Source organism: Setaria viridis, chromosome 4 (genome assembly GCF_005286985.2).
Source record: "Setaria viridis chromosome 4, Setaria_viridis_v4.0, whole genome shotgun sequence".
NCBI lineage: Eukaryota > Viridiplantae > Streptophyta > Magnoliopsida > Poales > Poaceae > Setaria > Setaria viridis.
Genome location: NC_048266.2, coordinates 38,250,862 through 38,307,718, shown reverse-complemented (window position 1 = coordinate 38,307,718; position 56,857 = coordinate 38,250,862). Strand labels below are relative to the sequence as shown.

General features: G+C 45.2%; 5 protein-coding genes and 1 long non-coding RNA gene across 7 annotated transcripts; 4 read left to right on the top strand and 2 right to left on the bottom strand.

The window, feature by feature from the left end:
* Positions 1-5,551: 5,551 nt before the first annotated feature.
* On the top strand, positions 5,552-6,488 carry LOC117851902 (uncharacterized). Its single transcript, XM_034733816.2, has one exon. It carries the CDS (start codon positions 5,843-5,845, stop codon positions 6,173-6,175), a length of 333 nt encoding a protein of 110 aa, XP_034589707.1. The 5' UTR covers positions 5,552-5,842; the 3' UTR covers positions 6,176-6,488.
* Positions 6,489-8,588: 2,100 nt separating this feature from the next.
* LOC117851930 (uncharacterized) lies at positions 8,589-12,396 on the bottom strand. Its single transcript, XM_034733840.2, has 2 exons — positions 9,423-12,396; positions 8,589-9,315 (listed from the first exon to the last, which is right to left on the bottom strand). The coding sequence occupies exons 1-2, from the start codon at positions 12,184-12,186 to the stop codon at positions 8,924-8,926; spliced, it is 3,156 nt and encodes a 1,051-aa protein (XP_034589731.1). The 5' UTR covers positions 12,187-12,396; the 3' UTR covers positions 8,589-8,923.
* Positions 12,397-19,747: 7,351 nt separating this feature from the next.
* Positions 19,748-24,624, top strand: LOC117853814 (nuclear transcription factor Y subunit C-4). The gene is made up of 2 exons (XM_034736100.2): positions 19,748-20,001; positions 23,556-24,624. The coding sequence occupies exon 2, from the start codon at positions 23,597-23,599 to the stop codon at positions 24,365-24,367; it is 771 nt and encodes a 256-aa protein (XP_034591991.1). The 5' UTR covers positions 19,748-20,001; positions 23,556-23,596; the 3' UTR covers positions 24,368-24,624.
* Positions 24,625-26,031: 1,407 nt separating this feature from the next.
* Positions 26,032-27,704, top strand: LOC117853337 (MADS-box transcription factor 30). The gene is made up of 5 exons (XM_072292963.1): positions 26,032-26,242; positions 26,766-26,844; positions 26,888-27,085; positions 27,195-27,236; positions 27,328-27,704. Exons 1-5 carry the CDS (start codon positions 26,055-26,057, stop codon positions 27,571-27,573), a joined length of 753 nt encoding a protein of 250 aa, XP_072149064.1. The 5' UTR covers positions 26,032-26,054; the 3' UTR covers positions 27,574-27,704.
* Positions 27,705-44,967: 17,263 nt separating this feature from the next.
* Positions 44,968-47,018, top strand: LOC117853747 (14 kDa zinc-binding protein). The gene is made up of 6 exons (XM_034736036.2): positions 44,968-45,123; positions 45,218-45,277; positions 46,134-46,220; positions 46,301-46,448; positions 46,533-46,650; positions 46,754-47,018. The coding sequence occupies exons 1-6, from the start codon at positions 45,068-45,070 to the stop codon at positions 46,819-46,821; spliced, it is 537 nt and encodes a 178-aa protein (XP_034591927.1). The 5' UTR covers positions 44,968-45,067; the 3' UTR covers positions 46,822-47,018.
* Positions 47,019-49,544: 2,526 nt separating this feature from the next.
* LOC117853748 (uncharacterized) lies at positions 49,545-52,978 on the bottom strand. Of its 2 annotated transcripts, XR_004640102.2 has the most exons (4): positions 51,643-52,978; positions 51,506-51,579; positions 50,315-50,509; positions 49,545-50,230 (listed from the first exon to the last, which is right to left on the bottom strand). It is a non-coding gene; the product is annotated as an uncharacterized lncRNA (long non-coding RNA). The 2 variants fall into 2 exon arrangements; XR_011898094.1 differs by having other exon boundaries at positions 49,545-50,509.
* Positions 52,979-56,857: the final 3,879 nt, after the last annotated feature.

Below are 56,857 nucleotides of genomic sequence, written 5' to 3'. Positions count from 1 at the left end.
AGGATTTTGGCAGCCTGTCGGTATCCCGCGGGCTTTTCCAAAAATTTGGCTAACTTCCCGCGGGCGTTACCATGTATAGGGTGCCATTAGGAGGGGCAGGTGACACCCCTGAAAATCGTTTCTCCATTTTTATTTTTCTTCTAAAATATATTTTTAAACTATTAAATGATCTCAAATGCAAAAGTTATCAATTTAATGTCTCGTTGAGCTCTACAATTTTGATATAAAGTTTATATTCATCCGAGATAAATTGTAAAAGTTTGTATTAAAAAATACATCCACTAAACACATTCACATGTACTCATACATTCAACTTCAAATAGTTATTGTGCTTGTCAAATGGAAAACATATATGTCAAGTTCAAAAGCGTTAGTGTTAGGTAATTGATTCAGTTACATGACATAATTGATTCAAAGTACACGAGATAATTGATTCAAACCACATATGACATGAGTTAAATAGACTCAAACTAGCTAAATATTATGTGGTAACAATTCTTGATTCTCCGTCCTTGCGTGCCATGGCATTTCATCTTTCTTTATTCTTGCTTCTAAAATCATCATCTTCTGTGGTAGGTCTGTGAAGAGGTTCATTTCATTGTACTGATTATATTCTTCAAAGTTTTGTACACCATCAACTCCTAAGATTTCTTGTTTTCCAAGGACTACAACGTGCTTTGTCTTTTTTGCAGGATCAACAACATACATAACATGTGCGACATGTGAAGCAAGTACCCAAGGGTCATCTTTGTAACCAACATTGTTGAGGTCAACAATTGTGAACCCATAGCTGTCCACTTCAACACATTTTGGGTGTTTGACCCAACAACACCGAAAGACAGGGACTGTATATTGGAACCATAGTGGACTTTCCATATATCATCTATGACACCATAATATGTGGTACTTTGGCCAGTTCTCTCGTCTAAGGCCTCAAGACGAACACCATTATTCTGAGACACAGTCTTTTTGTCCTTCGCAGTAGTATAAAATAGATATCCATTAATATCATAATCTTGCCATGACGTGACCTCGCTAGACGGGCCAGCTGCCAATCTTTTGATCGTTTGATGTTCCATGGTTTCCCCATCTAGTAGATTTAAGTCATTCAACCATGCGGTCAAACAACACTTGTGCTTGGTACATCCATGTCATATCCATCTCTCTAAATAGCAAAAAAAATACTCCGTATAAAAACACCATATATATATAATTACACACATGTAGTATTTCCTAATAAACAAATGAAAATATAGAAATTTTGAAAAAAATAAAAATTATATCATGCATGGGTGAATATAGAAAAAAAACCCTTCTCTCTACTCCATGGATATCTAGAAAATTCATCATTCATGAATGAGGTTAAAACATCAAAGTTGAGTACAAATGATTAGATAATCTTGTTCTCCTACCTAAATAACCTAACTTCATCCAAAAGTTTGAGGTAAATGGAGCTCCAAATGGCTAATCCACACCTTGAAGATCTAGATCTATCTAGAGGTATATGGAACTCCATTTGAGCCTAAAACCTATACAATAAGCTTCAAAAAGATAAGGAGTTAGCATCAACTTACCTCCTAGAAGTTCCAACCCCAAGGAAACAAAGTTGAAAACATTCCCCCACCTTTTTCGCTTTTTTCGATTTTCGGGCAGCACCTCCCCCGAGCAGTGACTGTGCTGTCGGGAGGAGGAAGAAGTCCAGCTGGCTATTTTGTCACCCATTTCCAGAGGCGGGGGCGGGCGATGGTGTCACCCGCCCCTGCAAATGGTTCTCCAGGGACGGGCCACATGCTACAGTATCAGCTCCTATTTTGTAGGTGCGGATGGCAATTTCGCATGCCCTTAGAAAAAAAAACGTGACACCCCTACATATCAGTTTTTTTTAAGTAGTGAGGACCTCTGACCCTCAGATTACAAGGGAACTAAAGGCAGCAAAGCACACTGGCTACCACATGTGTAGCCTGCAATAGACAAGATAACAAATTGGCAGACAAATTTAGTAGTAACTTTTCTTTTTATATAATTCCTCATGTGTGAATCCGTTGGTTCCACAGATCCATCAGCTAGCGTACTAATGATGGTTTTTTCTTAAATAATTTACAGTGCTAATGATACAGGCTTCTTTACCTTTGAGCAATATTTTTCTCCCTGTGGGCTGTGGTATTTGATCTTTAATCTCATGGGCGTTACGAGTTTTTTTTTTTTTGGCTGGTTTAGGCTTTTGGCCACTTGGTACGTCTCACATGCGCCGTGTCCGCATCCATGTGGCGCAGCAGTGACTCCAGTGAGCAAATTGCCGCTGGCCTTTCTGCGTTGCCGTCACCTATCGCTTTTCTGAGAGACTTTGCTAAAAGCCTTCAACTTCTTCACTTCTGGTCGATAAGTGCTTGCTTTATAAGCTCTGACCAGTTACTGAGCAAACAAAATATGATCTGATCTCAACCATTTGACTGCATTCATCCAAAATTCCATCAACATTCAGCAATGCCAGTAACTACAGCAGCAAGGAAGAATGCGAGTATGTGACACTCGCAGTTTGGTCCAACATCTAGGTATGGAGAGATCAGAGATGGATGGATGAGCAGGAGTACATCGAGATGAACGAGCACTGGTCCAAGTGGAACGATCAAGTCGCTATCTGTGGTGTAGGATCTGAGGGAGCAACGGGGCGCCACCCTGCGGCAACCAGATCAATGGAGGGTCGATGGAATCGATCAAAAGCATAATGTGGCGTGGGGTATCTCTGCTAGGACATTAGTCGTTTCCCTTGTCCCAGGATAGATCTGATCTGACCTTGCATTGTCAAGAAAAAAAATGATTACCCGGAGAAGTGATTTACCCTCAACTTTCCTTTGTTTTAAGCTCCTCTAGTATTTTTAAGGTTTTTTTATTTCACTTAGACTTGGAGAATGATCAGCACCGATCCGTATGTACTGGGAGTGATTGACATGCATGGGAATTAGTTCATTTTTCATTCAATCTTTGTGTATCAGGAGATAATAGGCTTTTGTTGGTTTCAGAAAAAAAAAAGTTTTATCGACACAAAATCCTATCAGCCTGTTTCTAGCTATCATGTTCCAAACAGGCCCTAGTGGTCGCGGCATAGGAGATCTGCGTGTCATCGCGGGACCCAGTGCCTAGCAAACCTCCACTAGCATCATGTTGTACCGCCATGTAGACCAGGACCAAATGAGAAAAACAAGTATTTGCAGAGGAAAAGGCAGAAAAAGAAAATGGGATTTGTGTGCAGATAGAAGCGGATGAGAGAATGTTGACTAGGGTCAGCAGTCATCAGCTGTAGTCTGTACTCTGTAGGCGCATGTGGCAAAACTTTTGGAATCTCCAAAACCATGTGTGGATCCACTGTTCCCACATGGCGAGCACCAAGTTGAAAGCCTCTGGATCATGAGAATGTGTTGGTATTGAGATACACCCATGGGCTCATGGTCATGGCTGCGGATTCCAGCATGTCGTCGTCCTGAACGGTCAAATTTGTGCGACGACGGAGTTAGGATTCCCGGTAGCTGCGTGGGTGCCTCGTGCTTGCACGCTGCAAAACGCTGTTTGTTTAAATCGTGCAACTCACTGGCTGACTGCCAGTGTCGGCTGGAATCTTGGTCTTTGCGGCTCAACTGATGGATCAGTGACGTTGCAATTTGGGATGAGCTTTTTCAGTCTTCCTCTCATGGTAACATGGGTCATGGGCTCATGGCTCATGTTGGCATGCATTCTCACTACCAGATGCACAAACATTTCAGCGGACCTTGCCCAAAATCTGAGAGAGGGCATCTCCTAGGAGATAGCAAAATTTTTAGAGCACAGAAGGGTGAAAAATTGTTGCTTAGCTTAGCTCAAAACTTTGAGTGAGGGCATGTGCCCTCACTGGCTTGAACATGGGCCCACCCCTGATTTCATAAGTGTATTTTACAAATGGTCGTCAGTTATGTGTCTTTTTTTATAGCCTTCTCAAATAACCTTTTTTTAGTTTAATTGGGGTAATTCCATGGGTTATTTACCAAGTGGGCGACAATTTTTTTTTGGGGAAAATAGTGTTGGAAAAAATAATATGTTCTCCCTCTAAAAAAATGTCTAATTAGGCTTGAAAACTCTTGGCCACTTCATAAGAAATTCTGAAAGAGAACAATAACCCACAACCATTTGAAAATACACTGGGGAAATTCTTTTATATCATGAAGGACTTGTCTAGTATTTCAAAACGTCTGTAATACTAAATACACTTGAATTATGAGAGACTGGATTTATCAGCTAAGAGCGTGCTCCTATCTTGCTCTTAAACTATGGGACGCTTGATTCTCCATGTTTTTGGGGTTGCCTGAAAGGAACACAACCAGCAGACAAGTGATGCGAGCATCTCTCCCTAGGCTCAGCTGTGTTGTTTTAATTTCCGACCGTTGTGGACTCGTTTCATTCTCCGTGGGGTACCAAATGGAATAAACTTTTAAATAGAAAATTATTCTTCTTGAGCAGAACAAATGTACTAAATCATACTCTCTCCGTTCCAAATTGTAGGTCGTTTTAAGATTTATAGATATTATTATACATCTAGATATAACCTATAAAAAATCAAAATAATCTACAATTTGAAATCAAGGAGTAACGTACAACTTCAGTATTTTAGTATAAAATAGAAACTACCCTTCAGAAAGGCACATGGACCGGTGTCCTGTTACGACAATATCGACGAGGAATGCCATCAGCTACCAGTTGAGTAGCTCATGCAGTCATGCGTTCGTAAGGGAACTGTTTGACTTGACGCTTGAGAACGGAGAGGGCCTGATAATTTGACATCACCTCGGCGCCGCAGTGAAAGCGGCGCCGCTGCTGCAAAGGACAGAGCACATGATGTGCTCCTCCTCCACTCCGCTGCCTGGGTTGCGCCGCGCCCGGCCGGCACGCCGTGACTTGATCGCTGTAGCCAGTAGCGCCTGCTGCTCTGCTCGGACGCAGCGGCCCGCCGAACACGGGGGCGCCGGCGCGTCCATCTTGCTCCGAGGAGGGGCGGCGGGCGTGCACCGCCCACTGGTGGCTGCCGAGGTTCCCTCCCCCTCTCCGGCCTCGGTACTCCAAAAACCTAGCTCGGTGCCGGCGCCTGTCCTCGTCTCGTCGGGAGGCTCGCCGCGTCTCACGGTGCACGAAGCACGATCCCACCAGCTCACAGGGTGACAGTGACACATGGAGTATACTAGCAGCCAACGAAAGAAAAATACTGTAGAACAGTGTCCATTGTCAAAAGCACGGTTTATTCCTGCTCTCCCCACACGATAATCTTCTTCTTTTTTTGTTCAATCAGTAGAAGCAGGAGTAGCTCACAAGCTTCCTTGATTCCTGGAGCTCAAGCATCCTCCTCTGCCGGCGAGCTAGTGAGCCGCTCGCTTGCTCCCGGCCCTAATCATGAGCTCATCCCCCCTTTGGAGGCAAAAGGTCGAGTAGAGTGGTTCGTAGCTTATCCTCAGTGCAAGGCTTCAAGGTTCAAGGCATTTTTCCGTAACTTTATCCTGAAATAGAATACTAAAAAGGCCAAGGCACCGCACCTACTCTACGCTCGCCGTACTCGTATTTTTATCCACGGATCACATGGCGCAAACGGGAAACCGCGCTGCATGCCCACCGTCACCGCGCGAACCACCCCGCGCTCCCCGTTTCGCACCACCCCAACTCCGCAGCTCGGCTCCCTATAAAATCACACGCCCGGTCACGCCACCACCCACCCCATTCCATTTTCCGTTCCGTTCCACCAAGACCACCGCGCTGCTTCCTTCGCCAGCCAACGCGCCGCCCGGATCGGAGCCACCCAAGGTTCAGCGGGAACAAGGAGATCGTGATGGCAGAGGCCGGCAGCGCTGCCGCTTCGAGCGCGAGGGGCCCGTCGGCGTCGTCGTCGGGGTGCCGCGGGGGGCGCGGGTGCGGGCTGGCCCTGGGGAGGCTTGTGCGGAAGCTGCGGCGGCAGAGCCGGATGCTTGTGTGCACGGCGACGGCGGCCGGGGCGCGCCACGGCCACGCCGCGTCGTCTTCGTCGTCCGCGCGGTGCCTCCAGTACGACGCGCTCAGCTACGCGCGCAACTTCGACTTCGGCACCGCGCTGGACGGCAGCGACGGCGGCTACTCCTTCGCCTCACGGTTCGTGCTCGCCGCCCCGGCGCGGCGGCCGCAGTAGAGGAAGACGAGGCCAGAGCGGATCGGAGGCGCCAACACGGCCGGTTTAGTAGCTAGTGCTGCAAGTACTGCTAGCTCATTAGCCTGCCATTGGCGCGTTAGCAGCTGGTAGCTAGAGTCGATCAGTTCGTTAGGTGCAGTGGTTTTTGTACTGTCTCTTGTAGCAGGTGGTTGTGTTTATACGAGATGTGGTGGTGGCTGTAAGAGTTCCCCCGGCAGGCATCCTTGACACCTTTTTTCACTTTGGTTGGGGGAGGGAGTCAGAGGAGGAGATGTTCTAAAGATTACAGTGAACAAGATGGCTTTAAGGTTCATCTACAATTTCTAATCCTGATTTTCTTAAGATTTATTTGTTCACTGCCTTCCTAAATTACCTAGACTATATCCTGCGAAGGAAAATTTAATTCATGGAGAACAAGAACATGGACACATGGTCAGTTTACCAGGCAGGGTGCTCCACGGGGCAGATCAGCTGCTTGACTACTTGTCAGTGACCCGTTAGTCTAGTACGGAGTACAGTAGTAGAGACAGCTGTCGAGTCCAGTGATGGGCTGCGGCATAGATGAGGGAGGGAAGCTGCGAGATGGGGGCGAGGCTGGCAAGGTTTGATTGCATCCAGTGAAGTGGTTGGTGCCAGTAGTACAATTATTGCTGGCCGCTGCAGAGGGCGGGCTGACTGCAAGTCACGGACACCACCGTGATTATTCGGATCCAAGCAGACTGCCGTAGTGCAGCGCCTGCCCCACGAGATGACGGGGGGTGCATCTGCGGATCTGCGATCGGGATCAGCGGCGACGGCGAGGCGCAGGCAAAAAGAGTAACTGGCCGCATTGATTCGCGGAGCAGCAGCTATTTTTCCTCCAATGGGCTGGGCCTGCCAACGTGGAAAGCAGGCTTTCTGTTGATGTCAACGGGACATCCAATTTGGGCCTAAAAGGCCGCCATTTAGTTGGGCTTCACTGCAGACCACCACCACCAACATAGTTGAAAGCAGCCAGGCCCATGTACCTCTAGACTTTTCTCTACTAATGCTGGCTGTGCGGTTGTTTTGGCAACCGAAAGCAGAAGAGCTGACAACTCGATGAAAGAAACAAAATCCATCTAAATTTTTGTCAACTGTGAGCTAAGTCAACAGTTGAGGGAAGAAAAAACTTGTAGCTCTCAACGTTTGAAATGCCTAATATTTCTTTTCGCGAAATTCGAACATCTTTTTTATAGTGTGACTTAACACCTACTTTTTTTTGTTGTGGTATATACTCCTCTACTTGTCAATAATTACTAGAACAGTGCGCGATCTATTTGGTTTGGAATTTATATTTTTATGGTTGAATGGAGCACACAATATGTATGCAATATCAAAGACTGAACTTTGAAAAGTATCTTGTAATAAATTCAAGTATCAAGATGTTATTTTTTTCTAGATTTAATTTTTTTATCGGATACCTTTGGTTGTAACGAAGCCAACGAAAGCTAACTTATAATTTTTATCATTTTTCTATGTTTCAAAGTGTCTGGGTGCATCAAGTAAGCCAAAGTGATATTCGATTTATTAGTTAACAAATTATCAATTTGTATCTCTATCATTTTTCTATGTTTTCATTTCTATTTTGCAAAGTGACAGTCAATTTATTAGTTAATAAATTATCATTTTGCATCTCTATCATTTTTTTACATCTTTATTTATATTACTTGTGGGTTGGATGGCGAGGTGATTTCATTAAAGGTAGAGGGTTTTCTTATAAAATTACATGAGAGAGGTCTGTGGACTGTGGGTTGTATTCCGACAAAGTATGGGTTTTTTAAAAAAAAATTGTGTGAGAGGCCTTGGATGGTGGGTTCGATTCCGACGATGTTCGGGATTTTTTTAAATATTTTGATAGTTTGGGTTTTTTTGGAAAAAATTCTATGAGGCCTTTAGACTGATGGTTTGATTTCGACAAAGTTTGGGGTGTGTTTTGAAAAATTGTCAGGAACATGGGCCTGCAGGCCGGACTTTGACAAAGTTCGGGGCTTTTTAAAAAATTTGAGGTCTTTGGACTGCTGGTTTGATTTTAATAAAGTTTGAGGTGTTTTTTGAAAAATCGCCATCCACACTTCGCCGGACGTCTGGAACCTTTTATGGCGACGTGGAGAGCCTCTGGCCTTGAGTAAAAGATATGGCAGGTCCTTTGGAAAGAAAAAAAACAAAGTAATTGTGGGCTGAATATGCAGCATAGTATTATTAGTGGCCCACCAAGCAGTATTTGGCCTTTGGATCTGGCCAGCTCCTTAAAAAGCGGCCCTCCATCGTCTTGTTTCACTTCTCCTGCGTTGCGCGTTGCCAGTTGCCCACGAGTCGTAACCATCTTCAATTAAAAGAAAATAAATTAAACAAATGAATCCAGTCAGCCTGCGCAATAGTCGCAAGTCAAAACTTTCCAAAGAAAAATAAGCCTTCCAAGCTAGTGCCATTATTTCGTCTGCAGTACTTTTAACTATCTACATACAAGGCAGAACAGTAACTGTGCCACTGTTGTAAAAAAGGAAAAATCATAGCAAAATACCAAATTAGGTTAGTGGTATCCTAATCCTATCGTGCCAGTGTTACAAAAAAAGGGTAAAGGTGATGGACTTTGTGAGAAAAAATTGAGTTCTGAACACATAAACCCCACCTCACAAGTATGCAGTAAAGGTTAATTCAGAGAAGTACAGAACACATTTCTTGTCCATCTGACCATTTCCATAGCTCTGAATTTGGATTCCCTGAGTCTCACTGACCATATGCACGAGCGCAAGCGTCTCTGATCAAGCAAAGCTCTGCAGCTGCATCACTCATCGCCATTCTTTGGCATGGCGTTTTCCTACAGCAGCTGAGCCCGATTCTTATGGCAGAAACCAAGCAATCATACACTGTTGCACACAATTCGCTTTCCTCCGATGAAGATGACACAACCCCACTGAATAATTCCTCGTCCAGCAGCAGGGCCGGATCAAGAATCCGCTCTATCTTATCCGGGAACGCCTCACCTACAAACTCCGGTAGCGTCAGGCCATCTCTGAATGCATCGCTGGTTGGCGCTTTCCCGACAAAAATCTCAAGAAGCATAATCCCAAAGCTGTATACATCACCATAGGTCGAGACCTTCCCTGACGTGCCGTATTCTGAACAGTGCAAAAGAAGAGTGCTAGTTTAGAGTTTAGACAAGTGACATTGGCATGCAAATGCAATGGTGAATGCAGAAGAACTAGAAATAGTACTGTGGCATTACCTGGCGCGACATAGCCAATTGTGCCTCTGATGCCGATAGTGCTTTCAGTATTTTCAAATCCATGGCTTTCTGGATCAAGAAGCAGCTTGGCGAGGCCAAAGTCGCCGATGCAGGCCGTCATGTCTTCACCAAGGAGAACGTTCCCTGGCTTCAGATCGCAGTGGATGATCGGTGGTTCACAGCAGCTGTGGAGGTACTTGAGAGCGTCGGCGATGTCCACGGCGATGTTGAACCTCTGGATTATGCTCAGGACACGCCCTTCCGTGACGTCAAGCAAGCTCGGGTGCAGCCACCTGTCCAGGCTGTAATTGGGCATGAAATCGAACACCAGAGCTCTGAAATCGTTACCCTCGGCGTCGATGCTGGAGCAGCAGGTGACGATGCTGATCAGGTTGCGGTGCTTGACCCTTCGCAGAGCCTCGCATTCCGACAGGAAGGTCTTGGAAGCACCGATTTGCTGGAGATGGAACACCTTCACCGCCACCACGACATCCTGGAGCTCGAAGCTCCCCTTCGTCTTCAGTGGCAGGATCCCTTGGTACACGGATCCGTACTTCCCGGCGCCGATGAGGTTGCCATTGGAAAAGTCTTCGGTTGCTTTCGCCAGTTCGGCGTAAGAAACCCTCGGATAATTGTTGCCATTGAGCATGCTTCGAGTCGTGGTGTCTGAAGCAATCCTTGACCTCCTCCTCATCCTGCGGCACCGGAGCAGAGCGAATAGCATGGCGAAGCAGAGAGCAAAGCCAACGATGGGCAACGCGATCTTGAGGATCAGGTGATCGACCCGGGTGGACTTGGTTCGCCGGCAAGGCGGCAGACGGAGCGGCGCCGCGCCGCCGCAGAGCGCCCCGTTGCCGGTCATCTTAAACCCGGTCGTGTTCGCGAACACGCCGAGCGTTGGGACCCGGCCCTCGAGGTGGTTGTGAGACACGTCGAGCTCGATCAGGGAGCTCACGTTCTCCAACCCTGCCGGAATGCCGCCGGACAAGCCGTTCCGTGACAGGTACAGCTCCTGGAGTCCGGTCATCTGGCTGAGCTCCGGCGGGATGCTTCCGGTCAGTTCGTTGCTCGTCAGGTTCAGCTTCCTGAGCCCCTTCAACCTGCTCAGAGACGATGGGATGCTCCCGGTGAAGAGATTCCTGTCCAGACCGAGGAAATCCAGGCTCTGGCAGCTCCCAAGCTCGGCGGGCACCTCGCCAGAGAAGCGGTTCCCGGAGAGCGCCATGATTGCGAGCTGCACGAGCTGGCCCACCTCGTGGGGGAGCCGGCCGTCGAGTCGGTTGTCCGACAGGTCCATCGCCCACGACAACGACGGCAGGAGGAATAGTTGCCGAGGGACGCGGCCGGTGAGCTTGTTGCCGGAGAGGTTAATCAGTGTGAGCCGCTGCAGGTTGCCGATGCTGGAAGGGATCGATCCGTTCAGCGAGTTGCTGCTCAAGTCAAGGCTTAGAAGCTGCGAGAGGTAGCCAATGGAGGATGGCATCGGCCCGGTTAGCTTGTTCTCCTGCAGTCGCAATTCCTGGAGATTCTTCAGCCTCCCAATGCCTTCCGGGATGATGCCGGTGAGAAGATTCGAGCTGAGATCCAAGGTTTGCAGCCCGACTAGGTTCCCGATGCCTGAAGGTATCACGCCGGATATGCGGTTGCCGCCGAGGCTCAGCGTCCGGAGCTCCGGCGAGAGGCGGGCGGCGGAGCCCGGCATCGCGCCGCCGAGATTGTTGCCGTCGAGGTAGATTTCAACAAGCCCGCTGCTGTTGGTTAAGCCCTCCAAGAACTCCCAGCCGCCGGCGTCGCTGGCTGTGAGCTTGTTGTTGGACAGCTCGAGCGACTCCATGGCTGTGAGCCTGCCGATCCCTGGTGGCACGTGCCCGGTGAAGCTGTTGCTGGCGAGGCTGAGGGCCTGCAAGCTCGACGCCATGGCGAGCGACGCCGGGATCGGCCCGCTGAGGTTGTTCCCGCCGAGGAAGAGGTACCGGAGGTCCGGCCAGCGCGCGCCGGCGTCGGCGGGGAGCTGCCCGTGAAAATCGTTGTTGGCGATGGAGAATTCTTGCAGCGACGACATGTTGAAGAAGCCCGGCGGGATCTCGCCGGTGAGGCGGTTCTGGTAGACGGTGAAGACCCGGAGGTCGGGGAGGCGCGAGAGGGCCTCGGGGATGCCGCCTTCGAGAAGGTTCTGGTCGAACTGGAGCGCCCGGATCCAGGTGATGTTCCCGAGCGACGGCGGGATGCGGCCGGAGAGCGCGTTGTGGCCGAGCCAGAGGACGGTGAGGTTGCGCAGCGAGTCGAGCCACCCCGGGACGCCGCCGATGAGGTGGTTGTTGTTGAGGAACGCGACGGCGAGGGCGCTGCAGTTGCGGAGCGCGTCGGGTATCTCGCCCTCGAACTTGTTGTCGCAGAGGCTGAGGTACGAGAGGTGCTGGAGCCGGCCGAGGCTCGCCGGAATCCTTCCCGAGACGCCGTTGTCGGTGAGGTTGAGGACCTCGAGGCGCTCCAGGTCGCCGACGGCCGGGGACAGCGTCCCGGTGAGGCCGTGGCCGGACACGTCCAGCGACGTGACGCGCCCCGCGGCGCAGGTCACGCCCGGCCACCGGCAGAAGTGCGCCGTGTCGTTCCACGACCGGAGCTTGCCGGACGGGTCGGTCACGGCGGCCTTGAACGCCAGCAGCGCGTCCCGGTCGGTGCCTGCCGCCGCCGCCACCGCCAATGCGCCCAGTTGCACGAGCAAGAGCAGCGCCATGAATCCTGCTCCAGCTCCACCTCGCATAGCAGTTTATCTGCTCTGTGCCGTGTGACTAGCTGGAGGCACAGTAGCTTGCAGCTTCCAAGCTTGTGAAGCTTCCACTTATATAGTGGGGCTCGAGCACGGTCGTCCATTGGATTTTGGAGGATGGACGGCGTCGTCGTTTGTTAGCTCTGCTGCAATGGCGACGAACCAGGAGATTCAGAATTTCAGACACGTCGCAATCTCACACTTGACTGAAACCTAGCGGTGGATTACAAATTTCGTCCCTTTTCTTTTTTGGCTTGTTTGGGCTGACTTCTTCTTGAGAAGCCTCGTAGCAGCAGCGACGGCGTCTAATGGGTGCTGAGAAAAACTAGCTAAGCTTGTTTATTGCAGTGACACGGTGTTTGACATTATCTTGTTGAGACCAGCTAGCATCGTCTTAAAAAATTAGCTAATCTTTTTTTCCATGTGTTGGCGCACTTGGTGCAAATTTGTTTGCACGTTCTGAAACTGCAAACAGAAGGAATGCCCCCTCCTGTGGAGGAGGCTGAATCGCCTGGAATGTTTTGGCTTGCAATTATTGCACGCTGCTCTACATTCCTTTCGTTTTTATAAGGCGGCTTACTACCGCTGACTCCGAGTTCTTGCTTATTAGAGGATGGGTATTTTGTGCTCGAGATCACATGGGAGATGCTGGATGCAGCCATGGTGGGAGCAGGAAAAATCGGATGGGTATCCAAGCTGCGTTGGAAGCTACTTTATCAAAAAAAAAAAGGTGCGTTGGAAGCTGAGATGTCAAATATCCCAGTCCGAACAGATGCTACTGTGGCGGATATTCTGTTCTTTTTTTTCGAAATTATGATATTCTGTTCTTGGAGCTTAAGCATTTGATAGCTTTCAGATGCGCTTCGTGTAAATTTTCTTATTGCCCGGCCTACGAGCTTGTAATACTGACGGTAATAATAACTCTGTCGCGGATATTCTGATCTTGGAGCTTAAGAATTTGTCTAGCATCATGGTTTAATGGGAAAAGAAAAAAAAACATTGACGCTGACAGAGAGAAAGCTTTGATGCCGCAAACTGGGCCAAGGCCTTTCCTTTACTTTTTAGCGAGCTGTGAAGTGTGGTCGTTACCATAAAAGGCCCACTGCTTAATGGGCCGCCACCAGGACTAACCACACATTAGGCCTAGCTGATACTACCCATTTTCTCTGAACGGAATTTCTATGATTCTATCTGTCTCCTGTGTGATATTTAAAAGGCCTTGTACTTGACACGAACAGAGAGTAAGTATGTGTTTGGATGGGAACTAATGTAGGACGGGACAGTGCCATTCCAGTTTTGTGGGATGAGACGGTCCCGTTTAGTGTTTGGTTGAAATAGGATGGGACGGTCCCGTCTTGTGTTTGGTTGGAGAGGTCGAGGTGTGTAATATGGATGGAATTTTTGACACCGTTAGCTACAGTATTTTTGACCCCACATGTCATTCTCTACACATTTATTTTATTTTTTTCCCTCTTCTTCTCCGCCTGGCCTCCTCTGCTACCCTGCTGCCCCTGCACCACCCCGCCACCCCCCTGCTCCACGCCACCACCCTACTCCACCCCGCCCCCTACTCCACGCCGCCACCCCTGCTACCCTACCGTCCCCCTACTCCACCCCGCTACCCCCCCTGCTCCACGGCGCTGCCATCCCTGCCCTCGGGCCGCGCAGCGTCGCCCCCACAAAAAGACCCTCGGGCTCCGACGGCCGCCCCCAACCTCCCCTTCCCTCCCCACCCTCCCCTCGGCTCCGGTGGCGGCCTTGCCGCCGCGCCGCCTCCGCCCTCCCCTCGGGCTCCGCCGCACAACGCCGCCCCCAACCGCCCCTCCGTGACGAAGTGTGACGGGGACGAAGTGTGATGTTCCCGTCCGCTCGTTTTGGTGGGATGGGATCATCCCAGATCTGGAGGGTATATTCCCTCGTAGGGATGTCCTCGTCCCGCCTGTCTTCCAACCAAACACGGGACGAAGTGGGATCGTCCCATCCCGTCCCACTTTGTCCTTGCAACCAAACGCACCCTAAGAGGATGTAAACACAAATTTTGTTTTTTTAAATGAAATCTACAAGCATTTTTCCCTTAAATGATAGTGGATAAGGAACGTGGCTCCCCTCATTTTCATGTACTTATATGTTTATTATGTTTTTTCCCTCGAACCCTTTGGATACAGTTCTCCAAAAAAAAGAAAGAGGAAAAACCATGGATGCACTGTGCCACTGTCATGGTTACTGACGCACGCTAGCTTACAGTTGAACACAGTTGCCTGGTGGTATGGCATTGGCATATGTATTCACATGAACGTATTCACACCACACCAGTACACGACCAGGAGGCACAAGGAAAGCTACGTGTGTGCGGCCTGTATCTCTCTGTCCGCCCTTTTCCTTCAACCCTCTGGTTGCGGTGCAGGAAAAAAAAATATGTTGCAATTGAGTTATTTCACATAAATCCCTACGCGGCTCCTGTAACAGGGTTGGAGTACTGGTAGACAGCTTTTGACTTCTCACCCAACCATTGTTCACCGAAAAGTCGCCACCTTTTTTTTACTGAAACCCATAAATGGCAGCAGGGACGTACATGAGGCCAGACGATGCATCACCAACCGTTCGGTCAGTCAGTGCCAGCAAAAGCAGGCCATGCACACGCAGTCTGTTTCGCCATGTTACGGGGCCTGCGTCATCGCGGGCTCGATGTGCTCGATTACTCGGAGGAGCATTTGGAGCTCGTCCGTCCTTATCCTCCCAACACCCAGCCCGTGCCGCCGTCAGCGTTAGGTACGTAACGTCCGATGCGGATTCCATTTCTAGTGGCACTATACTGTCAAAATGCTATCCTCAGCCCGGTAAAAAATTCAGCAAGATCTACCGCGCAGGAATCACCAAGAAATCCAGCAGAAAGAAAGAGCCACGAGAGGAGGGGAGGATCTAGCAGTCAACGCGTGCGCGGCGAGACCAGACCGGAACACACGGAGACACACGCAGCTGTCAGGCTGTCGCTGGCGCTGACACTAGTTTAACCATCAAAACCCCTGTCCTTTCCGTAGGCGACAATAATTGGAGCTTTCGATGCCGCCACCACCAGCAGCAGAGTACGATGCTTAACCCCAGCCGTGCGGTACCCTCTCCCAACTAACCCACCTCATCCCTCATCATCGTCACGAACCGCCCGTTTCCTTCCATGCCGCTTGCCGCCGCCGACACGTGGGCCAGAAGGCCACCTGGGCGGATGGGCCCCGGGCCCAGGCCGAGCCGAGAGCGGCGGCGGAAGAATGAGAGAGGGGACCGCGGCGCGTACCGGGCGGGAGTGGTAGCGGGTCTAGCTGGACCCGGGAAGGGGGCTCGGCACCCGGCAGCGAGCGCCCGGTGGTGCTGCCATAGGCTGCGAGCTGAGAATGTAGGGCCTGATTGCCCAACTAAAATCGTGGCATGTCTAGAACTACCAATTGGTTCATTACCAAAAATTAACATGCCAATATTTATAGCCAAAATTAAGGCAAGTCACTAAAAAGTGAAAAGTATTGGTACCAAACCAAATGGATACCAAAATTTATTACCCTAACTTTGGCACGCCCTAATTTTGGCAAGTCTTGAATTTGGCATGCCCTAATTTTGGCTTGGTAAGAATTGGAACCCAACCAATCAAGCTCTTAGTGCCAATTTTTGCCAAGCCAAGGTCATAGCATGCCAAAATCAATACTTGCCAAAAATCCAGGCATGCCAAAGTTAGGGCACAAAATTTAGGTATTCACTTGGTTTGGTGCCAAAGTATGGCAACCAATACCTTTTTCTATCATGAGCTTTAAGAAGTTTCTAGAAACCTGCCATAATTTTGGCTATAAACATTGGCATGCCAATTTTTCTTGTTGTGAAGCAATTAATAGTCAATTTTTAGACATGCTGAGTAAAAATTGGTAGCGAACCAGGGTGTGGTCATGCATTGCAGAAGGTGACATATCAGCTGTTGTCACCTTCTGTTGCTAGCCTACAACCTGATTGGTGGGCTGCATGGGTGAAATAATCAAGTGGAGTAACAGCTCACTAGAGTTGGTGATGTCATCCACATGCAAGAGGGTTCGAAACTAAAAAAGTCATAACTCTTGAACCGGACCTTCAAATCAAATTTCGATTGTACCATTAAATTTTTTATAACAAGATCTTCAAAACAAGGCCCCACTTGACTATGTTTGGAGAATATTTTTAAAAAAATATTTTTTAGATACGGATTTATTAGTTATGATACTGCGAACAAATGCTTGAACACCACGAACAAATAACTATTTTTTGCGAACAAAAAAATTAAACATATTCTTTGAGTTCATATATTTTGTTCGATGTGTACGATTGTTTTATTCCATGGGTTTGTATAATTTGTTCCACGTGTATATGCCTTACAGAATATGCAACCTTGAATAAAAAATGTGAATAAAAAAGTTCATCTAAATATAGTCACGTGGGATCTTGTTGTAAAGCTTTTATTATCAGAAATCCAATGGTGCAATCGGAATTTAATTTTGATGCTCGGTGTAAGATTTTTAGTTTTTTAAGTTTCAAACAGGTTGCATGCATGCAAGAGTTCGTGGAGAGAGTATGCATGCATGCAGAAAAGATAAAAATGATGACTCGACCCACATGCATGAAAATCCAAAAGCTAAAAAAAAGTCATAACTTCTAAACCGAACATCCAAATTAAATTTTAGTTGTACCATTATGTTTATTACGATGAAATCTTCAAAACAAGACTCCATTTGGTAATATTTTTTTAAAAATATTTTTTTACATATGGTTAATTAGTTCTGACTACTGCGAACAAATACGTGAACACCACGAACAAATTATTATTTTTTACAAACAAAAAATGGTACAATGCGAACAGAAAGATTGAACATCACGACCATTTGATTGTATAGGACAAAAGGAGAAACTGAATATCGTTGTGGTGCTAGAAATCGGTCAACCGAATTACCAGCGTCCGACACACGACCCGGGAGAATCTGCTTAACTCCTGTTCGGGTGATTGCCCTGGTGCGGTTCGCGCGGCGTGCCAGCCAATCTGACCTGTTGATTGGCAAGGAAGAATACGTGTCAGATCCAGAAGTCGCGATCGGCTATATTTCCGATCTCGAGAGAGCTTATCAGCGAATCGGCCGATCTGCCGAAATGAAGAAATCGGCTATAAGGCAGCCGATCACTGTAGCCTTGTGGACAGAAAACTATCGGAATAATCGACACAAAGCTAAGATAACAACACTAGGAACAGATCTACTCGGCAATAGATGAATTTAAAAGCAGAACGTGAAAGAAGCCGAAACTACCGATTCCTAGCTGGATAACTGGTGATAAAACTAGAAAGACAGGTAAAACCTATGAATCTAGCAGATATCGATAACTAGTGAATAAATCTAAACGAAACAATAGCGATACGCCCGAAGTTAAAGCTTAGATATTACTCGATAAGCGGAACTTACAGAATCGGCCGGAGATCAAACTGATGCAGCCCTGCCAACCCGCACGAACTCGTGAAAAAGAGAAAAGTAATGACGAAGTCGCCTGCTTGAAAGTAAGTACGAGGAAAAAGTAGTTGGTTGTATTGATTTGTTGATGATTACAGATTTACAAAGGTAGCTATTTATAGCCCCGTACAGATGACTTCTTAACCGACTAGAACTCTATCCCTAATTCAAACAGAAAACGAATATTTACAAGCACAATTCGTGCTAGGTTGGTTACTCTACGCTTCATGGGCTGATCTCCACCTCATCCTTTTATTCCTTTCCAAGCCCATACAGGCCCAATTAACCCATCCTCCTAATCGGCCGATTCCTTATCGGCAAAAGGCAACTGATTAGGACTCCGGCACGTTCGACCCGAAGTGAGACAAAAATCATCGGCCGATCTCGCACTGTAGCACCATTCGACCGATTCCCAACTGTGCTTCTCCGATTCCCTCTCTTCTTGGCGCCGATTTTACTAGTGACGAAATCTGGCGTCAACAATCATGAATAAATAAATCCACATCATCAAATAACTTAATCTAGAAAACCAAATATTGTAAGACAAAATAGTAGAATATGAGCATCAAGTTGGAAATTTTATTTTCCAGATACATATATCTAGAATAAATTATATGAACTCAAGGAAAAAATTATACTCATAAAACAAATTAAATGAACTCACAGAATAAAAAATAAATACATCTGGGACAAATTATATGAACTCACATAACAAATAAGTGGTATATATTGAACAAATTATATGAACTAACAGAACAAAAGATCTATATACCTTGAACAAATTGTAGAAACTCATAGAACAAGTATTTATACACATTAAATAAATTATATAAACACACTGAATAAAATTTTGTACACTTAAAAACAAATGCATTATGGACATATTACAATACTGTAATCCACGAATCTACATGGTTGACTAGTTCAGTCTATAAAGTGAACAAGCAATTTAACACACCAATCTACATGGTTGACCAGTTCATATCGTGATAGGCAAATAAAATATTTATACATGACCAACCAGTTGTTATGGAAAGAATAAAAAAAGAAAAGTTAGTATTCAATAATTGAACGAGTCTATATCCTTGACCAATTCAATTTATAAAAGGCGAATAAATAAGTCAGCTATGTGAAGGAATGAGCCTATAAAGTGAATACATAATTTTACACTACGAACTAATATGTTTGTATGAAACAACAAAATATACTAAGCAATCAAAATAATCCAGTAAATTTCTTTAAAATATAATTTTGAAAGTACCGCTAAAGAAATTATGTCCTAAAAAAATATACACATGGTCATAAAAATACGAAAGAGAAGGAGTACAAATAAATAAAGGAATGTAGAAAGGAAAATAAAATCAATAAGAAAAAAAGATAAATTACGTACAAGAAGGAATATGTAGAAGAGAATCTAAATTAAAATAGAAAAACAAAACATGAATTAAACTAATAAAAATTAAAACGAAACAAGAGAGAGAAAGAAAAAGGAATGAGAAAAAGAAACTGAATATGGTGTGAAATTAACCTACATGCGGTAGCAATCGAAAATAAAGGAAAAAGCACAAGAAAAAAAGATGAGAAGAAAAAAAGAAGGGTAAGATAGAGAAAATAAATAGTATTACCAAAAATACAATGAAAGATAAGAATAAAAGAAAAGGAGGAAGAGAAAGGAAAAATAGAAAAGAAAATAGCAAAAACGTGAAAAGGAAAAGAAAAACAAAAGATAAAAAAAGAAGAAAAGAAATATATTGGAAAATAAATAAAAAAAGACATAAAGAAAGATAAAAAAGAAAAATGCATGTGCATGTGAGTTAGCGCGTGCATGCGCAGAGCAGCATGCGAGGCGAGCGACAGTGACGGAATAGTACTAAAGTGCATGTGTTATGGTGGTGCTGCACTGAGTGCTGTTGCTTGCATGTACACCGTAGAAAATAGTATAAGCAAATTCCATCACACGCCAATCATAAATTTTATTGGACCGACAGTACTAGTGCATTCAAAGGCCTTCGGGCGATAAAATGATTCCCCTCGCATATGCGATGAATAGTCGCTGCGAGCGAAACCAAGCTTAGTCGCTGCGAGCGAACCAAGCAGGCTCTTAAGAACCGAGGAGACAGGCAGAGAGAGAGTAGAGTAGAGAGAGAGGGAAGGCTGGGAGGCGGCGTCCTCTCCTCTCCCCATTCTCCAATCCGTGCCCTAGCCCAGCCATCCCAATCCAGCGCCGCAACCGCAAGCGGGGGCCCGTCGCTCTCGCCTGCCCGGCCGTGGAGGAGCTTCCGACGCGTGCTGCTCCGACTTCCAAGTAAGTGTCCAAATTTCTCTTCCTGATTTCTATGATCCGGGTTTTCTTGGTCATGTTTGGGGATTTTCGTGGCGCGTTTGAGTTCTCGGTGTGGAATTGGGGATTCGGGGACCGTGATCGCTGTGAAGCTTTGCCCGCTGCAAAATTGGGCTGACGAAACAACGCACCAGAGTTTCGCTCTTGCTGTGCTGCGGTAGATTTCAGCTCTGCGAAGCTGCTAGGAATTTCTTCTTGCCCTGCTCGATCTGGTTTCCAAAGCTCTTTGGTTGGTGCGAGTAGCTCTAGCATATTTTTTTTGTTGTTGCGGTTGCTGTACTGGTGCGTATATTACTTTCCACATTTGCAACCAAAAAGCACGTTTTATTTAGTCTGGAGATGGATTGACTACTAAAAATAGTGTTCTTCTGAAAACTGTGCGTCTTCAGTCCGTGGTCAAAATAGGTTGCGGGAATCATCTTGTTTAAATCCTTATCATCAGGAATTTCGACCTCTCCGTAGTTGAATCGCTTGTCTTCCATGCTACTGCCTTGGATAATCTGTTTTATCTTCCGGTACCTACCTCAAACTACAATTTGCCTATCTTTTGGCTTACAAACGGGCAGAGACACAAAAGGTTCACGGCCGTACATACAAAGAGCACAACGAAAAGAAAACTGTGTTGTCAGATTCTCTTCTAAAGAAGTGTTTCTCCTTTGGTTTCGAAAAAATGTCAGAAAATTAATAGCACCATTCTAGATCTGTTTTTTCTTTCACTTGTCAAACTTTGCCAACAGCTAAGTTTGCATGAACGTACGGTACCATTTCTGGGAAATAGTGTCGATCTTCTTTTAGGTAAAAGCATGTACTTGATGTGCCCAGTTTTGTGCTTATCTGTGTGGTTCTGATGATATCGTTCAGCTGTTCTGTCTAGAGCAATTCCATTCATATGTCCTGTCATTTGCATAAATCAATCATAGAAAAGTTTCGATGTACAGAAAGGTTTCATGGTCTCCTCGTGAGCCTTATATTCTTAAAGCTTCTATGGTCCTAGGCTGCCTGGAATATTGGTCCTGGGCACGGTATCTAGATATGGCTACAGTTCTAGCCAAAAACAATTTGTAGAACCATGATCACAATTTACATGCGACCTACCTGTTGATTGCAATTAACTTCTTGACACATTATGTTATATTATAAAGTTTCACATTTGTTCGTAGATAATTATTATTCGATTGAATGTATGGTCCTTCATTTATACTATATTTATTTTAGTATATTTTGAGTCATACTATTTATAATATGTATACAATATGATGTAGCCATTATGTGTTTATTGTTATATGGCTAATCTATGCATTCGCAATAATTATGCATCAATGGCTAAATCAACTTTAACAAGCTGCATTGAAGTATGTAACATATTGGATCATCGATCTGAGCATTGCTGATTCTATTCAAGATCTGGAATGTGTCAGCCTAGATATATACAGTGCAACTAAATGAGCATTGAAGATAATTTAAATCTATATAATTGAATTAACTCGAATGACCTATATGGAAGTAGCATGTAAAAACAGTTTATAGGAGCTACATAGATCTGTATTGGTACAACTATGAACTATCCCCTGATCCTGTAGATCCTCAGTCCAACCTCACAATTTCTTGCTGCCTTTGTTTCACTTAAAGGTGGCTAGGGCTAGGCCAAAGAGGACAATTGCCAATGGAATTACGACTACCAATAGCCCAATCTGGGACTTGGGAGGCTTTCCATTGTTAGCTACATCCTATACCCAGTACCCACATGACGCCTGAACTGACATAATTTTGGTTACTATAATTTATACCTAAGCTTACATTGGACCAATTGTTTCAAGCTCACACAACCCGACAAATGTGGTTGGTTCATAGAAACTTGGAGTCGGGATTCTTTCTTTCGTCATGACAAAATGCCAAAGGGATGACGACCTTGAAAGTTTGAAACCACGAATCATGCGTCGTTTTGCAACAAAAGAGTAGTAGGCCCCATTTAATATTTCCTTGGCGTTACATAAAAACGTCATCATTTCAGAATCTCTAAAAAGTGCAAAAAGAGAAGGTGATTGCATGACTTCCATTGCTTGTTGTATTAGAAGCATGTCATGCTTAGCCAACAGCTGTGTCCTTTTCTTTGTAACGGTATATATGCGCTTTCATTACATGACAATTGTGCAAATTGAAAATATAAGTTCTCCAATGCTGCAAGGAATTGATTTTTGCATTGGTGAACACAAGGTTATTAGCCATCTATTTGGTCTAGTACAAACTATTGAAGATCTGATTTTTTTTGTTATGCGATTCATAATTTTCTTTGATTTGGATACAAATCTCAGCAGGCGTTTTGTTGTCACCCCCTTTCTAAGAAAGAGAGCATACTTGTGCTGGTCTGGCCACTAGGGTTGAACTGGTTTGTGGATTGCATCCCATCTTCCAGTGTTCCAATCTGTTTTTTTTAAAAAAAAAAGCTGCCAAAGGAAGGTTTATCAGGATTGTAATCTTAGACAGGTCTGTTTTTTACTTGACAGTGATCTGACCATAGGAACAAGATCGCGATCCGAATATCTGAATCACAATCAAATTTAGATTGCACAAGCAACATGGATAACAGGATTTGCTAGACAGTTAGGGTCTTGACAAACTTGTGCTAAAGACTCCATGTTTGGTTATATCCGTCCACAATTATAATTTATCATATTTTCTATATGACTATACACGAGTCAGATATTTCTACCAATTTTTTTCAGATCCATATTTTTTTTTTCTAATATTACCTTGTTCGTATACTATCATGCTTTGATATAGTAGGAATATGGTTTGCCGCTATCCGACTGTATTTTTTCATCCCTCGCCATTCATGGTCTCTATTTGTTGGAGATATTTAAATGAGGGCTTGTTTGGATGGAAAATCACAAACAGTTGGGTAGGGTTGTGGACACATTTTCACTATTCAAAAGTTATGCATGCGCATTTTTGTTTGATATATATAATCAGTAAGTTGCTCACATTAGGTTATTGCATAAAGATGAAAGATGAAAAATAGTAAAAGGTGTTGTTCTTCAATGACAATGAAGTTTGCTGAGCTGTCTTCTATTGTTTTCTGAGATCTGACAAAACATTGAGGTTCTTGGTTACCCTCAGATTCATGAACTGCAAGTTCTTGTTTTTAACACCCTAATACATACTTCCATGTTCATGCATATTTTTAATACTGTTTAATTTATGCTATATTGCTTGATTGGAAGACTTTCACTTGCATAATTATTTATGTTAGCATTGTTACTTATGTTTGTATATGAACCAAGGAAATTTATTCAAGGTTAAAAATAAATTTAAATAGAATCGTAGGAGGTTGGGTTCATGTATCCAAAGAATCAGGTTCGTGCAATGAAACAACCTTTCTTTTTTTTTTCTGTTAAACAATCCTATTTTACTTATATCAACAGTACAGAAATTTGTCCTAAAAAACATATAAGTTTAGGATTGCTTCAAACTTCCCTAGTTAAATTGAAGTTATGAATCCATTTGATTCTCTTTTGCAGTGCTGGAAAGATCATAGGATTTTGGACAAGCAAGAGCTGACATGGAACCATCATCTCAGCCTCAGCCTGCAATGGGTGTTGCTGCTGGTGGATCACAAGAGTACCCTGCCCCAGCCTATCCGCCTGCAGCAACCATAGCCGCTCCTTCTGCAGTCCCGCCTGCTGGTTTACAACCAGGGCAACCATTCCCAGCCAACCCTGCTCAAATGAGTGCACAACACCAGATTGTCTACCAGCAAGCCCAGCAATTCCACCAACAGCTCCAGCAGCAGCAGCAGCGTCAACTCCAGCAGTTCTGGGCTGAGCGCCTGGCTGATATTGAACAGACTACTGACTTCAAGAACCACACCTTGCCACTTGCGAGGATAAAGAAGATCATGAAGGCCGACGAGGATGTCCGCATGATCTCTGCAGAAGCTCCAGTGGTCTTCGCGAAAGCATGCGAGATATTCATACTGGAGTTGACACTGAGGTCATGGATGCACACTGAGGAGAACAAGCGCCGGACCTTGCAGAAGAATGACATTGCAGCAGCCATCACCAGGACTGACATTTACGACTTCTTGGTTGACATTGTGCCCAGGGATGAGATGAAGGAGGAGGGAGTTGGGCTTCCTAGGGCTGGGCTTCCACCCATGGGAGCCCCAGCTGATGCATATCCATACTACTACATGCCACAGCAGCAGGTGCCAGGTGCAGGAATGGTGTATGGTGCCCAGCAGGGTCACCCGGTGACCTATTTGTGGCAGGAGCCCCAGGAACAGCAGGAGCAGCCCCCTGAAGATCAGCAACCTCTTCATGGAAGTGGCTGAGAATGTTGCCCTGAAGCTATCACCTGATTCAGGTTTAGGTCGTGGTTTCGTTTATTAACTAATGTCGTCGCTTATCAAATTGAAACTGGTGATTCTAAGTAGCATTCGGCATCATGGTAGTCTCGTTGCTGCTGTGTTGTCAGTAGAAAGGATTATGATTAGAGACTAGTGGGTTAAAGTTACCATACCGTTTCCTTCAATTCCAAAAGTTTGCCTCCATGGGGCCTTTGATATGAAATGCTGGGTGTTAATGCTTCTGTGCTTTGGTTATGTCGTTCATGCTGATCCTTTTGCCTTTTGTTTTCCCGTTGCTTGAAAGGCCCTCTCGATTTAAGGAAAGTTCTTTTTCAGATTTGTGCCTAGCTAAGTTCTGAGACAAAGTAGATGCGACCTCTGCTTATTTAGTCCAAACCAATTCAGTCATTACCACCGATTTTCCTCGAGAAGTCGGGTGCTCCTTGGTCACATTTGAGCATCTCAGTGCCGTTAACAGCATGCCTGAATGCAACCGGTAACTACTCTGATGCCCTGCTGTGTCACATCGTCGCCCAAATTTGACTGCAGGGGTAGGCGATTCTTCCCGTTAACGGTTGTTGCTTGTCGCTGGGGTTTTCTACTCTCATCTCCCGGTCACGAAGGCCGCATGTACACGCACTATCAGTCAACAGTTAAAAACAGTGCGCCAGTCCACACGGTCGAGGGGGCACCACTGAACTGACGACGAGCAAGTAATTTTCCATGGCCTAGTCCTCTAAACTTCGTGATGGTAACCAAGGCCGGATGGCACGGATGGTTCGATGCATTGTGCCGGCGTGCCTCTCCGCATTCGGCATTCCTTCTATGAAAAATGAGAAATAAATACAATAGTGTGAGCATTCGCACATGGGTTGGAAGTCACCAAAATGAGTGGAAGGGTATTATGGTCATTTGCACGTGGGGCGGGTCAAGAGATCACCGAAGTCTCGGTCAAGTTGTCATGGGACGTGTGTGGCCTTTGAAGTTTCTAGGATGGTGGTTGCTGCCGTGGCATCCAAGCACCTCCCTTTCCCTACAAAAGTAAGCTACAACTTTGGTCCTATTACTTATACTTTTGACTAGCGTGTGCTACTTTAATCTCGTAAAGAGGAGGAGTACCTTTTGAAAGAGGCTTGCGATAGTGACACTTTTTATTTTAATTAGCAAAACATTTTATAATTTTACAAGCTAAATGTTTAACAAAACAAATGTGAAGTTACGAATTATTATTTCGAAAATAAATCACGGCATCTCAGGATTGCAAAAGGGTTCGTCATGGATTTTTGATCGGCGACGGCGACGCACATTTCCAATCGAACAGGTCCAGTCTCCAGGTGCGTTCAGTTAACTTCCTGGCATTGCCCTCTTCAGTTCAGCACCTACAAGCACCTCTCTCTGCCTATATAAAGCCCCTATCGCTTCTCTGCTCTCTCCCTCTCTGTTTCGCTTGAAGTCTTAAGCTCCTCTCGGCTCGCTGGACCCTTCTCCTGCAAGGAAGCCCTTGGCCGCCGGCGTCCTTCGTTCTCGAGCTCTCCTTTTGTAAGCTGCCGTGCTCCCGTTCTCTTGCCAATCTCGTCTAGAAAAGCAAAAGGCGAAGGGAATCTGTCTGACTTGGTCCATCGATTGGGGTTTTTGATGGGCAGGGTGATCGGGTTCAGGCCGCTCGCGAGCAATGGGGCGCGGGAAAGTGGAGCTGAAGAGGATCGAGAACCGCGTGAGCCGGCAGGTGACCTTCTCCAAGCGCCGCAAGGGCTTGCTCAAGAAGGCCCACGAGCTCGCCGTGCTCTGCGACGTCGACGTCGGCGTCGTCGTCTTCTCCGAGCGCGGCAAGCTGTTCGAGTACCCCGACCCGCCGGCCAGGTCTGGTCAATTCGCTGTCTTGACCTCCTCCTTTTTTTCTCTTGCACTTGTTCAGCAATTTTGCTGCCATGTCGCTGTGGTTTTGGTAATCGAGTTGGGGTTGATTGGATTGATGCTGGTGATCGAAGAAGTCTCTCTACTATCTGCGAGGGGATGAATTAAAGTCTTGATTTGGTATGCACATAGCAATTCAAAATAAGTTGATTTGTGGTTTTCCAACTTGCTTTGGATGAATTCATGATGTCCTAGTTAGTCTGCATCCAGTGTGGAAATCATTGATTAGTATCAGCTAGAATCAAATTGATCATGGACAAGGTTGAATTCCACCTATGAGTCTATGGCATGATGGGTGAACGCTAGAAGCTAGCAATCTCCTGATCAGTTGCAGGCATCTCGCATAATTCAACTGGCACATATAATTCAGACTTTTCGCAATTTATCATGCACACGCTTGGATGGTTTTGTTCCAACTTCCAATGTACTAACCATGTTTCAATTAAACTTTCAATTCATTTGTTAAAAGCTTGACTGATCTGATTCGCCGGTACGAGGCCGTCAACAACACGCAACTCCTCCAGGAGACACACTGCACCGATCATCAGGTGCGTACCCAATGCACTGCTGCTCCTTGCACCTCTGCTTCAGTATCACTTCAGTCCGATCCTTTCACTGCAGCAGCAAATGATCGCGGAGATCGGCAGGCTGCGGCGGGAGTACCAGCAGCTCGAGGCCAACCTGATGGCGTACACGGGAGAAGACCTGTCGTCTGTTGCTCCAGTGGATGAACTCGACGAGCTCGAGCGGCAGCTCGAGATGGCCCTCAGCAAAGTCCGTGCAAGAAAGGTACTGCAGTTTCCTAGCGATACGAAATTCTGAATAAACTCTGAATCTCTGCTTGCTGTGGGCCTGTGGCTCTGAATTGTTAACCGCGTTCGTCGTTAATCTCTGGCAGGATGAGCTGCTGATGAACCTGAAGGACGAACTGCAGCTCAAGGTAGGCGTGTGAATGTGTGATCCATCGTTTTCTTTAATTGCTGATGAAGTGTTTGTGCGCTTTTCCTCGGCGACGTCGTCGTTAGTCTCAGATCAACGGAAGCGGGCCCCATGATGCAGCTGCCACGGGCGAGGAGGGGATGGAGGAGGAGATGGCGGAGCCGGCGCCGGCACCGTCGCCGTCGTTCGCGTACCTCCTGAACGTGAACGAGAAGTCGGCGGCGAGCACGATGCTGCAGCTGTGGCCGCAGACGGACGGCGACGACGACGACGTTGGCACAGCCGGCGGCGGCGGTTCCAGCAGTCCACCCCCACCACGCGGTCTGCAGCTGTGGTGAACAAAGAAAGCGTGTACGTCAGTCAGAAGTTACCTTTTACTGCCAGTACTGCTCATCTTCCCTTTTGTTTACCCTCTTGTGCTGTGCTGATGAGTTGCACGGTAATTTCTTCTTCGCAGATGGAAGGTGGTTGGCCGGCCGGACGTGTCGAACTGATGGACTGGACATGTTAGATTTACTAATTTGGCTCAAGTAGTAGTAGGTCTAAGAAATTAGAGAAAGGAGTCGGTTAAGTAGCAGTACTAGGTCATCTAATGTTCATGTGGCCGTAGGTTTTGTGATGTCTTGGTGACATCTAATGGCGGTTGAATTGGATCTTAATTCAATGTTGCCTTCGAGCTGTTTATGAAACGAAGGATAAAGACCATAACATAGGCAGGGTAAATTCAAGTTATCATTTTCCTCTACTAATGTTGATCAGAGTTAAACAGTAAATCTATATGGATTCGTCTATAATTCTTAGTTTGATCGCTTTGAGTTTTGGAATTTGGAGTTCAATTGTTATCTTTTTCAGATGGAATTTGAATTGCATTTGTAGGTAATAACTCCAAGATTAATCAAGGAGAGTAAACATGGTAAACGACAATCCATTCTCACCGTGGGACTATTTGTCAATGATGGGCGATGACACACCAACACGCTAAGTTCTAGCCAGCGGCACACGAACTAGACTAGTAGTGGGCTAGTGGCACACGGACACGGCACGTGAACAGGATACTAGTGCGTAGAGGCAGAGACGCGGCGCGCCGCGGCTGCCAATCGAACCAAACCACCCGGCGGGCCGGGCCCCACGCGACGGCCGGCTCGGCCTCTCTAGCTTGCCTCCGGCGCTGCATTCTCTTCGACGAGACTTCCCTTCAACCACGCACGCCTCTCTCCCGGGCGCCGCCATGGCGGTTGCCTCACCTTCTCCCACGCCACAAACCCTAGAGCCCGCGAGGCGGTCGAACCGAATGGCCGCCGCCGGGGCGGCGTCTCCACTCTCCACGGCCGCGGCTCCTCCTCCGCCGCATCTCGCCGACCTCCCCCGCTTCACCGTGAGGCCGTAGCCTCCCCCAACCATGTACGTCTCGCGCTCCTTCCCTTCCTCGAACACTAATGCCGGCGATGTTCGTCTAACCCCTCCCAATTATTGGTGCGGAATTGGTTGTGGTTCGTGCCGTTGCGGCAGCCGCCGCCGCGGTTCCTGCATTAGGGCTTGGTGATGGTGCGTGGGGGTGCTGGAACTCTGAATCGCGAGGCAACGTGGACCACCAGGACCTTGTTGAGCTCCTCCTCCGAGACGGCTGTGCGCGCGCCGTGATCCAAAGGTGAGGATTCTGCGAAATTGAGGGTTTTTCCCCTATTTTGCTAGGAATTTGGGCGCATTTCCTATTGTTGCGATTCTGAGTCCTTATTTTCCATTTACTCTCTATGATTTAGGGTTACATATGGTGACGATGCATCTGGTTTACGTGTGATCCACCTTGGTACTCGGTGGTTTATGGGTGTGGTAACCATTTTGCACATTTGATAATCTGTAATGCTAAGGCTCGTGCAATACATTCAACTATGATACATTGCTGTCGTATTTTTTTAGTGGGCAAATTGTGCGTGCCTGCACATCTATGTTCTTTCATAAAAATGGCAAAAAAGATAAAAGATGAAACGATAAGTTGCTTTATAATTGAAGCAAAAAGTGCTACTTCAAATTGCTTAGTTTAGGAAGACCAATATATTTTGCCATTGTTAGTAAGGCCCATCTATCGAAGTGGGTGAATAATGGAAAATGTAAAGCAAAAGATTGACCATAGGCTAGGAGTTTGATTTTTTAACCGATAGAACCATGTTGGCTCATTTCTGTTGGTTTGACATTCTGCTCTGCTTTCTACTGGTTTGGGTATAGTATCAATGAAGGTATCCCGAATAACAAAATGGAAGGCACAAGTGCAGGATTTCCCCTGTTGATCTTGTGTTTATAACCAAATTAGTTATTCTTGATTTTGATAATCTTACAAACTAATTGAGCTGTAATACATATTGTTTTTCATGTTTGTTATATTTGTTGAGCGTATCAGATTGAAAGAGTGTATCTTCTTTTTATCATATCAGTTAATACTCATTTCCAAAGTTACTTTTTGTAAACTAACATGCTGAACAGATTATGCCAAAGGTTCAGGTTTAACCTTATATTCATGGCAGTATTCTTTTTAAAAAATGCCTGTTAGAATATTCGTTTAAAAAAGCCATACCTGACACATGACGGCTATTATTTCCTAAGTAATACCAACACATACTTTTGGTTAGTCTAATTTATCCTAAGTTCACATTGGCCCACTGATTCAATCTCACAACCCTGCTAATGTGATTGGTTCACAGAAACATGGTGTCAGGATGCTTTCTTTCGTCATGGCAAAATGGCAAATGGATGGTTACCTTGAAAGTTTGAAATCAATGCACTGTTTTGCAGCAAAAGAGGTAGTAGGCCCACCTAATACTTCCTTGGCGTTACATAAAAACTTCATTATTTCAGAATTTGTAAACAGTGCTTAAAGAGTGGGTGATTGCATGGCCTTCACTGCTTGCTGTATTAGTAGCACATCATGCTGAACCAACAGCTGTCTCCTTCCTATTGTAATGGTATATACATGGCACTTGTGCAAATAAAAAAGATAAGTTCTCTGGGGCCGAAAGGAACCACGTTTTGCATTGGTGAGCACAAGGTTATTAGCCTTTTTTTTTGTTATGTGTCAATGCAATATTTATTTCAAATTTATGTTAGTATATTCTTTTGGGCTAGTACAAACTATTTAAGACATGATTTTTGTTTACGTCTTTCATGATTTGCTTTGATTTGGATACACAAATCTCGGCATGCATTTTGTTGTCATTCCTTTTTCTAAGAAAGAGGGCATACTTGTGATTGTGCTTGTCTTGCCACTAGGGTTGAATTGGTTGTGGATTGCATCCCATCTTCCAGTGTTCCAATCTGAGACTTTTTTTAAAAAAATTGCCAAAGGAAGGTTTATCAGGATTGTGATCTTAGATAGGTCTGTTTTCCAGTTGACAGTGATCTGTCCATAGGAACAAAAGATCACAATCCTAACATATGAATCGCAATCAAATTTAGACTGCACCAGCAACACAGATCAAACATGGGACAAGACCAAAAATGGCTTATTTATACCAAGCATTCCTCTTATGGGATATAGATCCAATCTCCTGGTCCCACTAGACCATTAGGGTCTTGACAAACTTGTGCTAAAGACTGGTTTGATTGTATCCATGCACAAGATTTATTTGTCATACTTCCTATGTGAATATCTGCGAGTCACATATTTCTACCATTTTTTATCACATCTGTAATCTTTTTAATATGTTCCTTGTGCATATATGATCATGCTTAGATATAGTAGGAATATGGTTTGTGATTATCTTACTCCATTTTGTTGTCCCTCTACATGTGTGGTCTCTAGCTATCCGCTGGAGATTTAAACGAGGGCTCATTTGTATGTGGAGTCACGCGCAGCTGGGTAGGGATTAGGATGACTGGAAGTTTTCTAAGTTTTCTAAGTTTGATGACTGGACAGTCTGGGCACCAAGTCATGGTGATGTTCATACTGGAGATATCAAAACCAAAAAAAAAAGAGAAAAAGAGGCAGACACCCGGATCGAAGCGGAAGGATTAGGATGCTGCTCCCAGACGTCTTCCAATTTGAGACAGATGAGATGGGGGTGCAGCCGTGCAGTGACTAGGTTTCCACTTAATTTGCTGAAATGTCTTTCCTTAATGAAATGTTTTTCCTTAATGGAAAACCCCAACGCCGCTGTACGCGCAGGATCCGCCGTCCTAAGCTGTTGTCCGCCGTCCGCCAGAGAAGCTCGGGCTCGAGGACGCTTGCGCAAAGCCTAGGCATGTTGGTGGCGGTGGGCGGCGTGGCGTGGTCAGCGGCACACGCCGTGCCTGCCGCTGCTGGCGGGGCTCTTCGCCGTGGTGCGCGTGTCCATGCGAATCGTGTCGTGGTGGTGCGCCGCGCTGCGCAGGGACGGGCTCACCGCGAATGCCATGGCGCTGCTGAGCCTCAACTGGTTCCTCCTGGGGGTGCTCACCTCGCCGATGCTGCCAGGCATTGCTCACGCCCCGCGGATACTGAAGCAGGCAAAGCGGCACGTACACGTTCTGTTGTTGAGATACTGGTTTCTGTAAGTGCATGTACGCAACAGTGATTCAGGATCCCATTTGCCGAAATCACGCAATCATCGCTTGATTCGCTTGCCTGACACCTCGATTCGCGCCGCCATCGCCCCGCGACTTGCCCCGCCCCGAGAGTTCGCACCGCTCGGTGCTGGCGCGCCCAGACATTGATGGGGCCCTTGAGCTTGACCACTCCTCCGTGCGCTTGCCGACGAACTTGAGGAGGCACGTGTCGCCGCGTCGGTGAGCTCCTTGGGAACGTCACTGCGTTGCTGCTGTGGCTGCGTGATGCGAGGGGCGGTGTGGTGGCGTTGCAGCGGGGTGGGGCACGGCGTGCGGCGATGGGAGCAGGGGGAGGCGGGCCAAGGGCAGCGGGGGTGAGAGGAGGGAGGAACCCTGAGGAGAAGTAGAATAACTGATGTGGATCCCATTAGTCAGGTCATGTGGCATTAAACCACCGCCACATAAGCAAAACCATCTTTGATTAGAGGTAAAAGGTGTACCGTGTACCGGTTTTAGAAATCAGAGGGGTTAAATAAACAGTTTGATAGTTTAGGAGGTTATCCAGACTTTGCTCATACTTCAGGGTAGTAATTTGAACTTTTTTTCCTTGATATGGAATCAATTATCTCTTTAAGTCTTCTCACCCGAGCTTGTTGCGATGCATTGTGTGCTAAAGCTTCTTAGCTCGTCCCGCTGCATCGCTGACAAGGGCCGTCACGTCCGGGAGCGCTAGGCGGCCGCTGCGCTCTACGTCAAGGGCTGTTCAGGCTTCAGCTGCACTCGCCTCGCCGGACCCTTCTCCTTAGCCTGAAAGGAAGCCCTTGGCAGGGGCGCGCGGCGGCGTGCTCTCCTTTGTAAGCTGCCGTGCTCCCGTTCTCTTGGCAATCTCGACTAGAAAAGCAGAAATCTTCCGGAATCTGACCTCCTTCCTTCATCAATTGGGGTTTTTGATGGGGCAGGTGATCGGGTTCAGCCGTTCAGGCCGCTCGCGAGCAATGGGGCATTGAAGAGGATCGAGAACCGCGTGAGCCGGCAGGCCGGTGACCGGCCTTCTCCAAGCGCCACAAGGGCCGCCAATGTTCTGCTATTAAGGACCCGCTCAAGAAGGCACACGATCGAGCTCGCCGTGCTCTGCGACGTCGACGTCGGCGTCGTCATCTTCTCCGAGGGCGGCAAGCTGTTCGAGTACCCGACGCTTCGTCGGAGCCAGAGGAGACAGAAATTAGGGCTTCGCCGGCTTCTTTCCTTCAGTTTATTTTCTCTTTGGAACAGTAAATTACGTCTACAATGAGCACGTCAAACGGAGCTAGAACGGTCGGTGCTCGGGTAAAGGGGCTCTAAGCCTCTAAGAATGCATGATCTACCTGCTGAACTTAAATTTGACAATGTGTAATGCTAAGGCTCGTGCAACACATTGAAATCTGATGCGTTGATATCATGTTTCTTTAGTATTCCCTCCATCCCAAATTGTAGATCGTTTTAACTTTTCTAGTATGCACCTAAATATAGTGTATGTCTAGATGCATACAAACATTTATGAATATAGAAAAGTCAAAACGACCTACAATTTGAAACGGTGGGAGTATTACGTTAACTATGCGTGAATGCACTTCTACGTTCTTTTAAGAAAATGGCAAAAGAAAGAAAAAAAAGATGAAATGATAAGTTGCTCTATACCGAAGCAAAACCTTCACACTTCAAATTGCTTAGTTTAGGAAGACCTATTTATCTTTCCATTGCCCTTTGTTATTAAGGCCGATCTATCTTGCCATTGTTAGGGGTTGTTTGGTTGTTAAACTTTAACACCCGTCACATCGGATGTTTGGATGCTAATTAGGAGTATTAAATATAGGTTAATTACAAAACTAATTGCACGGATGGAGTGTAATTCACGAGACGAATCTATTAAGTCTAATTAATCCATGATTTGACAATGTGGTGCTACAATAACTATTTGCTAATGATGGATTAATTAGGCTTAATAGATTCGTCTCGCGAATTAGCACATGGTTCTGCAATTAGTTTTATAATTAGCTCATGTTTAGTTCTTCTGATTAGCATCCGAACATCCGATGTGACACTGTTAAAGTTTAGCATCTCGTATCCAAACACCCCCTTAGTAAGGCCCATCTATCGCTGTGGGTGGATAATGGAAAATGTAAGGGAAAAGATGAACCACAGGCTAGGAATTTGAATTTTTAGCCGATCAACCCATGTTACCCATGTTAGCTCATTTATGTTGGCGACATTCTACCTTTTTCTCTCAACTGGTTCAAGAATAGTATCAATGAACATGCTAGGTATCCCAAATAACAAAATGAAGGCACAAATGCAGGATTTTCCCTATTGATCTTGTGTTCATAACCAAATTAGTTACTCTTAATTGATCATTTTAAATGATCTCACAAACTAAATGAGCTGTAATACATATAGTTTTTCTTGTTTGTTATATTTGTTGAGCGTATCAGAGTGAAAGAATATATCACGTTCTTTTTATCATATCAGTTAATACTCATTTCTAAAGTCACTTTTTGTAAACTTACATGCTGAATAATGAATTTAGATTATGCCAAATAGGTTCGGTAAATTAATCTTATCTTCTTTTGCAGTGTTGGAAAGATCATAGCCGTTGCACTGCTGGTTTAGAACCAGGGCAACCACATCATTTGCAGCCAACCCTACTCAAATGAGTGCTCAGCACCAAATTGTCTACCAGCAAGCCCAGCAATTCCACTAACAGCTCCAGCCGCCATCGCCGTCGTTCGCGTACCTCCTAAACTCCTAAACGTGAACGAGAAGTTGGCGGCGAGCATGATGCTGAAATTGTGGCCGCATACGGACGACGACAACGATGACATTGGCAGCATTGTTGGTGGTGGTGGCAGCTCCAGTAGTCCACCACGCAGTCTGCAGCTGTGGCGGCCGCAAGAAGAAGGACCAAAGTTAGTGACGAATCTAGCGCAATGAGCTAGGAGGGCTCCATCTTCCTCGATCTTCCTCCCTCTTTATTCCCTTCCTCCTTTTCTTCTTCCTTTACCCTCTTTTCTTCTTCTTATCCTTCATCCATGGCTAAAATTGTAGGAGGGGCTCAAGGGGGGAGGGCTCCATTGCGTCTAGAGCTGTAGGAGGGGCTTAAGCCCCGGCCGCCCCACAGCTCGATCCGGCCCTGACAAGAGCCATCCTCACCGCAAGAAGATGGACCGTCCGCTCGAGGTCACCGTCGCCGCGACAACGCCTGCCAACATGTCCGCACCCACCGCTGTGCCAGCGCAGTCTCTGGTGAGGGTTCATCTCAGTACCTTTTGATCTAGTAGCCAATGTTAATTATATTGTTAACTTCTGGGTTATATTTAGGGGGAAAAGTCTTATTGACCTCCATGCACTATAATTCGAGTATGTGTTTGTAGGGGGGCTCCTGCCCCCTAGCCCCCACGTTGGATCCACCCCTAGGAGAGGGGGTAGTGGGAGGACGGGAGGTCACGGGTGAAGGCAAAGATGCCAGAGTTGGAGGTGAGCGTGGTGAAAGGATCCATGGCATCGGGTGGGAGAAAAAACAGAGTAGAATAAAGGGTCTAGCATTTTTAATAGATAATTTGTTAGTTTTAATATTTTAATGTTGCCACGTTAGCCTACACATGTTAAAATTGCTTCCATGTTAGTGCCATGTAGGAAAAAACTAGAGTGGTGTCGGGTGAAGGAGGTCACTTGTCTTGCTTTGAGAGTATGATGGGCCAGAACTAGAGATGCCTATTCGTAAGCTGGCGTGAGAAGAGACAACGTCAGGTTACTCAAGACATGAGGGGACAATCAATCGCCAAGATAATTGTTACGACTTGAAGTTGAGGCTGCTGAGGAGTGCGATATTTGCATGGAGGAGTATGTACGGGGAGATCAGGTTGGATCACAGACGGCACTAGAGCTGCCTGTCTGAGGTGTAGGAGTGGCAGAGCCAAGGTTTAAAGTTAGGGGGACTTGCTCTTCTTCTTCTTAGGGAGGGGGGTGAGGGTTGGCGGGGTTGAGCCCCCATGTAGATCCACCCCTGGTAGGGAGGTCGTCTGATCATGTGGTGTAGGATAGGACATGAGGGAGACACTATCTTTATATATTTATTATAGAACTTGGATCTTGTCTATTAATGGTACTCGTATAGAGTGGTAGAACTTCGTATGTACTCGTAGCATTTCTAGGTGGATTCTTTGTTGGACCTATGTTAACCTGTGAAAATCAGAGGCTTGTGATAGACTCCGCGGCCTTTGGCTTTTGATTGGTGGTTTAAATTGCCAAGAGCAGTGTACAAGTAGGACTGCTCCACGGCCACTGTCATGTTGTGTCTGTGGAGGCCTTACTCTGAAAGTCTTGTTGATCGCCTGTATTAGTCCCTGGATTAGTAGGCTAATACAATTATCATCACAATTCAGTATTTAAGCAATAAAAGGTGTATAAATTAATAAGAACTCAAATTCACCTTAACGCAGCGAAGAGAAGTGCAGGTGCCCATCCACTAACAAGATGGTTTGAAACACCTGGAGGCGTATACCTGCACAATGAAAGCAAGGCTGAGTACACTTATGAATGGTACTCAGCAAATCCTAGTGTTAAAATTATGTTAAATGCCAGGGAGATCAAGGGTAGGGTATGAGGCTTGATAATAAACCTATTTTATGCAAGGTGAGGTGAAATTTTGGAAAAAGAGGAGGAAGAAGGCATCTTTTATTGTGTTGGTGGCCCTAGAGGGGGAGTCTTACCTCCCCTAGCAGTTTCCAAGTTTTAAACAGCTCTAGAGGACATCAGGGTCCTTTTGGGCCGGCTTACACCTTATTCCAGTATTAGTCTCATAGGGCCTCGGCCCTTTCTCTCCATCCCTAAGTCATGATTGCTAATCGACGGGAGCTTTAACTATGTGGGCTCATAATCGTGAGCCTTAGCTATCCAGATAGATTTATGACTCTGCGCAGAGGTGTACACTTTACCCATACATCCGATTAGCTCGAAAGGCGGTACTGACCTACGAGATTCATACCTGCCCGTGCCTATCTCTAGGCAGCATTCCCTAGGTCCATCCATGGATATGCTGGAGTCTAAACAGGGGTGACTATCATCCGCTACGCGGATATCAACTCGGGAAAATGTGCACATAGTAAGTAGGGCCTCTGCTCTAAGGGTCTCCGACCCTCTCAGTCAACCCGTGCCGACTAGACCTAGGACTATGCGAAGGTCCTGCTCCAGCATCTTTGTTGCCCACTGTGGCCCCTTGGGATGGATTTCTAGGTTTAGCTAGCGGGGTGTGAACTAAGACCTCACATAAACAGGCACTCCCAAAAGTTGTACATTTTGGCACGTATGGTTGCACGTTTCAATAGAAAGACTTTCCCGTGAGCTGATCCTTATGCGACCGAAGTAATCTTTTGGGACAGGATCCTCTACCGAGGCTGCCCCCTTACTTTCTTATCATGTCCTTAATGGGTTCTAACTCTTTAGTTGGTTGATTTTATTACTAAACTCTCACCTTCTAGGGTTTTCTATAAAAACATAATAATTGTGATATTTCTAAAGAATTCTATTTCGAAATGCCTGTCGGTCATCGATCTAGTCATGACCGGGGTCATTAATAGGATTTCTGGCTAGAAATGGCTTCAAGTCAAGGCGAGGAGGGAATAGAGGTGGGTTGCTGCTATAACCTTGCAGAATATGCAGTTCAAGTTACTATCTTAGTAGATTTTATTATTTCTAAAAATATAGAATAAAATATGATCAAGGAGGTTGGTGCTAGGACTTGCCTTCATTGATGCTCTTTAACGCTTCCTAGGGTGACCAGGTCTTCGGCTTCACATCCTTTTGGATCCTCAGCTTTGGGGTGGAGTCTGATCGTCTACCAACTATAAAGGCATATAAAATAACAATGAATCTAACAATACATCAATCAATGCATAAGGAATGAAAAGGAAGAAGGATGAAGAGCACCCTAGGAATTACCTAGTAGTTAAAGGTGAATCCCCGGATACTCGATGGATAATTCATTAATTATTTAGAATTAGATTTCTAAATAATTAGTGAATTAGATGGTTGGGTTTTAAAGAAAGTTCTAGAAAATAATGAATAATTTTCCTGGGGTTTTATGAGGTTTTGGTCGGATGGCATAATGGCTTAGGTTGGGAGGATATTTGGGTTTTGGGCAAGTGGCATAAAGGCTTAGGTTGGGAGGATATTTGGGTTTTAATTGGGAAGCATAACAGTTGTGCTTGGATGAGAATTGGATTTCTAGTTGGGTAGCATAGCAGTTATGCTAGGAGGCCATCTAAGGTTCTGTTTGAGCAGCATAACAGCTATGTGGCGGAACGGGCCAGAGATCTGAGTAGATCCTTAAGGGGTTGGGGTCACTAGGGAATTGTGGAATGATCCTAAAGAGTAGAACTTGAAAGCTTGTGCGACAGTTGGTCTGTCCCGGCACTATGGGATAGCACACATGGCGACAAACACAGTCGGGCAAGATCAAGTGGGATCGAAACCAGAGAGCTCGTACAACGGGCACCACTTTGTCCCGATGCTAGGGGATAGTACACATGGAGATAGAGGGGCCGGTACAAGGTTAGGTGGATGCGCGGCAGCGATAGGGGTTAACGGTGACAATAGGGTAGCGAGGAATAGCCGGCTGGGTGCTGTTAACAACGCGGGTAAGGTGGCTACAGGTCGCACGGCACACTCGACTTCGGCCCGACCCGGCACCTATGGGTTAGGGCACCACGACCGGTGGAGGTGGTGCGACATCTTTCCTAAAATGGTTGGGGTTTTAAGATCTTAGTATAGCAAAGCGACATTTGGTGTACACATAATAGGGTTTTTCTATTATGTGAGGGAATGATATTTTGGAAAAGAGCTTGAATGGGATGAACAATGGGAAAATAATACATGTATAGGCTTATAATATTTTGTAGTATTTTTGGTAATTTTTGGGGAATTTTTGGAGAAGAAGAAGGGATCTACGTAGAAGTTGGGGTACACTCACTGGGTGTGCCTAGCAATTAAAAAGGGGCTAACGCAGGTAGGTGGGGGTGCGTCGTACTGTTTTGTGGACTGGGTTCATGTTCCGGTGGACCAGGGGTGCTAGGGGTGAGTGAAGCACGTGAGCCGAGTGCACGCGGGCATTGGAGGGGAAGGTGGACGGCATTAGTGGTGGCGTTGGCCTTGGGCCCACATGGTAGGGAGAGAGAGAGCGGGACGGAGGGTGGACGGGGGGTGATGGCAGGGTGGGGTGGCACCGGCGTCGGGCGGCGCCACCATGTGCGCCATGCGCACCGCCGCTGGCTCGGGTGGCGTTGGGGCTTGTCAGGTGAGCGAGAGGGGGTGCACTGGCGGCGGCATGGTTGAAATGATGTGGCGGCGCGCGGCGGCGCACGGCGGCGCGGAGGGAGGCTAGCGGAGGCGCTGGCATCAGCGGAGCGATGCTGACGTGGGGGAAGGGGAGCAGGTCTGGACCGCAGGCGTGCAGTGGGCCGGAGAGGAGCTGGGCCGATGCGTTGAGGAGGCCATATGGGCCTGGTGGTCGGGCTGGGCTGCAGCGGAAAAAGGGAGGAAAGGTGGGTGGTAGACCGGGTCGAAAGAAGGATTGGGCCAAAAAGGAGGTTGTTGGCCCGCGACGGTTTTGAAGGATTTTCCTATTTGTTTGAAATGGAATTTGAGTTTAAAGTTTGGAAGAAATTTCAGATAGGAGTCAAGATGAGGTGTGAGTTTGGGATAGAATTGAGATGAAGGTTTTTGGAGGGAGTTTTTGGAGGGAATTTTTGGGTTTGATGATGAAAGGATTAGATTGGACATTTGAATGTTATATTTGGATAATATTTAGAAAGAATTTAGTGTAGGGTTTGGATGAGTTTAAATTCAAATATTAATCTAGGAAGAGTTTTATCAGGAGGAATGTTTCTAGAGCAATCAAATGCAACATATATGCTCATATTCACGCAAGGTTTATTTGTAAAAAGAGTTTTGAATATTTGGGAAGAGAGAGTAGGTTTAGTTTAAAGAAAAATTTTAAAAAAAATATGTATTTTTAAATGCTCTAAAAAGATGGAATGTTACAATGTCCACCTCGTCGCCTCGTCATCATGGCGTGAGGCCCTGTTACAGTGGGCGTGATTGGTTGCCAGCCTTCGCTGGCCACGCCACAGTCTGTGGCGGTCTATTTTGGCGCCACAGCCTGTGGCGTGGCGAGCGGAGGCCACCAACCAAGCAGGCTCAGTATCTACAGCTAAAGTGGGAAATTAACTTTTTACCATCGATCTTAGATGACCGCTTTTGAAAATAAAAACGCCCCATTTGCTTTGTTGCCTTTTTTTTGCAATTGGAGATAGAGCTTTTTTAGAAACGACTACCAAGATGCCAATGGAAATATAATGAATGTATTGCTCCAAATAAAAAAACAGAGACCAAGCTTAATACCTTAATTTTTTTTGAGAAAAGACCTTAATTTTTTTTTGAGGAAAGACCTTAATTTATTATATAAGTGGGCTTCTCAAAGAGAAATATTGTCAATATTCAGGAAGTCAATTGCAAGTGGCATATTGAATTTTCCGGCCACCCCTCCCACAGGAAAAATGTGCTTACATAAGATACACAGTTTATTAGTCGGACAAAGCGGATAATTAGTCGGACTAAAAGGCCACGTGATCATCCTAAATGGTCATTTAGGTGAACACAACTGGACACCATATGTAGGGTTTACACGCTGCGTAACTCGTCAAAGCGGCTGTTTAGGCAAACAGCAATCCCACCACACCTTAAGGACTACTAGTTCATCACACTGTATAAATTTGGAACTGCAAGTATTAGTGACACATTTGGAGAGTTGATGCAAAGAAAATTACATTGGCCATATGCACATATCCTTTCTATATGGTAATAATTTTAGCTTGTGAAGTTTGCCAAGTTGGTTGGACAATTTAAGAACATTAATTCGAGCCGTATAACATTTACTTTCTTTTCTACCATGTCTCCTCTTTTCTCATATCATCATGTTTTCTCCTTATCCTCCGTGCCTCCCTAGTCCTTATTTTCCATTCTAATATTCATTCTACAATCCTTTTTTAAATATTAGTTCAGAGAAGTTTCTCAAAAAGAAGAATAATTAAGAGGAGTAAATCTACATATAAAGAAAAACTTAGTTTAGAAATGAAATAGAATAGCTGTGCTCGAGCTAAGAATACATACCAACAATTAATTACGAGGGGAGAAAACTTACAAAGTAAGGAGATGAGGTCATGAAACAGTAAAAGGTTTTATAGGTGACATTACCTTAAATACCTTGAATGATAATTTAGATTGGCCATTTGCCGGTTCTAAAGTATTTCTTGGTGTAATAGGAGCACCAGGTACAAAACCATTACGTTACAGGTTAAAAAATCCAGTTGATTTGTATCCATCAGCCCGCAAAACAAAAGGAAAAAATGTTTATGAAAATATGGATATCTATATAACGAAAAACCGGTGGCTTTGATTTTATACCGTCCAGCAAACAAAAAAGTGTGCCTTGGTGTCTCCATAGCGGGATGGATTGTTAGCAACCCCCTTAATCCAATACAAACAACACAGGCAATCTGATACAATAGTAGCTGACACAAGTATGAGGGAAATAGAGTTTGGGATAGGTAGAAAAGCAAGGGGATCGAAGAGGACTAGAAATGCATCAGGGAGATCCGGAGGAAGAAGATCAGATTGCAGGGAAGGAAAGAGTAGTAGAGATGAGGAAGAACATGAGATAGACTTGTTCTGGTAATTTCCTCGATGCCTCCCCTTCTGCTATGCTGCTCCTTTTGTAACGAAGATACTTGGCCTGGGCTTTGGTGACTTGGGCCGCTCGATAGAATGGGCTGACCCGTTCCTAACATGGATCAACCTATAGAGATTAAGGAATTATGAACTCGCTTCCAATGGCATACACACACATACATATCCAATGGCGTACTATATATCAACTTACAATCCAGCCAGCTTGTAGGCAGGCTTTCCATTTGACACCCACATTACTGCAGCGGTCAACTCCACGCCGCTCCACCTGTATATCCACCGGTAGAGAAGGGCTATCCGCTCTATATCTTGCGTACTCGGACAAATATCTGATGACATGTGGAAAGACTATACAATGCTTATCTACAGCGAAACAGAAGAAATGGTGCTTGATTTGTATTTTTTTTGAACAATAAAGGCTATATAATTGTAGTTTCAATTATTTGGCATAATGTAATCTTTCTCCCCGAATATGCACCATCTGAGACATAAATGCTATACGAGGAAACAACCAATCCAGTAACAAATAACTTCTGATAAATGAATAACCAAAATAATTGTCCGCTAACAAGATGCTAATAAGACTATTCTCAGTGGGGATTTTATGGGCAATAAATAAGCTGTCATGTAGATAATTTTGATGACGTGGCACAATATTTACGAAGTGAGAGAGGAAACCAGTTTCATGGGGATGAAACCATGTGTACACTGTTTACAACATAACTTGTGTCTTGCATGTAGTCTTGAAAACAACAAAAGATGAAATAATGCATTGTTGGACCTATTTCATCCATGAACTAAATGCTCACTTGCTTAGGTGGTATTCTTGAAAATATAAATATGAAGAATGGCTTAATGCATAAGTGATAAATGAGTTTTAAATACCAAACCGAAATATTTCATAGCAAATTTCACCTAAAATTTAACATAGGAAAAGAACTGAAGAACTCCACAAAATTATGATTGCCATTAAATGCCATGAATATCTCCCGGTTTATTTTATCTTTCTGGAGATAGTTGACCGTCGTCATCAATTCTGGTGCTGATAGAACGTCTAACTCCTGTAACTTCGCAACACACCTGGCCATTGTGTAATGATCGTGTCTCTGCTCCCGGGATTGCTTAAGTTGCGGTCTATTTGGGCAAACTTAAAATTCCTAACCTATGGCTTCCACTATTAGTATCAAAACATATATTAGAGCATGCTATCTAGATATGCATCTATGGTTGATCTAGTATAAACTTTCCATCCAAAATAAGTTTTGCAACCTAGAGTCAATCCTATCAACACTACCGGGGATTATGCTTTCAGTACCGGTTCCAAACTTCCCTTTAGTATCGGTTGTACAACTGGTATTGCTAAAGGGATCCATTTAGTACCGGTTGGCACTAACTTGTTTTGCACCAAAAAATAAAGTCTCGCGTCGTGCGCGGTCCGTGGGATTCGAACCCACGATCTTAAGCGCATGTGATGGAGGTAGATTTGCTTTCCTTTTGAAGTAATCCATGGAGGGCCTTTAGTACCAGGTCCTAACACCACCCAGTCCTAAAAGTGTCCCTCCGGGGGATCCCAAATTTGGACCATGACCGGTACTAAGAGAATGGATGAAAGGTCATTTTTCTAGTAGTGCAATACTATTCTAGAATGTAAAGGCACTCAAGTTGCAAGTATGACATGCGGAAACATAAAGGAGTGGGTTAGAAAGGATGCAAACTCGGCACGACGATTTATCCTGTGGTATTGGTAGGCAAATGCCACCCCTAGTCCACGTTGGAGCTCCATCAAGGATATGCTCCTGGTCACCAAGTCTCTCTCGGTCAAGGTCTTGGACTCGCCACAAAGTCTCTCACCAAGTTGGATGAGAAGCTTGCCACTAAGGCGGCTCACCACTCCCTCTCTTCTGGTCATCTTGACGTCGTATCCACTACGGAGTTTCTCCACGAAGGAAGGAGTCTCCTCGTTCCCCGCACACGGTTGTCGCCACTGCTCCACACCAAGCCGGAGGGTCGAAGACTAGCCGACGAGCCACCAAGGCTCCAAGGCGTCAGCACACTTAGCTTACAATGGTGGTTCACTCCTTGAACCAATCACAAGGTAGCAGCACCTTGCATTCACTCTCTCTATGTTTATTCTAGCACTAATCATTCTCTAAGCATGTACTAAGCCTTTGATTAATCACTTATACACTTTTGGTGGCTTGAATGTGTTTTTGATGTGTCTTGCACTCCAATGGATTCCTACACACTCCAGCAACTTCAAATGGGTGAGTGGTGGGGGTATAAATAGCCCCAAGACCTCAAAGAGCCATTACTCCAACGTCCCGTTAAAGTATACCATCGGATGTTTCGATGTTCTCTTTTGGTAGCCATCGGAACATCCGGTGCCCCCTACTGCCGCAAGTAGCCGTTGGACCCCCTGATGAAATCACTCCGATGCTTTGTCTGACGCTTCATCCGATGCACCATCGGGATATCCAGTGCTGAAGGATTTCTAGCCAAAATCTCTCTGAAACTTGGAAAAGAAAATATGCTTCGTCCGACGATCACCTCACATAGACGTCGGATCATCCGGTGCTTCAGTCTTCCATGCCTTCGCTTCATAATTCATTCGATGCTTCTAAAAATACACTGTCGGATCATCCGGTGCTTGATGCAACTCAAGTTGATTTTCCAGTTGTACCAATTTCTCCAATGCACCATCGGATCATTCGGTGCTACTAATTTTTCTGAGTTGAATACCGCCACTTGCACACTGAAAATACCGTCACTTGGACACTTGAATTTGGACACTTGAATACCATAGAATAATCCTAAGATACCATGACTTAGGTCACTTCAATACCACCATTTGGATACGGAAAAGTACTATCATTTGGATCACTTGAATACCATGATTTGAACCTTGACATGGTTTGGTTTGCATACTTCGGACCTAGAAAACTTACAAGATTCATGCTAGGCAAAACATTAATCGCAATGACTATGTTATCACCCAATCATCAAAATTACAAACTATGGCATAATGGAGCCACGTTCTTTACATACTGCAACTGTACTGGAACCGTGTCCTCGTTGTTGGGTCGTTGTTGGGTCATTTCTTTCCATCTGCGCTAACTTACCTTGCTTGTAGCTCTCAGTTTGCTTGAATTGAGTTTCTTGTAGCTCTCAAGCTCCTGAAGGCAACCAGACTCTCAAGCACAAAATCCTTGTTTATATTTAGCCCTTTTTTCTTATGACCTTTCTTGGTTGGCTATGATTTTGGCTATTTTCTGGAATACCAATATGGTCACCATATGTCGAAGTAGTAGCATGGATGTTGATCGGCGCGCTGCAAAGTGATTTGGGCTTTTGGGCTCAGTTTAATGGGCTAACTAATTGTCACCACGAAGTAGTTTGGGCTCGTTTTGTCATGAACCCAATGCTCCATCAGCGCTAGAGCCCAGCAGGCCCGCACAACCCACTCCGTCCGCGCGGAGCCTGAGAGCAGCGTCATCCCCACGCACGGGCGCCCCACCACTCCACTCCCCAGCTTCGCCTCCAATGGCGACGAGGGCGGCGGCAGCCACGCTAACGGCAGCGACGTCCTCTCTCATCAGGTAATCTCTTCGATTCGAACCTCAAACAATAATTTCGAGCAGTTATCGCATCCAATCCTGTCCGATCTAACGCGTTCCCTCACTCCTGTTACAGGCGCTCTGCCTCGCTGCGGCCGCACGGTCTCCGGGTCCCCCGCCGCCTGCCTCCCCAAAGGTGGTAAATTTGTTCTGGAATCAGTTACGGCCGATTGTGTTGCGAGGCTCGGCTGCTTGATATGTGTATCTGCGAGATGCTCCTTTTGGATTTGGGTGGTCGTGGCCTACCGTCTGCTGCATTTACCTGCTTGCTGATAACATCCTATTGGGATTTCGTAATGATTTCATAATAATTTGTTTTCACTGCTCGGTTGCTGATGAAAGATGCGCTTGGTTCTGAATAATTTGTAGGATAACCGTGGTTAGAGTTGTTTTAATATTAGCATTGGATGTCAGTTAAACACTTGATTTGGGTCTAGAGACACTCCCTCATGCTTAGACATGGACGGTGCAAGGTGATCATTGGCATATATGCGTTCAAACAATCAGATGTAGCAAGCAATGAAGAGTCGACTAAAATTTGTGCAAGGCGAAATGCAATATCTGAATGCATCCCTGGCAGTTGGTAGTCAGTAGTGGGGAAAGGCTCATATCCAGGTTAGCTAGAAATCTACAAGTTTGAGTTGAGATTCATTCTGGGATACACCACAAATACCTCAAGTGGTTTAGTCTTCTGCGGTTATTCTTGATTTCTGTCAGCTGGTAGTCAGTAGTGGGGAAGGGCTCATAAACTGTCTTACCAGTTCCAGATAGACTTCCACAAAATGGTCATTGTGGAATCCCAGTTTGTTATATTGGTCATACAAATGTGTGTGTGCAAATTTATTCAGTTAAAAAATTCAACCAGGTCCTGCCATGTCTGGGAATCGGTAAAGCTTCAGTCCCTAATCATATGAATTTCTACCGATTATTTCACAGAACTATCAATTTTAGCTCAATGTTGAATTCTGATATATTTCTTCCTGCTACTCTAGATTTGTGCGCCACATTGCTTCATCAACGAATGAGGAAGCTGCTGCCAAAGCAGCAGCTGCCACTGCTGATACTGAAGGACCAACCATGTAAATATCATATTCTTGCTCACTCTATTATAATATTCTGTTTTGTGGCACTGAATATTCACTTTGTTTACTTTTCTCAGTTTTGACAAGATCATTGCAAAGGAGATTCCTTCAAGCATTGTCTATGAAGACGACAAAGTCTTAGCATTTAGAGATATTAATCCACAAGCCCCTGTGCACGTTCTAGTCATCCCAAAAGTTAGAGATGGACTAACTGGACTAAGCAAGGTATGTAATCTTGTGAAACAAAAGGGGGGTTTAATCTGTAAAACATTGCATCATGAATTTGATGGCAGTATCCCCTGTTCTTAGGCTGAACCAAGGCATGTTGAAATTCTGGGCCAGCTTCTTTGCGCAGTGAAAGTAGTAGCAGAGAAGGAAGGTTTGGCAAATGGGTACCGTGTTGTCATAAACAATGGGCCTGAAGGATGTAAGGACCTCATGTGCAACCTTTGTCCCATGTAATTCAGTTTGTTTCTTCTATCCAAATATTTCCATTTTTTGCTAATGATGTATCATTTATCTATCCACAGGTCAATCTGTCTATCATTTGCACTTGCATGTACTCGGTGGAAGGCAGATGAAGTGGCCCGCTGGTTAAATTACAGAGGGCGGGACATATTGCTTTATTTTGTATCCCTCTTTCTGAATTTACCGGTTGTCTGACTGTTGTTCCAAAAAGAGAACGAGCGATGTACTACTATCTGCCCCTGTGAAGATCCCCTTTGAGCACTCATCTCTGTGGTTACTGAACTTTAGCAGCAGATTCTGCGAGAACATTAAACTGGTTTAGGATCATCCTGGCAATTGTTCCCAGTTGCGCATATTTCTATAGTCAAGCATAGGACGCAGTTTGCTCAAGATTGTTTAAGCTAGCTAAGGGTCCGTTTGATAAGGCTCCCAGAGTTGATTCTTTGCTAATTCCAGCAGTAGCTTTGTCAAACAGTTTTTCAGATAGAAGTGATTTTCTGCTGATTCTATGAAGTGATTCACTGAAATGAACTAAGAGGCTAGGAGCTGGAAAAAGTAGCTTCTCCTGATTCTGTGAAGTGATTCTTCATCCTGATTTTAAGAGTTTGTGCTGGAGAATGAAAGAGAATCACTTTCAACCATAGAATCACTTCTCTCAGATAATCAGCTCTCATAGAAAATCAAAATCAGATGGAGCTCTATACCCTAAGTGTGGAACAAGATTGTTCATTCTTCTGTCTTGGAGTTCAGATAAAAGGAACTGGATCCAAAATCCAAACGAAGTGCTATAAACTGAAGGACATATATGCACGTTCAGAGCATCAGATTTAACTGCAGTCTGGTGACATTTTACAAGATGCATAGGCGATGGTTCCTGGTAACTGATCCCAAGATTTTACTATGCTAGAAAACCGTTATGCGATTCACAAACCTCACAGTGATAAACTTCGCGGGTAAGTTTGATGAGATAATGATTGATAGGAAATACAAGAACTTCGATCCCGGCAAGAACAGTGACGGGTCATAACTCTTGACAGCGCTTACAATAAGCAAAACAAAAGTGTTATCAGGTGGTTAGGCCATCATCATCACTCTAATGGAATCATTGCGTACTAAAAACCAAATCTTCAGGTCAAGCACAGCTCATTTCCGGTGTCAAGGTGCGCCTTCCCTGCCCATTCCATGTCCTCTACCAGCAATTGGGAATGCTGCATGATGCTAACCTTCACCCAGAACACGCTCGTCTCTCATCGTCTGGAAGCGAGAGGACACAGAATCGTTGAAAGATCGAGTTCCTTAGAAGAGGAGACGTTGCAATCAGAACAGATCGATGGTTAGTTGCAATGAGAGGTCACAGTAGCAGATGGTGCCGAAACGGCCATGGCAGGACACGTCTGGCTACGGATTCAGGACAGGCTACGCTACAGAGACGCATACGAATACGTGCAGGGTTGCAGCGAGGACGACAGCGCTCGGGGGCAAAACGGCAGCGTCACGAGGAGTGGTGGGCGCGCCGAGGGACCATGCGGATGGACATCCAGAGCGCTCAGCTCAACAACCTCCGTGCATGGGCTCGCGCAGTCGAGCTCTGGCTTCGTCTCGCCCTCGCCGTCCCCTTTCGCCCTCGCACACGCCAAATCTTTCTCTGCTGGCTCTCCTCTTTTCCTTGTTCTCCTCCTCGTTTGGGCACCTGGAATCAGGGTGGGGAAGAACACTTTTGCTGGTGTGAGAGGTTGAAGCTGCCAGCATGATCTGGTTGCTCAAACGCCGGCCTCTAAAGTGGCTGGAGAAGCTTCACCAGATCATGTTGTAGCTTCACTCCCTCGCAACTAGCAAAGCATCTCGTGGAGGCTGCCTGGTAAGTTTTTTCACCGGTTTATGCTGGTTGAGCATTATGCATTGGAGTAGGATGCTGGTATGTTCCTGTTTCCTCATACAGTTTGTCTTTGATCTAGCTATCTTTAAGTATATTGACATTAGATTAGCATTAGTTGTTGCTTTTTCAGACAGGTATCAGAGTAAGCTGATAAACTTTATGATGCATACTTCTTCGGCTCTCTGCCTATCAAACAAAGCCTATTGCTTTCATATTTTTAGTATGATCAAAACTACAAGAAAAAGGGAACAAAAAGCATGCACCACTTATGTTCATTTTGTTTGCACCATGAATCTTTTTGTTCAATTGATTATTAAACTTCTATCAAATTTTGCCATAATAGGTACATTTTAAATAGGGCTAATGTCATCAGTAGAATAAATTCAAATTTTATATTGAATGCTCTACTCTCGACAGACATTGCTTGTCACTCAAAACCTGCTTCTACTAATTGACGTCAATGGTCGAGAACCCCCACCATGTTAGTTACTCTCTTTGTGGCAACCCTGTGGCACACTCAAGCTATCTGTGTGGCTTACATGTAGGTCCATGGCTATTCTCGAACTATATCAATTGCAAGCTGAAAAAAATTAAACATGACCCAAAGTAACAATATGCTTTTTTAAAGAAAAGTAACAATATGCTTCAAAACATGGTATTTTTTATCACTCTATAAATTATCCTGAACAAAGTTACAAACCAAATCATATATATGAAATACCTTGTTGATAATGAAAGAGCCACCTTGGCCAATGATGTGGCCATCTGAGAAGGTATTTGTAGCGCCCTTCAACTCAGACCACTTGAAGCTAGTTGTGGGATGTATTTTTCGATGGCTGATATGGAAACAACATAACCACGTAGTTTAGTATCTTGCCCATAAACAAGTTAATTTTGTAGTTGAAACATTTAGGTTCAAGGAGAAAGGTGGTAAACATCGACAGATCTCTGAATAAAGTAGTGAGCATGGATAATCATATATGAATAGTTAGCTTTTCTCCAAATAAGTAATGTGCATACACAAATTGTTATGAAGAAAGACAACTGTAATACCCATGCGTACCGCACAAGATGCGAGCAATTGATACTTCAGTTTGCTAACTGATAGTTACATTATTAAAAGATGGTAAAAACCTATAGCAATAAGTCCATTTTTGCCCTCAACTCATGCAGCTGTCTAATTGTAACCCCGAACTCCAATATTGTTTAATTTTGACACCTCCAGCTGTGAATTCCACTTTAATTTGGCTCCTGAGCTGGGAACAGCTAGCGGATTATGAATGACAGGGTCAAAACTAGAGCAAAAGTTGAGGGCCCAATAAATATGGAAATTTAAAAGTAGATAGGACTGGCCAAAAGTTGATAGGACTGCAGTAACCCCATCTTCTGGTTCATCTTCAGAATTTTTGAGATACACTAACCCTCATATGAGTTGCTACTGTAAGATATCAGGATGAAATGTGTCGTCAGCAAGAGAAATTAAGATCAATTGTAATCTTAAAGTGTCTACTGCTGTCGGAGTCTTTCCCCTTCGGTGCACAAGAGAAGGACTGAACAACGAAAACTTCAAAAGGATCGCCAAACTGCAGACCTGACCAAAATTATTATTGCAGAGGTAACAATAACCCGAGATGGCAGACATGTCTTTATGTCAATTTTTTCCCTGCGTTTGTGAATACCCATTGATGAAAAATCTGAGTCTCGTAGCAATCTTAAAATATGTACAGTTATTCTTTGCATTCCTTACCAGCACTGTAGACTGTAGTCAGAACTATGCAATCTTCAAGATGTCTTTCAATATCTCCACACACGCTGCTTCTCTGAAGATGGCAAGATGCAACTTGTAGACAGCATTTGTTCTTGAGTAGTAGCAACAGATATTCCAGGCGTTAACAGATTCTGAGTTGGGCTTGCATTTCAGTCGGTTTGTTTTCAGTGTTCACTGCATAACAATGCATGATTGAATTAAACGCAAACGCAAAGACATGTGAACGAAGCGTGATTACCCCAGTCAGCGGTGAAGGTGTAAATGAGATGTCCAATAATTCTGCCGGAATTGCGCTGTTCACATGCCGGCAAGATGAGGAGGCGCAGGTCCCGGATCGCCGCCGGTGGCGACAAAAAGTAAACCGTACTGGAAACATCCAGAGGCCATGGAAGAGTCCTCCAATGCCGGCCGGCTCGTCGCTTTCTGTAGGAATCGGAGAAAAGGCATGTAGGATTGGAAGAGGGCGAGGATGGAGCTTTATGATTCCGGCGGAGAGGGCGGCGGCGGGCGCGCGGCACCGGACGGGCGGGAGGAAGAGGCGGTTCTGACCAGGGTGGTACCGGGCCCGAAACAGGGGGGAGAGCAACTCCAAGAGTATCCTAAAAAATTCTTCCCCAAAACTATATATTGGGGGTTCTCCTAAAAAAATTTCCCCCAAAAACATATCACTCCACAGCAGATTGCTAATAAATAGCCCCCAATATTTCAAACACGGGCCACGTCATCGTATTGGGCCCATCGGAAGGGACGCGCGGGCGTGCGAGAATCAGGATTGGGGGAGGAACACCAACGCTAAAATATACGCGGTGGCAGGCTGTTTTTTAGCGTCGCTAAAAAATTGGGGAAGGTTTAGGTGGATTGTTGGAGTTCATTTTTTCTCTCTTTTTTCCTAAAAAAAGGTATTGGGGGTAAGATTAGCAGTCTCTTGAAGTTGCTATGCACATAATCGGATCGCGATTCCAAACCAAGGGTTCCAAACTGGAGGGTGTTTTGAAAAGTTCCAAGGGGGCCTCCTGCAAATTGTCTGGCCCGTCCGCAAGCCAGCCGGCGAGCCCGCGCCGCCGCCGGCGACCGCCCAGGCGAGCCTACATCCAATAAAGGCCCCAAACGTGGCGGCGGTTCTCTGCTCATAGTCTATATTCCGCTCCCCTGGGAGGAAAAGAGACACACCTGTGCGTCCAGCCGCCGCTCGCCAGAGCGTCGCCGCGTTCGGGCCGCCGGTTCCGTTCTTCCTGGAAGCGTGCCTGCAAAACGCAACTCATTTTTCTTCAAATGTGAGCAGCAGCACAGCTTCAGATGGTTCTCACCGGAAATGGCGCATCGATTTCTTCAGTGAATGGTTGGCAGGGAAGCGACGAGTACCCAAACTGACGGCCAGTCCTTCCCTGCTACTGGACACAACGGAACAGGTTCTGATTTTTGGAAGAGAGAACTATAAGTGTGAGCAATTTGTATTTTCAGAGATGAAGCATGTGTGGATGTGAGCAAATATCCTGGGAATTTCAAGATCCCGATTCAAACTAGTGGAAGAGAGACATGGCATTGTCATCCTGGCATTCTGATCACCAAGGATGTACAATTTCAATCTTCAGAGAAGAAGCATATGTTCATGTGAACAATAATCCTGAAGGATTCTGATTCGGCCTACATTATACAGCAACGGTCAGAAATACAAGGAAAGAACCGTACACATTTGTTGAACTTGAAGATATATATATGTGATATCAATTATTGTTGCCTCTGTTATGATCATAAATTTGGTCCAAACCATGTTTTGTCTAATCTTTAAAACATTCTCATGGTTCATGTAAACTGAATACCAGGCGTTCAAAATACCAGAGGCAATGCAAAAGAATGGACTGCATAATCCAGTATCGATGTTTCTTTAAAAGGTCGAATTAAACACTACAAGAGAAATCAAACCTGCCGTTATTTTTTTTTAAAAAAAGAAACATTAACAGAATATGATGGTGGACAGGGAATTCAAATTAATTAGATTTCTCACACAATTGAGATTACATTTCATCAACGTTTATGCAGTCAAACAAGCAAATCATATTGGCAAGACAATGAAGCCTTGGGCTAAGTCCTTGCAAACAAAAGTTCATTCCACGTTGGAGCTTGAAAGGGGAGCACAAGTCATCATTTCCGCTAGTCTTACCAAATGCAAGAGGGTGAACATGTAGCAACATGTGTTGAAGCATGGGTATAAACATCCGCTAGTCATACCAAATGCAAGAGGGTGAACAAGTGAAGGACCGGAGTGGGCGATCAGAGGAGGGTGAACAAGTGAAGGACCGGAGTGGGCGACCAGAGGAGGGTGAATGGGAGTCTTTAAAATTCTCTCTCAGGACAAAGTCTATATCCCGATTGCCACCCCAAACACAACTCACTCCTAATCGCCAAGAGGACACAAGTCAACTTGTGACAAGCTCACCTTAGGAACGATTAGAAACACTCAAAGTATAACGGAAGCAAAGCAAGACAAGATGCCGAAAAGCTTGCACAAGAGGAAAAACCAAGCTAAACCACTACTAACCACTTAGGGGGGTGTTGGGGAGGAGGGGGCTAAATTTTAGCCCCCGTCACATCGAATGTTTGGATACTAATTAGAAGTATTAAACCTAGACTAATTACAAAACTAATTACACAACCCCTAGGCTAAATCGCGAGACGAATCTATTAAGCCTAATTAGTCCATAATTTGACAACGTGGTGCTACAGTAACCATTCGCTAATGATGGATTAATTAGGCTTAATAGTTTCGTCTCGCGATTTAGCCTAGGGGTTCTGCAATTAGTTTTGTAATTAGCTTATATTTAGTCCTCCTAATTAGTATCCGAACATCTGATGTGACAGGACTAAAGTTTAACCCCCTCCTCCCAAACACCCCCTTATTAACTAAACATGCTCAAAATAATTAAATACTAGACATGATTAGCACGAGATACTACTGATTATGATTAAGTAGCTCAACACCATAACTGTGATTAACTAGCAACTATATGGATTAAAGAAGTACTATCAGCCATGCATGCGAGAGCTAGTAAATACTCAAATCATTGAATACTGTAGACAAAAAGCGACCTTTAGTTGGACCTGTCTGGATGCCGGCCTGGTGGCCTGGTGCGCGCACTGGGCCGTGCTGTTGGAGGCCTGCTCGCCCGGCCTGGTGGCGCCGTCCGCCTGGGCCGCAAGCAACCCACCGAGCTGGGCTGGCCTGCTCTGCTCGCTGCCGCTGGGCTGGCTGCCCACCGCGGCCTGCTGTGCCTGGCGCACGTGCGGCTCGCGTGCGCAGCACAAGGTGGCCGGCTGCTCCCCGACGCTCGCCTCTTTTCCTGCGCACAAACAGAGAGGGAAACAAGCCAAGAACAGAAGAAACACACGAGACTTCAAACAATTTGAGATGAAACTTGAGCCGTGGATGAAACCCCTCAAGGGCTAATAGATCTAGGAAGAAGATCTTGAAAAGCTAAAGTATCCATCGCGGATTTTGGAGAAAATCCGAAACCCTGCCAAGAACACGGTTTTAGGGGAAAACATTAAATCCAAGCTAAATTCATCAAAAATTTGAGAGGGGATCACATCAAAGATGTTCACAAGGGTCCTAGCAATAACTTTCTCCAACAAATCTTGCGAGATTTAGACTCAAACGCGAAGAACGAAAAAACCCACGAAAACCCAAAAAAAGAAAAATGGGAGAAACCTCAAGAACACGAGATTTAGCCACGATTTGAGAGACGATTCAACTAAGTCACGAGGATAACATCTATACAACAAGAGGTCTAGCCTCCACCTTCATCCTCACCCTACGATGAAGAAATCAAGAGAAAGAGGTGCTCACACTGTCATCTTCCTTTTCTCCTCTCTTAAGCACTTGGCTAGCCTCACGAGGACTTCAACACCAATGATACATCTACGCCAACACAAGTAACAATTTTTGGTCCCGTTACTCGCACTCGTGCTCGTCAGCTCAACCATCAGGTGAGTACACTCTTGAGTTCATGTCCATCATATTTACACCATGGAGACACGTGCACTTTTGTTTTGCTTAGGAATCATGGAGAAGACCGAAAGGGAAAAGGATTCACGCAGGCTGCATTCGGACTGCAGAATAACACCAACTTCTGATGGTCACCACGGTCGCATACGGACTCGGATGGGGGCATTCAATTACTCCATGGAATCCTATGAAGTCTATTTTCAAATGGATCTAGACTCACGTCCATATCTATTCTTATACGGCCGCAATAATCAAATTACTACCGAGAGGTTTTTTTGTCCAAGGTGCTGCGCCACCTTATTTTGGCCCAATGGACCGTGTATCAAGTTAGGTCCATTAGGGACGCGTCCTAGGGTTGGAGCACGACCCCAACACCCTTGTGGTCATCCTCCCACATTCTTATACCCCGTAGCCGCCACCAGGAACACTCGAGTTTTGTTTATATTAAGTTTAGCTTATGCTATTTGCTTGTAAGCGCGCGTGCTGGATCAGCCGCCCGTCTTCTTATCTTCGGAACCCTACCATATTGGAGATTGAGTTTGAAACTTTCATTTACATCTAGCAATTTAGTACTTGTTCTATTTGTTCTTGCTAGTTCTTCGATTGCTTGCAGAACGAGTGCCCTGGTGGCCGGGGTGTCGCGCTCCACAAGATCGCGACAGCCATTGGAGGTGGTGTATCAGTTGCTAAGGCGCAGCATCCTTGGAAGGCTGTAGTCGAGCTGTGAACATCGTCTCCATCCACCAATTGAGTTATCCCTCCCCTCTCATCAAAAGATCAGTTGATAATCAGAGCAAGGTTGATAGGTGAGAGATTTCCAATCCTTCGTTGTTTTTAATTTCCTATAGTCCAGAAAAAAGCTCAAAAAAATTTGTAGATTAGTTTCCCTTAATCCTAAAGACCCTTTGAGCCTTTTACTAGTGCTGCTTAGTTAGGGCTTATTGAGTCTTCGGTTGCATCAGTTGTGTCGAACTGCTAGTCTTAGTGTCATTCCTTTAGAGTTTTGAGTTCTATCACATTTTGGTCACCACGAGATCCACTATCACCATATACATATTTGCTGCATTTTTGCCACCACGGATCCATATGATGTCCGATTTTGAAGTTTAAATACAATCCAGAAAGTTGAAGTTATCTTCTTTCCAATGGATCTAACCTTGCTGCAAAATTCATTCCGAGCGCTCCACAATCTTTCTAGAGATTTCCGCATCTGCTGTATTAACAAGAGTTGTTAAATCTGAATTCGAAGGGGCTGTGTGCAATAGCCTTATTGTTTGGGTTGTCATAGTACCACATAAAAGATTTAGACCCCCGCAAAAAAAAACAAAGAAAGAAAAAGAAGAAAAACAAAGCAAAAAAAAAAGATAGGAGAAGGAGAAGAAAGAAGGGGCTAAATCTGTGAATCTGTTGTTTTCTTCGTGCTGTGCTAGTTGCTCTTTTATATGACTATCTTTGTGCCTAGGCTCACGTCTCTAGCATGTTTTAGCCTAGGACCAGCACAGTACCACCGTTGAACCTTTACTCAGCTTGCTTTTGTGACTAACATGGTGCTAGTACTTCCTTGCTTTAGCCCACCTATAACTCCACATATTCGACTATGCTTGACAGGTCTTGTTGTTACGGCACCAATACACTTCATTCCATGGTTGGAGACTTGTTGGTTGCCGTTCTCTCCTGTTGAGTAAGGTAAGAATTGGTAAGAGCTTGTGTACCAGGTTGAGAGTGAGCGTCTTGCAGTAGCTACATCCTAATAGTTGTAGGGTTTTTATTTCTTCACCTATTTTTTTGTTGCCTTTGTTCATCTAACCATGACAGGATTAGAGGATGGTGAGAATATGCCACGTTCTCCCCGCACCAAGGGCATCATACAATATTTTGAAAAGCTAGTGAAGGGGCACACAGAAGGACTTGATAATGACTCGCAGGTGACGAATGACAAGATTGGGCAATTGGAGGCCACACAGATCGACACCAACACCAAGCTTGAAGGGGTGGAAGCATCGGTTGCTCGTATTGACAAGTGTCTTGCTGCGCTTTTGGGGCATTTGGATGAGATGCATGCTAAAACCATTGATGGGCGTGATCAAGATAACAAGAAGGATGAGCGCGTTGAGGAAAATTGTGATGACTATGTTGCTAATACTGAACAAGATGATCAGGACGCTCATGATCGCCGACGGCTACATATTAATCATAGAGGTATGGGTGGCTATCGGCGACATGAGGTACATAATAATGATGATGCTTTCAGTAAGATAAAATTTAAGATAACTCATTTTGATGGTAAATATGATCCTGATGCGTACATTACTTGGGGGATTGCTGTTGATCAAAAGTTTGCATGTCATGAATTTCTTGAGAATACACATGTTAGGGCTGCTACTAGTGAGTTCATTGATTTTGCTTCTGTTTGGTAGATAGCACATGGCAAGAAAAATCCTAATAACATGCCGCAAAATTGGGATGCTTTGAAACGGGTCATGCGGGCTAGATTTGTTCCTTCTTACTATGCACGTGAT

What these genes read in the sequence shown, in the direction of transcription:
- LOC117851930 (XM_034733840.2), bottom strand. Translation starts at nt 12,186, where the DNA reads ATGCGAGGTGGAGCTGGAGCAGGATTCATGGCGCTGCTCTTGCTCGTG. An exon ending in AATTGGCTATGTCGCGCCAG is followed by an intron (nt 9,316 to 9,422) that starts GTAATGCCACAG and finishes TGCACTGTTCAG; the next exon opens with AATACGGCACGTCAGGGAAG.
- LOC117853814 (XM_034736100.2), top strand. Translation starts at nt 23,597, where the DNA reads ATGGAACCATCATCTCAGCCTCAGCCTGCAATGGGTGTTGCTGCTGGT.
- LOC117853747 (XM_034736036.2), top strand. Translation starts at nt 45,068, where the DNA reads ATGGCGACGAGGGCGGCGGCAGCCACGCTAACGGCAGCGACGTCCTCT. An exon ending in CGCCGCCTGCCTCCCCAAAG is followed by an intron (nt 45,278 to 46,133) that starts GTGGTAAATTTG and finishes CTGCTACTCTAG; the next exon opens with ATTTGTGCGCCACATTGCTT. An exon ending in GATACTGAAGGACCAACCAT is followed by an intron (nt 46,221 to 46,300) that starts GTAAATATCATA and finishes TACTTTTCTCAG; the next exon opens with TTTTGACAAGATCATTGCAA.
- LOC117851902 (XM_034733816.2), top strand. Translation starts at nt 5,843, where the DNA reads ATGGCAGAGGCCGGCAGCGCTGCCGCTTCGAGCGCGAGGGGCCCGTCG.
- LOC117853337 (XM_072292963.1), top strand. Translation starts at nt 26,055, where the DNA reads ATGGGGCGCGGGAAAGTGGAGCTGAAGAGGATCGAGAACCGCGTGAGC. An exon ending in TACCCCGACCCGCCGGCCAG is followed by an intron (nt 26,243 to 26,765) that starts GTCTGGTCAATT and finishes ATTTGTTAAAAG; the next exon opens with CTTGACTGATCTGATTCGCC. An exon ending in AGGACGAACTGCAGCTCAAG is followed by an intron (nt 27,237 to 27,327) that starts GTAGGCGTGTGA and finishes CGTTAGTCTCAG; the next exon opens with ATCAACGGAAGCGGGCCCCA.